The sequence below is a fragment of the Triticum aestivum genome, chromosome 7A (assembly GCF_018294505.1).
Source record: "Triticum aestivum cultivar Chinese Spring chromosome 7A, IWGSC CS RefSeq v2.1, whole genome shotgun sequence".
NCBI classification, from domain to species: domain Eukaryota; kingdom Viridiplantae; phylum Streptophyta; class Magnoliopsida; order Poales; family Poaceae; genus Triticum; species Triticum aestivum.
Genome location: NC_057812.1, coordinates 24,227,050 through 24,298,861, shown reverse-complemented (window position 1 = coordinate 24,298,861; position 71,812 = coordinate 24,227,050). Strand labels below are relative to the sequence as shown.

General features: G+C 44.9%; 3 protein-coding genes and 1 pseudogene across 3 annotated transcripts; 1 reads left to right on the top strand and 3 right to left on the bottom strand.

The window, feature by feature from the left end:
• Positions 1–17,074: 17,074 nt before the first annotated feature.
• On the bottom strand, positions 17,075–19,035 carry LOC123152872 (chaperone protein ClpB1-like). The gene is made up of 6 exons (XM_044572270.1): positions 18,621–19,035; positions 18,453–18,529; positions 17,965–18,302; positions 17,614–17,881; positions 17,327–17,524; positions 17,075–17,230 (listed from the first exon to the last, which is right to left on the bottom strand). The coding sequence occupies exons 1-6, from the start codon at positions 19,033–19,035 to the stop codon at positions 17,075–17,077; spliced, it is 1,452 nt and encodes a 483-aa protein (XP_044428205.1).
• Positions 19,036–24,621: 5,586 nt separating this feature from the next.
• LOC123151351 (chaperone protein ClpB1-like) lies at positions 24,622–27,231 on the bottom strand (annotated as a pseudogene).
• Positions 27,232–48,617: 21,386 nt separating this feature from the next.
• On the top strand, positions 48,618–52,196 carry LOC123154803 (multiple organellar RNA editing factor 2, chloroplastic). Its single transcript, XM_044573436.1, has 4 exons — positions 48,618–49,089; positions 49,235–49,332; positions 49,426–49,491; positions 51,766–52,196. Exons 1-4 carry the CDS (start codon positions 48,689–48,691, stop codon positions 51,909–51,911), a joined length of 711 nt encoding a protein of 236 aa, XP_044429371.1. The 5' UTR covers positions 48,618–48,688; the 3' UTR covers positions 51,912–52,196.
• A 447-nt stretch (positions 52,197–52,643) lies between these two features.
• LOC123154802 (protein ENHANCED DISEASE RESISTANCE 2) lies at positions 52,644–60,574 on the bottom strand. The gene is made up of 22 exons (XM_044573435.1): positions 60,047–60,574; positions 59,218–59,292; positions 58,626–58,679; positions 58,066–58,131; positions 57,618–57,718; positions 57,481–57,539; positions 57,276–57,392; positions 57,135–57,175; positions 56,928–57,028; positions 56,748–56,843; positions 56,052–56,116; positions 55,899–55,970; positions 55,647–55,802; positions 55,291–55,511; positions 55,165–55,201; positions 54,925–55,058; positions 54,744–54,845; positions 54,184–54,228; positions 53,668–53,808; positions 53,496–53,591; positions 53,228–53,329; positions 52,644–53,138 (listed from the first exon to the last, which is right to left on the bottom strand). Exons 1-22 carry the CDS (start codon positions 60,332–60,334, stop codon positions 53,022–53,024), a joined length of 2,286 nt encoding a protein of 761 aa, XP_044429370.1. The 5' UTR covers positions 60,335–60,574; the 3' UTR covers positions 52,644–53,021.
• Positions 60,575–71,812: the final 11,238 nt, after the last annotated feature.

The following is a 71,812-nucleotide window of genomic DNA, read 5'->3' as shown; positions in this document are numbered from 1 at the left end:
TCAAGATCCTCAAGCCATGAAACATAATGACTTATCTCCTCGCAGTTTAGTTCAGCCCCGGGACAGTGGACGGTCCTGTCTATCAAGCGCCGGACATGTTTGCTTGATTGGAAATAAGCTGTCAATATAAATTGAGATCTATTAATTATTCAACTGGTTCAAATAATCTCATATCGAAGACATAAATATGGTTGAGAAACTCACATAATGGTAGAACTGGAGGCGTCTGCACATCGACCCAGATGTCTCTATTACCTTCAATATCATCTTCCGGACGAATATCAAAGGTGATAACCATATCAGGCTCAAATGCATAAGCCTTGCATAGTGCTTGCCAAGTTTTGCATTCAAAATAGGTGTATGTGTCTGCATTGTATAATTTGACGTTGAAGGTATAACCATGCTCGGTCTTCAAGTAAACTCTTTTTACCTCCATAGTTTCGTTAGGACTGAAACCTATCTTATCCAAGACAAAAATTCTTGCATGGCAGGGGATACGCCAGTCGAATAGTGAAAAATTAAAATTAAAAGTTGAAGCAAATGAAGCATAAGTCATGCTTAATTACGAAAAAAGACTTGTCGTTGTGACTTACTGTATCCACTTCGAAGTTCTCATCCAGCTTGATGCTGAAGTGTCTATCATCAACTAGAAAATTTCTGCCGCACAGGCCGCGCTGGTCTTCGCAGTATTCGCACATGATGAAATCGTGTTCATCCTCAGACGACATTCCTATGTTCATAGATGAAACATTAAACACTTATTAGTTCTATTAATTCAACTAATTCTGTTAATTCAACTAGTTCAACTAATTAATTGAATAAAACTAATTCAACTAAGCACTTACGAAAATATACCTAAATAAAGTAGCTCAACTAATTCAACTAACTAGTTCAACTAATTAATTCAACTAATTCAACTAAACTAGTTCTATTAATTTTCTTACTAAAAATAAGGTAGCTAGTTCTATATAATAAAATGTTAATTAGATAATGAAATCTCATATAACTAAATTAAATATATATCTAACATATAATTTATATCTAATTCATCTAACATTTGACATTATATCTAACATATGTTCATATATAGGTGAAACATTAAACACTTACTAGTTCTATTAATTCAACTAAATAAACTAGTTCTATTATTTCAACTAAGCATTAACTAAAAATAAACTAGTTCTATTAATTTCTTACTAAAATAAATTAGGTAGTTCTATATGGTAATATTTTGATTAAATCATCAAATCTCATATACCTAAATTTTCTTACTAAAAATAACTGGTTCTATTAATTCAACTAAGAAAATACTAAAAACAAACTAGTTCTATTAATTTTATTACTAAAATATATAAAGTAACTATATATAGTAATATTTTAATTAGATCATCAAATCTCATATACCTAAATTTTCTTACTAAAAATAAACTAGTACTAATTCAACTAGCTAGTTCAACTAAGCATTTAGTAAAAATAAACTAGTTATATTAATTCAACTAGTTTAAATAATCTCTTATACCTAATTAATTAATATCTAGCTAATTCATCTAACAATTGACATTACTATTTAACTTCTCTATCTAATTCATCTAACAATTGACATTAATATTTAACTTCTCTATCTAATTCATCTAACATTAACATTCTAGCATTCTTATCTAGGTAATTGATTTATATAAAAAACATTTATATATAACTGACATTTATATATAACTGACATTTCTAATATTTCTATAACTAAAAACAGAAAAATTTCTAGCATTTCTATAAATAAAAAACATAAAAAATTCTATAACTAAAATTTATAACTAAACTAAAAAACAATGTGTGTGTGTGTGGACATGGCGGCCGGGGCAGGATCTCACCGGCGAGGCAAGGTGACCGGGGCGGCGACGGGGACGGCGACGGGCGACGCCGACGGGGATGGTGACAACGGGGATGGCGACGACGGGGATGGGGACGGGGACAGGCTGGGCGGGGACGACGGGACGACAGGGCGGGGCGCGGCAACGGGGACGGCCGGGGCGGCGACGACGGGGACGGGGCGGCGACGGGGGCGTCGACGAGGGGTGGCGACGGGGGCGTCGAAGGGGGCAGCGACGGGGGCGGCGGGCGACGGGACAGAGGAGAAGAAGCAGATGAGAAACTAAATTTTTTGAAGTGTTTTCTTATATAGGATGGGCCTTTAGTACCGCTTGGAGCCACCAACCGGTTCTAAAGGCCAACTTTGGCCAGGCCAAGAGGCGGGAAGAGCAATCTTTAGTACCGGTTGGTGGCTTTAGTACCGGTTGGAGCCACCAACCGGTACTAAAGACCACTCTTTAGTACCGGTTAGAGCCATCAACCGGTACTAAAGGTTGTGCGCTGTCACCCGCGGTGCACAAAGTTTAGTCCCACCTCGCCGGGCGAAGGGCAGCCGCACTGGTTTATAAACCCAGTCGTGGCTGCCCTTTCGAACTCCTCTATAAAGCAGGCTTCTGGGCCTAACTACGGCGCGCTGCCCTGTGAGTCTGCTGGGCCTGTGGGCCTAAAATTGCACGCCCGTGATCTAGCAGGCCCACAGGGCAGCGCCCCAAATTTTTATATATAGTTTTTTTTTTCTTTTCTGCTTTATTTTTTCTTCTATTTATTTCTGAGTAGTTTTTTTCTTTTCTGCTATATTTATTTTCTTCTATTTATTTCTGAGTAGTTTTTTATATAGTTTTTTTTTCTTTTTTGCTATAGTTTTTTCTTTTTTGCTATTTTTTCTTTTCTGCTTTTCTGCTTTATTTATTTTCTTCTATTCATTTATTTTTATATACCATGCCAAGTTGATGGTTGAAAGCTGATGGCGTGGCTTTTAATGCTGCATACTGAAAGCAAAAGAAGTCTGGAGTTATAATAAGTTTAAAAAAATGAAGTGCCGCTGTAACAGATGAGTCCTCGTCCGAAACCTTGATACTCCGAAAGAGATTTTCCAGTTTGTACACGAAGTGCGTCCAGTTTTTGCTGTGACCCTCTCTACTCTTTCGCACATGCTATGCGGGTGAAATGATGATACCATGCCAAGTTTCAACATTTTCACAGTTCATTTTGTAGTGATTTTCAATTTCACGGTCATTTAGCTCTCTAAACAAATAGGTAAATGACTGAAAAACAGCAAATGTTGTCAGAACATGTTGGAAATTGATGACGTCGCTTTGAATGCTGCATACTGAACGCAGAAGAAGTCTGGAGTTCAAATAAGTTTAAAAAACATTGAAGTGACCATGTAACAGATGAGTTCTCGTTCGAAACCCTGATACTCCGAAAGAGATTATCCAGTTTGTACATGAAGTGCGTCCAGTTTTTGCCGTGACCCTCTCTACTCTTTCGCACATGCTATGCGGGTGAAATGATGATACCATGCCAAGTTTCAACATTTTCACAGTTCATTTTGTAGTGATTTTCAATTTCACGGTCATTTAGCTCTCTAAACAATTAGGTAAATGACTGAAAAACAACAAATGATGTCAGAACATGTTGGAAATTGATGATGTCGCTTTGAATGATGCATACTGAACACAAAGAAGTCCGGAGTTCAAATAAGTTTAAAAAACATTGAAGTGCCCATGTAACAGATGAGTTCTCGTCCGAAACCCTGATACTCCGAAAGAGATTGTCCAGTTTGTACACGAAGTGCGTCCAGTTTTTGCCATGACCCTCTCTACTCTTTCGCACATGCTATGCGGGTGAAATGATGATACCATGCCAAGTTTCAACATTTTCACAGTTTATTTTGTAGTGATTTTCAATTTCACGGTCATTTAGCTCTCTAAACAATTAGGTAAATGACTGAAAAACAGCAAATGATGTCAGAACATGTTGGAAATTGATGACGTCGCTTTGAATGCTGCATACTAAACCCACAAGAAGTCCGGAGTTCAAATAATTTTAAAAAACATTGAAGTGCCCATGTAACAGATGAGTTCTCGTCCGAAACCCTGATACTCCGAAAGAGATTGTCCAGTTTGTACACGAAGTGCGTCCAGTTTTTGCCGTGACCCTCTCTACTCTTTCGCACATGCTATGCGGGTGAAATGATGATACCATGCCAAGTTTCAACATTTTCACAGTTTATTTTGTAGTGATTTTCAATTTCACGGTCATTTAGCTCTCTAAACAATTAGGTAAATGACTGAAAAACAGCAAATGATGTCAGAACATGTTGGAAATTGATGACGTCGCTTTAAATGTTGCACACTGAACACACAAGAAGTCCGGAGTCCAAATAAGTTATTAAAAATAAAAAAGAGGTGCAATGCTGGTTAAATTGCTTCAAGCCTTTTGGAATAGTGTAGACTGCACTGCACATAGCTCAGTGCAATCTATACTATTCCGAAAGGCTTGAAGCTAATCAATGTGTAGGTGAGCATTGCGCCTCTTCGTCATTGTCTCTGCACTCACGTCTTATAAACCGCTCATACTGCCTCTCCCTTGGCGAGGTGGGACTAAAAATCAGCTTAATAAGAAACTCTAGTATCGGTTCATGCCATGAACTGGTACTAAATGTCTTCGTGGGGGCCCCAGCCTGACCATAGCCGCACTGCCCTCATTAGTACCGGTTCGTGGCATGAACCGGTACTAAAAGTTGCCCACGAACCGGTATTAATGATGTCCTCCCGCCTAGCCGTTGGAGCCGGCACTAATGGTCACATTAGTGCCGGCTCAAATTCAAACCGGCACTAATGTGCTTCACATTTGACCCTTTTTCTACTAGTGCTATCACTCCGATGTCTGCCACTGATCGGTTGTCTGCTCTTCATGGAGAGTCTCTTTTGCTGGAATTTAGTCTATTTTAGGCAGCCCAATAACTATTTCAGAAATTCCTAATAAATCCTAGAGGCCCACTTAGCCCATTTGTGCAAGGCAAGGGACACTACTAAAGTTTAGTCCCACATTGCTAGTTTAGAGGGAGTTGGACCTCTTTGTAAGGGAGGTTCTTTCCCCACATGTATGTGAAGGAAATATGCCCTAGAGGCAATAATAAAGATATTATTTATTTCCTTATATCATGATAAATATTTATTATTCATGCTAGAATTGTATTAACTGGAAACATAATACATGTGTGAATACACAGACAAACAAAGTGTCACTAGTATGCCTCTACTTGACTAGCTTGTTAATCAAAGATGGTTGGGTTTCCTAACCATAGACAAAGAGTTGTTATTTGATTAACGGGATCACATCATTAGTTGAATGATCTGATTGACATGACCCATTCCATTAGCTTAGTACCCGATCGTTTAGTATGTTGCTATTGCTTTCTTCATGACTTATACATGTTTCTATGACTATGAGATTATGCAACTCCCATTTATCGGAGGAACACTTTGTGTGCTACCAAACGTCACAACGTAACTGGATGATTATAAAGCAGCTCTACAGGTGTCTCCAAAGGTACATGTCGGGTTGGCGTATTTCGAGATTAGGATTTGTCACTCCGTCTGACGGAGAGGTATCTCTGGGCCCTCTCGGTAATACACATCACATAAGCCTTGCAAGCATTGCAACTAATGTGTTAGTTGTGAGATGATGTATTACGGAACGAGTAAAGAGACTTGCCGGTAACGAGATTGAACTAGGTATTGGATATCGACGATCGAATCTCGGACAAGTAACATACCGATGACAAAGGGAACAACGTATGTAGTTATGCGGTCTGACCGATAAAGATCTTCGTAGAATATGTAGGAGCCAATATGGGCATCCAGGTCCCGCTATTGGTTATTGACCGGAGACGTGTCTCGGTCATGTCTACATTGTTCTCGAACCGTAGGGTCCGCACGCCTAAAGTTACGATGACAGTTTCATTATGAGTTTATGTATTTTGATGTACCGAAGGTTGTTCGGAGTCCCAGATATGATCACGGACATAACGAGGAGTCTCGAAATGGTAGAGACATAAAGATTGATATATTGGACGGCTATATTCGCACACCGGAAGTGTTCCGGGGAAGTTTCGGATAAAACCGGAGAACCGGGGGGTTACCGGAAACCCCCGGGGGGTTAATGGGCCTCATGGGCCTAAAGTGGAGAAGAGGAAAAGCAGCCAGGGCAGGCCGCGCGCTCCCTCTCCCCCTAGTCCGAATTGGACAAGGAGGGAGGGGCGGCACCCCCCCTTTCCTTCCTCTCCTCTCCCCCTTCCTTCCCCCTCTCCTACTTGGACAAGGAAAGGGAGGGGAGTCCTACTCCCGGTAGGAGTAGGACTCCTCCTGCGTGCCTCCTACTAGGGCCGGCCGCACCCCCCTTGGCTCCTTTATATACGGGGGCAGGGGGGCACCCTAGGACACACAAGTTGATCTTCGTGATCGTTCCTTAGCCGTGTGCGGTGCCCCCCTGCACCATATTCCACCTCGGTCATATTGTATCGGTGCTTAGGCGAAGCCCTGCTATGGTTGAACATCAAGATCGTCACCACGCCGTCGTGCTGACGGAACTCCTCCCCGAAGCTTTGCTGGATCGGAGCCCGGGGAGCGTCATCGAGTTGAACGTGTGCCAAGAACTCGGAGGTGTCGGAGTAACGGTGCTTGGATCGGTTGGACCGGGAAGACGTACGACTACTTCCTCTATGTTGCGTCAATGCTTCCGCTTCGGTCTAGGAGGGTACGTAGACAACACTCTCCCCTCTCGTTACTATGCATCATCATGATCTTGCGTGTGCGTAGGAATTTTTTTGAAATTACTACGTTCCCCAACAGTGGCATCCGAGCCTAGGTTTTATGGTTTGATGTTATATGCACGAGTAGAACACAAGTGAGTTGTGGGCGATATAAGTCATACTGCCTACCAGCATGTCGTACTTTGGTTCGGCGGTATTGTTGGATGAAGTGGCCCGGACCGACATTACGCGTACGCTTACGCGAGACTGGTTCTACCGCCGTGCTTTGCACACAGGTGGCTGGCGGGTGTCAGTTTCTCCAACTTTAGTTGAACCGAGTGTGGCTACGCCCGGTCCTTGCGAAGGTTAAAACGGCATCAACTTGACAAACTATCGTTGTGGTTTTGATGTGTAGGTAAGATTGGTTCTTGCTTAAGCCCGTAGCAGCCACGTAAAACTTGCAACAAACAAAGTAGAAGACGTCTAACTTGTTTTTGCAGGGCATTATGGTCAAGACATGATGCTAAATTTTATTGTATGAGATGATCATGTTTTGTAACTGAGTTATCGGCAACTGGCAGGAGCCATATGGTTGTCGCTTTATTGTATGCAATGCAATCGCCCTGTAATGCTTTACTTTATCACTAAGCGGTAGCGATAGTCGTAGAAGCATAAGATTGGCGAGGCGACAACGATGCTACGATGGAGATCAAGGTGTCGCGCCGGTGACGATGGTGATCATGACGGTGCTTCGGAGATGGAGATCACAAGCACAAGATGATGATGGCCATATCATATCACTTATATTGATTGCATGTGATGTTTATCTTTTATGCATCTTATCTTGCTTTGATTGACGGTAGCATTATAAGATGATCTCTCACTAAATTATCAAGAAGTGTTCTCCCTGAGTATGCACCGTTGCCAAAGTTTGTCGTGCCCAGACACCACGTGATGATCGGGTGTGATAAGCTCTACGTCCATCTATAACGGGTGCAAGCCAGTTTTGCACACGCAGAATACTCAGGTTAAACTTGACGAGCCTAGCATATGCAGATATGGCCTCGGAACACGGAGACCGAAAGGTCGAGCGTGAGTCATATAGTAGATATGATCAACATAATGATGTTCACCATTGAAAACTAATCCATTTCACGTGATGATCGGTTATGGTTTAGTTGATTTGGATCACGTGATCACGTAGAGGATTAGAGGGATGTCTATCTAAGTGGGAGTTCTTAAGTAATATGATTAATTGAACTTAAATTTATCATGAACTTAGTACCTGATAGTATCTTGCTTATGTATGTTTGATTGTAGATAGATGGCACGTGATGTTGTTCCGTTGAATTTTAATGCGTTCCTTGAGAAAGCAAAGTTGAAAGATGATGGTACCAATTACACGGACTGGGTCCGTAACTTGAGGATTATCCTCATTGCTGCACAGAAGAATTACGTCCTGGAAGCACCGCTGGGTGCTAGGCCTGCTGCTGGAGCAACACCAGATGTTATGAACGCCTGGCAGAGCAAAGCTGATGACTACTCGATAGTTCAGTGTGCCATGCTTTACGGCTTAGAATCAGGACTTCAACGACGTTTTGAACATCATGGAGCATATGAGATGTTCCAGGAGTTGAAGTTAATATTTCAAGCAAATGCCCGGATTGAGAGATATGAAGTCTCCAATAAGTTCTATAGCTGCAAGATGGAGGAGAACAGTTCTGTTAGTGAGCATATACTCAAAATGTCTGGGTATAATAATCACTTGATTCAGATGGGAGTTAATCTTCTAGATGATTGCGTCATTGACAGAATTCTCCAATCACTGCCACCAAGCTACAAGAGCTTTGTGATGAACTATAATATGCAAGGGATGAATAAGACTATTCTCGAGCTCTTCGCAATGCTGAAAGTTGCGGAGGTAGAAATCTAAAAGGAGCATCAAGTGTTGATGGTCAACAAGACCACTAGTTTCAAGAAAAAGGGCAAAGGGAAGAAGAAGAGGAACTTCAAGAAGAACAGCAAGCAAGTTGCTGCTCAAGAGAAGAAACCCAAGTCTGGACCTAAGCCTGAAACTGAGTGCTTCTACTGCAAGCAGACTGGTCACTGAAAGCGGAACTGTCCCAAGTATTTGGCGGATAAGAAGGATGGCAAGGTGAACAAAGGTATATGTGATATACATGTTATTGATGTGTACCTTACTAGAGCTCGCAGTAGCACCTGGGTATTTGATACTGGTTCTGTTGCTAATATTTGCAACTCGAAACAGGGACTACGGATTAAGCGAACACTGGCAAAGGACGAGGTGACGATGCGCGTGGGAAATGGTTCCAAAGTCGATGTGATCGCGGTCGGCACGCTACCTCTACATCTACCTTCGGGATTAGTATTAGACCTAAATAATTGTTATTTTGTGCCAGTGTTGAGCATGAACATTATATCTGGATCTTGTTTGATGCGAGACGGTTATTCATTTAAATCAGAGAATAATTGTTGTTCTATTTATATGAGTAATATCTTTTATGGTCATGCACCCTTGAAGAGTGGTCTCTTTTTGATGAATTTCGATAGTAGTGATACACATATTCATAATGTTGAAGCCAAAAGATGCAGAGTTGATAATGATAGTGCAACTTATTTGTGGCACTGCCGTTTAGGTCATATCAGTGTAAAGCGCATGAAGAAACTCCATACTGATGGACTTTTGGAACCACTTGATTATGAATCACTTGGTACTTGCGAACCGTGCCTCATGGGCAAGATGACTAAAACGCCATTATCCGGTACTATGGAAAGAGCAACAGATTTGTTGGAAATCATACATACAGATGTATGTGGTCCGATGAATGTTGAGGCTCGTGGCGGATATCGTTATTTTCTCACCTTCACAGATGATTTAAGCAGATATGGGTATATCTACTTAATGAAACATAAGTCTGAAACATTTGAAAAGTTCAAAGAATTTCAGAGTGAAGTAGAAAATCATCGTAACAAGAAAATAAAGTTTCTACGATCTGATCGTGGAGGAGAATATTTGAGTTACGTGTTTGGTGTACATTTGAAACAATGCGGAATAGTTTCGCAACTCACGCCACCCGGAACACCACAGCGTAATGGTGTGTCCGAACGTCATAATTGTACTTTACTAGATATGGTGTGATCTATGATGTCTCTTACTGATTTACCGCTATCGTTTTGGGGTTATGCTTTAGAGACGGCCGCATTCACGTTAAATAGGGCACCATCGAAATCTGTTGAGACGACGCCTTATGAACTATGGTTTGGCAAGAAACCAAAGTTGTCGTTTCTTAAAGTTTGGGGCTGCGATGCTTATGTGAAAAAACTTCAACCTGATAAGCTCGAACCCAAATCGAAGAAATGTGTCTTCATAGGATACCCAAAGGAGACTGTTGGGTACACCTTCTATCACAGATCCGAAGGCAAGACATTCATTGCTACGAATGGATCCTTTCTAGAGAAGGAGTTTCTCTCGAAAGAAGTGAGTGGGAGGAAAGTAGAACTTGATGAGGTAACTGTATCTGCTCCCTTATTGGAAAGTAGTTCATCACAGAAACCGGTTTCTGCGATACCTACACCAATTAGTGAGGAATTTAATGATGATGATCATGAAATTTCAGATCAAGTTACTACTGAGCCTCGTAGATCAACCAGAGTAAGATCCGCACCAGAGTGGTACGGTAATCCTGTTCTAGAAGTCATGCTACTAGATCATGATGAACCTATGAACTATGAAGAAGCGATGGTGAGCCCAGATTCCACAAAATGGCTTGAAGCCATGAAATCTAAGATGGGATCCATGTATGAGAACAAAGTATGGACTTTGGTTGACTTGCCCGATGATCGGCAAGCAATTGAGAATAAATGGATCTTCAAGAAGAAGACTGACGCTGACGGTAATATTACTGTCTACAAAGCTCGACTTGTCGCAAAAGGGTTTCGGCAAGTTCAAGGGGTTGACTACCATGAGACCTTCTCACCCGTAGCAATGCTTAAGTCTGTCCGAATCATGTTAGCAATTACCGTATTTTATGATTATGAAATTTGGCAGATGGATGTCAAAACTGCATTCCTGAATGGATTTCTGGAAGAGGAGTTGTATATGATGCAACCGGAAGGTTTTGTCGATCCAAAGGGAGCTAACAAAGTGTGCAAGCTCCAGCGATCCATTTATGGACTGGTGCAATCCTCTCGGAGTTGGAATAAACGCTTTTGATAGTGTGATCAAAGCATTTGGTTTTATACAGACTTTCGGAGAAGCCTGTATTTACAAGAAAGTGAGTGGGAGCTCTGTAGCATTTCTGATATTGTATGTGGATGACATATTAATGATTGGAAATGATATAGAATTTCTAGATAGCATAAAGGGATACTTGAAAAAGAGTTTTTCAATGAAAGACCTCGGTGAAGCTTCTTACATATTGGGCATTAAGATCTATAGAGATAGATCAAGACGCTTAATTGGACTTTCACAAAGCACATACCTTGACAAAGTTTTGAAGAAGTTCAAAATGGATCAAGCAAAGAAAGGGTTCTTGCCTGTGTTACAAGGTGTGAAGTTGAGTAAGACTCAATGCCCGACCACTACAGAAGATAGAGAGAAAATGAAAGATGTTCCCTATGCTTCAGCCATAGGCTCTATCATGTATGCAATATTGTGTACCAGACCTGATGTGTGCCTTGCTATAAGTTTAGCAGGGAGGTACCTAAGTAATCCAGGAGTAGATCACTGGACAGCGGTCAAGAACATCCTGAAGTACCTAAAAAGGACTAGGGATATGTTTCTCGTATATGGAGGTGACAAAGAGCTCATCGTAAATGGTTACGTTGATGCAAGCTTTGACACTGATCCGGATGATTCTAAATCGCAAACCGGATACGTGTTTACATTAAACGGTGGAGCTGTCAGTTGGTGCAGTTCTAAACAAAGCGTCGTGGCGGGATCTACATCTGAAGCGGAGTACATAACTGCTTCGGAAGCAGCAAACGAAGGAGTCTGGATGAAGGAGTTCATATCCGATCTAGGTGTCATACCTAGTGCATCGGGTCCAATGAAAATCTTTTGTGACAATACTGGTGCAATTGCCTTGGCAAAGGAATCCAGATTTAACAAAAGAACCAAGCACATCAAGAGACGCTTCAATTCCATCCAGGATCTAGTCCAGGTGGGAGACATAGAGATTTGCAAGATACATACGGATCTGAATGTAGCAGACCCGTTGACTAAGCCTCTTCCACGAGCAAAACATGATCAGCACCAAGGCTCCATGGGTGTTAGAATCATTACTGTGTAATCTAGATTATTGACTCTAGTGCAAGTGGGAGACTGAAGGAAATATGCCCTAGAGGCAATAATAAAGTTATTATTTATTTCCTTATATCATGATAAATGTTTATTATTCATGCTAGAATTGTATTAACCGGAAACATAATACATGTGTGAATACATAGACAAACAAAGTGTCACTAGTATGCCTCTACTTGACTAGCTCGTTAATCAAAGATGGTTGTGTTTCCTAACCATAGACAAAGAGTTGTTATTTGATTAACGGGATCACATCATTAGTTGAATGATCTGATTGACATGACCATTCCATTAGCTTAGCACCCGATCGTTTAGTATGTTGCTATTGCTTTCTTCATGACTTATACATGTTCCTATGACTATGAGATTATGCAACTCCCGTTTATCGGAGGAACACTTTGTGTGCTACCAAACGTCACAACGTAACTGGGTGATTATAAAGGAGCTCTAGAGGTGTCTCCAAAGGTACATGTTGGGTTGGCGTATTTCGAGATTAGGATTTGTCACTCCGTCTGACGGAGAGGTATCTCTGGGCCCTCTCGGTAATACACATCACATAAGCCTTGCAAGCATTGCAACTAATGTGTTAGTTGTGAGATGATGTATTACGGAACGAGTAAAGAGACTTGCCGGTAACGAGATTGAACTAGGTATTGGATACCGACGATCGAATCTCGGACAAGTAACATACCAATGACAAAGGGAACAACGTATGTAGTTATGCGGTCTGACTGATAAAGATCTTCGTAGAATATGTAGGAGCCAATATGGGCATTCAGGTCCCGCTATTGGTTATTGACCGGAGACGTGTCTCGGTCATGTCTACATTGTTCTCGAACCGTAGGGTCCGCACGCCTAAAGTTACGATGACAGTTTCATTATGAGTTTATGTATTTTGATGTACTGAAGGTTGTTCGGAGTCCCAGATATGATCACGGACATAACGAGGAGTCTCGAAATGGTCGAGACATAAAGATCGATATATTGGACGGCTATATTCAGACACCGGAAGTGTTTCGGGAAAGTTTCGGATAAAACCGGAGAACCGGGGGGTTACCGGAACCCCCCGGGGGGTTAATGGGCCTCATGGGCCTAAAGTGGAGAAGAGGAAAGGCAGCCAGGGCAGGCCGCGCGCCCCCTCTCCCCCTAGTCCGAATTGGACAAGGAGGGAGGGGCGCCCCCCCCCCCTTTCCTTCCTCTCCTCTCCCCCTTCCTTCCCCCTCTCCTACTTGGACAAGGAAAGTGAGGGGAGTCCTACTAGGGCCGGCCGCACCCCCCTTGGCTCCTTTATATATGGGGGCAGGGGGGCACCCTAGGACACACAAGTTGATCTTCGTGATCGTTCCTTAGCTGTGTGCGGTGCCCCCCTCCACCATATTCCACCTCGGTCATATTGTAGCGGTGCTTAGGCGAAGCCCTGCGACGGTTGAACATCAAGATCGTCACCACGCCGTCGTGCTGACGGAACTCCTCCCCGAAGCTTTGCTGGATCGGAGCCCGGGGAGCGTCATCGAGCTGAACGTGTGCCAAGAACTCGGAGGTGCCGGAGTAACGGTGCTTGGATCGGTTGGACCGGGAAGACGTACGACTACTTCCTCTACGTTGCGTCAACGCTTCCGCTTCGGTCTACGAGGGTACGTAGACAACACTCTCCCCTCTCGTTGCTATGCATCACCATGATCTTGCGTGTGCGTAGGAAATTTTTTGAAATTACTACGTTCCCCAACAGTATGAGCATGAGAACAAGAGGGACATCCACGCGCGCTCCTCCTCCGTCGTCCGCCTCGCCACGCCTCGTCACGACGCGCCGCGGGAATGAGCCGAGCCGATGTCTAAGTGGATATTGAATAGGAACGCTGCACCCTTCGGCTGCTGCCTGTTCGTTTCATCTTCCTCGTTCCCTTCAGCTCCCGGCGCAGCCTCTCGCCTCCTTCTCTTGCGCCTATAAAAGGGAGCTCTCTCCTCTCTGAGAGACGCACCAGAACTTCTTCTTCCTCTCGCCACTACCTTCTTTCTGTCAGATCGCATGACTAGTGTTGTCACTGTTATATTAGTCATGTTTTATCTAATATTTCTGTTAATAAAATCATTTGGTAAATTGTTGATATTTCCAACATCTTTCACCCGATGATGCTACCGAGTATCGCAGTATCGTTGGTGGTCTGCAATACCTTACTATTACTAGTCCTGATATCTCCTATGCAGTTAACCGCGTGTGTCAGTACCTTCATGCACCCAGGACATCTCATTGGTCAGCCGTGAAGCGTATTTTGTGTTACATCTGTCTTACTGCCTCCTATGGTTTGCTCCTTCAGCCTGCACCGTCCGGTGAGCTCTCCGCTTTTTTAGATGCAGATTGGGCTGGTAATCCTGATGACAGGTGATCCACGGGGGGTTATGCGGTATTCCTGGGTTTTAACTTGATCGCCTGGAATGCTCGCAAGCAAGCAACAGTGTCTCGCAGTAGTACTGAGGCTGAGTGCAAAGCGGTTGCTGATGCGACTGCTGAGATCATATGGGTACAATCTCTATTGAGGGAATTGAGAGTCTCTCCAGCTCGCCCTCCAGTTCTGTGGTGTGATAACATCGGTGCTACATATCTTTCATCTAATTCCGTATTCCATGCTCGGACGAAGCATATTAAGGTTGATTATCATTTTGTTGGGGAACGTGTTGCACAGAAGCTACTTTGTATCAAGTTCATCTCGTCAAAGGATCAACTTGCTGACATTTTCACGAAGCCTCTTCCACAACCACAACTTGTAGGTTGTAGGCGCAATCTTAACTTGCTTTGTACTTCAGGCCATAGTTAAGATTGAGAGAAGGTGTTAGACTGTATATATATGTAGCCTCTGTATACATATTGTAACATTGTATTGTACCTCTTGGTACTCTATATAATGAAATAGCCACACCCCGTTTAAGGGGTCGAGCAGTTTCCCAAACCTACGTTTTACAGAAGAAACACTATGTCAGGCAGTTTACTCTTAAACAAAATACCGTATCATACTGTACAGCTAATATGGAAACACCGTAATTCATATTCCAGTTAATCAAGCAACTTGACAGTAATGGTTCAGCAAATCCCCTGTTAGGATCGAGCTAACTGAAACTAAAAGAAGAGTGTCATATCTTCAGACCAACAAGGAAATCAACAACTTGATAGTGCTGATTTCTTCAGATACGGCCTGACAGCCCCAAAACAGACAAATTGCATTGTGCCACTGTGACATCCTAAAGACGTAGAATAATCTACCAAATAAATGGAATCTCAATTTTGAAACTGCTGCGTGATTTTTTACATTGTGTCGTGCTGCAAAAGAAAAGCACTCCTTCAGTACATGAACCACGAGGAAAGAAAAAGTTAAAAAGAAAACCTAAAGCACCTAAGCATCCTACAACTACTTCTGGAGGTTGTACCAAATCCTATTGCTCAATACTTGAAATGTCCTACAAGAATTAAGAAATGGAAGCTTGAGCCCTTTACAACATCTGCCATCTCAAGAACCAAGACATTATTAAGGATACGGGCTTAGCAGAACCTACGTGCTTGTACACGTTGCTGATGTTCATCTTCTGTTTACGTTGTATGCAAGTATATGTTTGACCAACATATTTCAACAAGTTAGCCTATTACATATTTGTTCAAATGCATTTTGTTGGATACTCTCGAAAAAGAAAAAGAAAAACATGTGGGAAGTACCCAACGTACTGCTTATAACCAACTTACAGAAGAACTGCATCCTTTTCTTGTGTGGTGGGCTTCAGAGCATATTTGTTCAAATGCATTTTGTTGGATACCGCAAGTATTCCATTCCCTAATACAACAATAAGAGTCGAAATCTGTTAGCGCTGCATGCGCAAGGTTCCCGTTCATTTCGTATTACTTCCGGGCTGGCCAAGCCGACTGAACGGAGAAAACACCCGTTCCGATAGTGGAAGAAGAGAAACTCGATGCAGCTATACCATTTCATTACTATGCAAGCTAGAAATTACATGTCCGCATTTCTGTATGCATATTTATGCCTAAGTAAACACATGTTTGAACATATGATTGACTTCGATGGTGGTGCTTCTCGAGTACCAGGTCTCGAGCTTCGAGGTAAAAACCTATGTCTGACACGAGTGGTCATACATGGCAATGGTGATGTTTTTTGCATCATTCCCTTGTTGAAGGCATTGCTCGTATATGCTTAGACTGTCTTCAGGGTGAAAACCTAGAGTCTTACCTTTGGTGGTTGGATCCGATGACGGCGGCTCTCGAGCGTTGCTCTCATCATGAAGGCGTTGCTGTTGAAGAACCCCGTTGTCCTTATGATGTCATGAGATGGTTGGTGTGGATATGGTCATTGTTGTAGTTTGTCGATCGCAGATTTGTTCGCTTCGCTTCGGATTTTTCTCTCGCTTATGCAATGCTTTGGTCTTATATGGCCTTGCTATTTGCTAGCGGGTATTTTGTGTGTGTGTTGGTATTGGTTATGTGCGTCTTAATTATGCAGAGGCCGTGTATGTTTTCATCGTGTTTATATCAACTTGATGCTTTATTTCGAGTCAATAAAATTCACCCTTTATCGAAAAATGCCAGCCCCTGGATAGATACAGAAACACAATCGACCTCAAAAGCACTCGTGATTATTCCATCAATTGAAGAAGAAAAGACATGGCAACGGAAGAAGGAGCTAGCGGGATGCAACGTCTCTGCGAATGTCCACGTGCACACTAACCTAGATAGAAGACCATTACTCAGCATGTTTGGGCTTTTGTTTTAAGATCCGGGGAGCGTCGCGGACTCAGGGCTGAGGAGTGTGAGGCTGCTCGCGAGGGTAAAAGGCTTTGACGTAGTAGACGAAAATCATAGTCAGCTCAGCCGAAGCTTAGTTTTCATAAAAGATTTTAAGTCACTAGCAGTCACTCAGAGGTTTTCCTCGATCACGGAAGTAATAAACCCCATCAAGCAAGAGAAAACGGTAGTTACCGACAAACCCGTAAATTGTACATATCATTTTGCTACAGGTAATGAATAGCACTTAAAACAAAGGCTTGGTAAATCACTAAAAACACACATATTAATTCGGTCTGTTGCCTATGCAAACGGCAAGCTCTATCTGTCCTCAGTCTGCCACCTACTGCTACTTCAGTATTTGGTACTTCAGCCCCTTCTTGTCGTCCGTGGCATTGACGCTGATGACCGAGCCTTGACACGCTTCTCCATTGACCAGCATGTCCACAAGAACTCTCGTCACATTCTTCTTCATCCACCTCTTAATAGGCCTTGCGCCATACACCTGCAATACATAGTCCATGCATGCATCGTAAGCGGGACATACAAACGACTAAGCAAATTTGTATGATTTGGTTTGGTAAAAATAACATGTACTTACCGTATCGTGAGATTCTGACCAAATGACGTCCAAGGCGGCATCTGTTGCAAACAGAGAGATGCCTTTCTTAGCTGCCATAGCAACGACACTCTTCATCTGGATTTTCACGATCTCCCTCAGTTCGTCATGAGAAAGCGGCTCAAATATGACAGTCTCACTCAGTTTGTTGATAAATTCAGGCTTAAAGCGTTTCTCAACCTGTTTCATGAGAAGATCCCACTGGTAAATATGTTGGTCTGCAGGGTGCCCACTGGTACTTTACAAGGGACAGTTTGGGATACACATACCTGTTTCATGAGAAGATCCCGTGCAGTTGCTATGTTTTCTCCAGCCGTTCCAGCTGACAGGTTCTCTACTCCAAGATTAGAGCTCATGATTATGATAGTGTCCTTGAAATATACGTTCCGACCCTTTCCATCAATCAACGTGCCATCATCGAGGAGTTGAATGAGAACCTTGAAAATTGAGGGATGTGCCTTATCCACCTCGTCAAAAAGAACGACACTATATGGTTGGCTCCTGACTTTCTCGGTAAGTTGTCCATCTTCCTCGTAGCTTCAGAAAGTCAAATGGAAAAGTGAGGCACGAGAAGGAAGTTTGGGAAAGAAATACAAGTGCAAAGAGTGTACAAGTTAAACCTTCCAGGTCCTCCAACCAGACGCGACACAGATCCACTATCAGCATATTCTGACATGTCAAAGCGGACTAACATCTTCTCGTTGTCAAAAAGCTTCTCGGCGAGTGCTTTTGCGAGCTCTGTCTTTCCAACACCAATCGGGCCCAAAAAGAGGAACGAGCCAATTGGTTGGCCAGATTGGTCAAAGCCGACCCTAGAACGTAGAACTTCTTGCGCAACCAAATTAACTGCTTCATATTGTCCAACAACTCTCTCATGCAATTTGTCTACTATGTGGCTGAAATTCTCCTCCTCTCGGCCAAGTGTATTGATCGGACATTTAGTCCATCGGCCCACAACCTTCATATGAGAATAGAACATGACCCATCACAATGAAACATAATCATATGCATACAATTTGCAAAGAATGCTAATTTACCTGTGCAATATGACATGGACCAACGGTTATCTCCTCGACCGCATTTATAGTGCTAGTTTTCTTATTTTCACCTTTTTTGGTTGATGCAACTTCACAGCAGTGCATGCCTCGTCCATCAGGTCAATTGTTTTATCAGGAAACTGGCGGCCTAACAACAATAAAAATCCGCATTCTCTTCAATATGCACAAACCTATAGCAAAGTAAATCGAAATTGTTCCGAATCACATGACGAACATACCTTTAATATAACGGCCAGCGAGCTGGGCAGCAGCAACAAGAGCGTCGTCCTGGATTATCAGGCCATGGTGGTCTTGGTACCGCTGCTTCAGCCCCTGCAGGATGGCAACGGTCGCCTGCACGCTTGGCTCATCGACGTCAACCCTTTGGAACCGTCGCTCCAGTGCCGCATCCCTTTCTATGTATTTTCGGTACTCTTTCGATGTGGTAGCACCTATGCAACGGATGCGACCACGGGCCAACGCTGGCTTGAGGATGTTGGCAGCGTCCACAGTGCGGCCCTGGTCACCAGCACCAACAAGCATGTGCATCTCGTCTATGAAGAGGATCAGCTTTCCGGCCGTATCCTCCGCCTGCTTGATGGCATTCTTCAAGCGCTTCTCGAACATGCCGCGCCACTGGGTCCCCGCGACCATCGCCCCGACATCGAGCTCCACCACGCGGGCCCCGGCAAGCGCGTCGGGAACCGTCCCAGCAGCGATGCGCTGGGCCAGGCCTTCGACGATGGCCGTCTTGCCGACACCGGCCGGTCCGACGAGCGCTGCGCAGTTCTTAGTCCGGCGGCAGAGGATGCAGATGGTGCGGTCAATCTCGTTGTCGCGGCCGATGACAGGATCAGACGCGCCGGCGGCCAAGGTCTTGAGGGTGCCCGTCCTCGAGGACGAGGGCTTCATCTCTCTCTCGTACAGCTTCCATGCTGTCCAGGACAAACCAACAGTAGTAAGGGCAGACACGCCGATTGTGGCCAGCTCCACCATCCCTTTTATTACGGCCATGTTTGTCATCGCTTTGGATCGATAAGCTACGTATTCGAACAAGAGCGACCTGGTTTGAGCTGGCCTGGCTTTGATCGATTTCTTGCTTTGTTTCTCATGGGGACGGTACACGTATATTTATACAGAGCTAGCGCACCTGGTAAACTACCACTAAGCACTTGTCCTACTTGGACACACTTCATGGTGATTGTTCCTAATATAACATGGGCTAACCGATAACAATTTCGGAGTAGTAGTCAAAATAACAGGATTTGCTATATTTCTCAACCTATCTATCATCTTGAAAGGAAATTTTTATATGGAGCATACATGTGAAAGGAAGTCTTGCCATGCTGCTACGCCCCAATTGTATTTTCCTTTTATAGCAAAAGCACACACAAGGAGCCTACCGGCGACGCACTAGGTTTCCCAAGTAGCACAAGCAGAGCAACGAGGGGGTTTGAGTGGGCATCGAGACTCCGAGTTTCAAGATCACGTATTGATGAAAACCACATGAGAATTCACAGAATGACTCACTCCTCGGTCGCTCCCGCAGGTGGCCAGGAGTGAACCCTAGCCGCCGCCAGAGCCACACCCGGTCATCGCCCACCCCCTCGCTGCTGCCGGCAGGAGTCGCCGGGCAAAACCGATGCGGCTCGGAGGCGGTGGGGTCCTTTCCTCCTCCCGCTCAGGGTGGTGCGGTGCAAGCCGCTTTGGAGGGAGCTCGGGCACGCTGGTGCTTGGACGGAGCTTGAAAGTACAAATGCAACGAAATGAATGTCTTCCTTGAAGGAGCAACATAGCATTTGACAGTCTACCTCATTATAATGGAATACTAGGAGTTCATTTGCTTATCCCTGCAAAAAAAGTCCATTTACTTGTCAATTTTAAAAACAAAACCAAACCGCCAATCGGGATAATAAAAAGATCATGATAACGGGTATCCATATTAAAGACTAAAACCACTGACCTAGTTTTCTCATGTGTGTGCATTTCTCGTGAAAATTGGAGGAAGGAAAGAGGAGGGGAACAAACCTCGAACAAAGCGTTGACCACAGTGGCCGCCGACTGGTGGTCCTGCTACTTGTAGCCATGGTCGCCTCCTCCCCTCCTAGGGCATCCTCTCCTCCAGTGCTCGCAGGTGAGTGCCTTGGGGCCCTCATCTGGATCGTCGCAGGTACATGTCGCCATGGTTCGCCGGAACTCTAGGGTTTCAAAGGGAGGAGAGAGGGGTGTTGTGTGTGGACCTTCTGTTCTATCAAGCGGAGGTTGATCGTAGGATGGGTGGCAGCTAAGGGATTGAGATCAAAGGAGCGGTGATGCAGCAGTGTCCTCCTTGTTGGTGGTGGAGTGATGGACATGAATGAATACCTAACATTGGGGAATGACTCTGGTATGCAAGCAGCGAAGGTGGTGGCGCGCACACTGATCCTCACCATCGGATTGGATCAAAAGGGACTGGTCCTCCACGCTGGTGCAGAGTAGGCATGGGTCGCCGTGGGGGTCGCTCGCCGTCCATGGTGGAAGAAGGGCCAGCCACGGGTAGTCCAGCAGGAAGGGGAAAGGGGAGGAGGAATTGAGCGGCAGCGATGCCACCTCTATCAAGAGGAGAGTTGGCCAAACGGACCGGCACGACACATCACAACCTGACACGTGGTAATCGTGGCATGGCACGGCCCACTGGGTCATGATTAGTAAATAGTTTGTGTTGCGTTGGCCCACGTGATGCGCTTAGCAGCCCAGGCACGGCCCCTCGGCTAATCTGGCTAGCCCGCCGGCCCACCAGGCACGATAGGCCCACATGTTGTTTGTCCTGCTAGGCTATTTTTTGGTCTATTGGGTTGTTTAATTCCATATAAAGATAAAATAAATAAACGGGTCATGTCGTGCCGGCCCACGTGCTCAACCTTGTGGCCTAAGCACGGTGCACCGCGTGACTAGCACAGCCTGATTAGCCCATGATGGGCCTGGCCCGTCATGTGTCGTTTCCAGCGTGCTCGCGGGCCGGCATGCTAGGCATGGCCCGTTTCGTCAGCACTGATCCCAAGGAACCCTACGTGAGGGGAAATCGGGCACCAAGAGATGCAGGAGAGGAGGGGAGCGGTTCGTGCGGCATGGGATATGATGGCTGTCTCGGGATAGAAAGAATCGGTAAAAGCTGGCGGAAGAGTGAATTACATAAGAAAAAATCGGCAGGTTGTTCCTTCGATGGATGGGAGGATGTGTCAATGAATGACTACGTACACATTCACCTTTAATAGTACATGTATGAACTTAATTTATTCCTTTTTGTGGGTGAATATGAACTTATTTTGACAACAATGTGAAATATTCAGACACAACATAGCATAAACTCCAGACACACGTTCAACATAGTACAAAACATGACTGCACGACTGAGTGAACTTGTTTTAGCAAAACAAACATAACATAAAACTATGTAATAAACATAAACCCACAAATACATGGAAGAAACTAATTCTCCCGCTTCTTCAACTCAAACTGAGCGTAGTACCTCCTGATCTCCTCGATAGTGCACGGTTCAATCACATTTGCTATCGACTACCTCCCTCTGTACCCTTTGGGGGTCCTCCATGTATAATTGGGGCCGTTGTCATCATCGCAATTCTCAGAGGAAATCAACATGGAAGCCTTGCCTTTCTCCTTGGCCACGACAACCAGCTCCTCAGCAATCTCGACCTCTATCTCGGACAAGGCCTCCTCTACACCCATCCTTCTTTCCTTCGCGCCAACCCTTGCAGTTTCCTCAGCCAAGGAGGCGACAATGACAGTGTTTGTTAAGTTGTAATCCAAATTCAGATAAGGCTAACTTCTGACGAAGCGGAGCAGAGGCCGAGGCTTGGGCCATAGCGGAACTGTGTGTGTGTATCCTTTGTAAGCCGCCACATGTGATAAGATCATCGTTGTAAATCCCCCGCGACTACGCTTTGGTTTTTACCCTTCTCATTGGGGGCGGGGGGGGGGGGGGGGGGTCCACGTTAAAATCCTTGTGTCCTCTGTGCTGATTTGATCTTCGATGGTTATGTTGCCTATCGTATCTCTAACAACATTTACCGCCTCTTCCTCATGCATCCTAACGTCATGGCTAACATAAAGGTTCGGTCTTGCTTCCGGGTTCAGATCTTTTAGGTACACCACTGCCACCCCCTGAAAGACAACGTTAAAACGCCTAGGTGCAATCTCACATCTGACCACGCCCACGGTCATATCCTTCATGACTAGCGCATCTACATCCTCCTCCAAAACCATGACCATCGCCCCCGCTGGGACCTCTACCTCGTCCTCCATCGGCTAAAATAATGTCACCCTATTCAAGTTTTGATTCATCATGAATTCCGTCACCACATTCCTGGTGCAAGTTCTCATCAATTCACAATTACCATAGAAGATTGGCAATTTCTCATACTTGACCTGGTACCACTCCTCCCCTCCATTTGTAATGTACACAAACCTAGTGATTATTTTGTTAACATTCATCTTTACACGAAGGCAAAACTCTCCTACTAAACCAGCTGACAACCTGATCTAAACCTCAAGTATCTCATCCATAGTCCTACATATGCCACATATGTTCTTTTCATGGATGAAATTATCCAGCAACATATGCACTTGCGCCCAGAAAAATATCTTCTCAAGGACTATCAATCTAGGATTCCGAAAATCCGTCATACTCTTCAATCAATAGAGCTTGGTTTTAAAAAGCCCCCATGAACATAGCTTTGTTCCAGTCCCCTAAACACTTGGATTTAATCGTAAAGAGGTTATCTTCAATCCTTCTCCAAATTACGTCTTATGCATGATTCCAAGCCAATCTTATGTTGAAGAACAACGCACTATGCTAAACCCCTCGTGTCTTGTGCACTTTCATGATCGCCAGCCACTTGGCCTGTTGCGGGAGTTCCATGACTTCATCTTCCCACACAAGGTCATTATTGTTCTCCTCATGCAGATGCAATCGGCCCAGTAGATCTTCAACAAAGTTCTTGCTTATTCCACTAGACTTTCTGCCATATCTGCCTTCAGTATCCCTAGCTCCATGGACGAAACAAACCCGTGGAACTTAGGAAGAGAGATCGACAATCAACGGGGAGAATCTCATAGTTGACTGAGGAAACTCTTGGTGACGTACGAGCACCCACAAAGGACAAAGAAAACCTAGGTTTTTTGCCACGGAAAAGAATTGCTATATGCTAAATGTAGTTTTCGCTAGTTTCCACCAGAGGACAACCTCATGCCCTTGAATGGAGTTTTCATCTGGTTTTATCCAATTAGCCGAGTAATTTTGCCTTCTTAAGAAGTGTGGACCATCCATTCTAGTGATCCAAGGGACATGATCCATCAATGCTAGTGGGCAATCTTTGTAACATTTTTCCATTTAAGGGGCAAAATCAAAGAACAAATGGGAGACCTGAATAGGCGCTCGAGGCCATGGACCTCTCAAAGCCTTGGGTCGGTGCCGTCGAGCTTCCACCCCCCACATCGGGTCCTCTCTCCACAACCTCGCTAAGATCGCTGCCACCATGCACATCGGTCGACATTGATTGAGCATGAGCTCCGAGGTAAGCAATGTATTGCCTGTTCTTCTTCTTCCAACTATTACACCAACATCTCAAAGTCTTATTCAAGTCCGCCACCTCCCCGAGCGAGTTTTCAGAGAGATGGCACAATTACAATGTGCCGCCGATGCATACCACCGACATGGCGGCCGCCAAATCGGGGAAGCGTCGGGGGCTCGGGGCTGAGGAGGGCGCGGTTGCTGGAGAGAGAAAATGAGTCACAAAGTCAGCTCAAGCCGAGGCTTAGTTTTCAAGTTGTCAGATGTATGCCCTTTTACGCCGAGTTTGGTATGGTAGTGTGGCTCTCGAGGCCATTGACCTCTAGCAGCCACATCTTGTCGCCACCGAGCTTTCACACCCTCGCCGGGTCATATCTCCACAACGTCCAAGCTCGATGTTGCCGTTCCAACCGGTCGACATTGATTGGGCACAAGCTCCCAGGTAAGCGATGTACTGACCGTCCTTCTTCTTCAAATATTACAATGGCATCTCAAATTCAGATAGGCTAATTCAAGCCCGCCACCTCCCCGAGCGAGGCCCAATGGCTGATTGTCAGAGAGATGGCCGATGCGCACCTTTGACAAGGCGGACGCCAGATTGGGGGAGCATCGGTGGCTCCGACTGAGGAGGGTGCGCTGGCTGAGAGGGAGAAAGGTTTCGACGTAGAAAATCAGAGTCAGCTCAAGCCGAGGCTTAGTTTTCATATAGAAGATCTAAACTCAGTAGCAGTCAGTCATAGAGGTTTTCCCTTTCCTCGGTGGGCACATCATGAAGTACAAGTCCCACCAAGCAAGATTAATTACCCGTAAACGTGGAACTTGTACTGACCGGTTTGTTACAGATACAGATATAGCACACAAAACTCATATCTGGCCACGTAGATCTGCCACCTCCGGCATGCTACTTCTGTACCTGGTATTTCAGCCCCTTATTATCGTCAGCGGCATCGATGGAGATGGTCCACCCTTGACATGCTTCTCCATTGACCAGCATGTCCACAAGAACTCTTGTCACATTTTTCTTCATCCACCTTTTAATAGGCCTTGCGCCATACACCTGCAATACATAGTACATGTATGCATCGTAAGCAGGATATGTATACAAATAACTACCCAAATAAGTATGATTTGGTTTGGTAAAAATAACATGTTGTGCTTACCGTGTCATGTGCTTCTGACCAAATGACATCCAATGCGGCATCTGTTACAAGCAGAGAGATGCCCTTATAAGCTGCTGTATCAATGACCCTCTTCATCTGGATTCTCGTGATCTTCCTCAGTTCATCGTGTGAAAGCGGCTCAAACATCACAATTTCACTCAGTTTGTTGAGAAATTCAGGCTTAAAGCGTTTCTCGACCTGCATCATCAACAAGTAAATTTATCAATCGACAGGGTGCGCACCGGGACTTTACAAGGGACAGTTTGGGATACACATACCTGTTTCATGAGAAGATCTCGTGCAGTTTCTATGTTTTCTCTGTCCATTCTAGCTGACAGGTTCTCTGCTCCTAGAGTTGAGCTCACGATGATGATAGTGTTCTTGAAATTTACGTTGCGTCCTTTCCCATCAACCAGCATGCCATCATCAAGGAGTTGAATGAGAACCTTGAATATCGAGGGATGTGCCTTATCCGCGTCGTCAAAAAGAACAACGCTATACGGTTGGCTCCTGACTTTCTCGGTGAGTTGTCCGTCTTCTTCATAGCTTCAGAAAGTCGAATGAAAAAGTGAGACATGAGTAGGAATTTCAGAAAGAAATACAAGTCCAAAGTGTGTAGAAGCTAAACCTTCGAGGTCCTCCAACGAGACGTGACACAGAACCACTGTCGGCATATTCAGACATGTCAAAGCGGACTAATGCCTTCTCATTGTCAAACAACTTCTCCGCAAGTGCTTTCGCAAGCTCTGTCTTTCCAACACCAGCCGGGCCCAAAAAGAGGAAAGAGCCAATTGGTTGGCCAGATTGATCAAAGCCGACCCTAGAACGTAGCACTTCTTGGGCAACCAAGTTAACCGCTTCAAACTGTCCAACAATCCTCTCATGCAATCTGTCTGCTAGGTGGCTCAACTTCTCTTCCTCTCTACCAAGTGTGGTGATCGGAATTTTAGTCCACCGGCTCACAACCTTCATATAACAATAGAACATGGCATATGAACATCACACCGAAACAAATGAAAACTACTCACACTGATACGATTAGCAAGGGATGTTAATTTACCTGGGCAATATGGCATGGACCAACGGTTAACTCCTCCGGTGCATTTGTAGTGTTAGTTTCCTTATTTTGAACTTCTTTTTGCTTATGCAACTTCACGGTAGTGCATGCCTCGTCCATCAAATCAATTGCTTTATCAGGAAACTGGCGACCTAACAAGAGTAAAATCCACAATTTCTTCAAGATGCACAGACCCAATATGAAAGTACATTAAATTAAATTCTTAACCACATGACGAATATACTACCTGTAATATAACGGGCGGCGAGCTGTGCGGCAGCAGCTAGAGCGTCGTCGCGAATCGTCAGTCCATGATGGTCTTGGTACCGGTGCTTCAACCCCTGCAGGATGGCAACGGTCGCTGGCACGCTCGGCTCCTCGACATCAACCCTTTGGAACCGCCGATCGAGCGCCGCATCCTTCTGAATGTGTCTGCGGTACTCTTCAGATGTGGTTGCGCCTATGCAACGGATGCGGCCACGGGCTAACGCCGGCTTGAGGATGTTGGCAGCGTCCCCGGTGCCGTCTCGGTCGCCAGCACCAACAATCATGTGCATCTCGTCTATGAAGAGGATGAGCTTGCCGCGGGCATCCTCCACCTGCTTGATGGCATCCTTCAAGCGCTGCTCAAACATGCCGCGCCACTGAGTCCCCGCGACCATCGCCCCGACGTCGAGCTCCGCCACGCGGGCCCCGGCGAGCGTGGCGGGACCGCCCCAGCGGCAATGCGCTGGGCGAGGCCCTCCACGATGGCCGTCTTGCCGACGCCGGCCGCGCCGACGAGCGCGGCGCAGTTCTTGGTCCGGCCACAGAGGATGCAGATGACGCGGTCGATCTCGTCGTCGCGGCCGATGACCGGATCAGCCCCGGCGGGGTCCAAGGTCTTGAGGAAGGCCGGCCTGGAGGTGAAGAGGGACCTGAGCTCTTTCTCGTACAGCCTCAACGCGGTACAGGCCAATCCGACGGCAGTGACGGACAGTACTCTAATCATGGCCTTCTCCCCCTCCCCCATCTCTTTGGAAGTGATCGAAGACGAGGAGCGACCTGGTTTGAAGCTCGCTGGGTAGATTGATTCTATGGGAGGCTTAGCTACGACGACGGCAACCAATAAAAGGCTGGATTTGGTCGATTTCTTGGGCAGCACGCCACGCTGAGTCCCCGTGACTGGTCCCACCTAATTCTGTAGTCAAAATAATATGGCTAAATTAAATTTCAGAAAACAAATATGGCTAGTACTAGGAGTCGAGCGACCAGTCGTGCTCCCAGATCTGTCGACTCCCGGCCGTTTGATGAAATCCTTGGTCGTCCTTATCGCGTCGTCGCCCGGTCATCTTGGAGGCTCACAAACGGCCATCTCCATCGCCATGCAGCATCATCGGCTGCCATCACAACACCGTCGATCATCATTGCAACTCAAAGCATGTACTTTTATTTTCTTTCTTTTGCTTCGCTTGTGAGCTGTAATACATTTATGACTTTGTGCTACTTCGAGACTTTTTAATAAGATGGTCGCATGCATCATTATGATGTAGATGTGCGGGGGGGGGGGGGGGGGGGGGGCACGCCTTCATTTCCAAAAAAAAGCACCCTCGGCGGCCTTTTCAACACGGTGCTCCCTTCACAACACCGGCTTGCAGCACACCACCGCAACACTCCCTTGTCATACCCGTCTCTGGCCTCACACCACCGGTGGACACAGTCGCGGCATCGCGCTCGCAGAAAATCCTATCGGCATCACACCACAATAGTGCCCCCTCGCCGTACTTGTTCCTGGCCTTCCAGCAATGGTTACCACTTGCAGCATCGCTTGCTTGTTTGGCACTCTGCTTGTAGCTTGCCACAGCGCCGCTAGCATCCCTGGAAGACCTTTGCAGGAGCGAGCAAGCACACTACCACTAGGCCTCGCAATAGCCCCAGCTGCCTCTGCTGCATACGCTGTTCGCACCAGCTGCCGGCCTAAAGGAACGCTTGCCTTGTTGCAGCAGCGTGCACTTGCCGGCCTAGCGAAACACCTGCCTTGTTGCAGCAGCGTGCATTTTCAGCACATGCATACCTTGCAGGGTGCCATGTTATGCAATGGCAGGCAGGGGTTACAGAGCATCGATGCTGAGAGTCAGACACGCGCGACCACGTAAAACGAGGGGTTGAACCGCAATGGTTGCGAGCTGTGGGAGAGAGAGATTTTGGGGTAAGACGCTGTGTTCAGAAGGAAGGCAGAAGCGTAAGGATATTGCTTATGTAGAAAATGAATATAACAACGGCCAAAACCAGGACTGTCAAAGAGGGGCTTGGCATTGAAAAGGCGGAATTACAATCCCTTTACAGGGTAAAGATCAGAAAACAAAAGGCTAAACAATCGAACCAGCCAAGATAAGATGGCACTTCGCTGTACAAAGGCCTAAATTAGTTCTGGCAAGCATCTTAAAGAAGAGCGACGTAGCTTCAGACAAGTTCAGCAGCTCCCGGTAATGTGGTGGTATCTTTTCCTTCAAGGAGTCTTCCGTTTCGCTCTTTCCAAATATTCCAGGCAACATACATAGTAGTAACAGCCTCAGTCCCTTTTTCCTTCTTTATCCGTGGCCATCTCAGCAGAGCAGCCCCACCATTTCTTCATGGATGTGAGTGGCCTGCAACACAATGTTGGACACTAGTTGTTGGGGCACAGCCTTTCTGCGCCGCCTGAGGCGTGCCGCTGCGGTGCTAGGTAGGCACTCTGCTCTTTTCTGTTGCTTCTTTGTGATTTGTGTGGTACATCTGCATGCAAGCAATGAGAGCCTCTTCAACGAAATATATTGGTTGTTCACGTTAGAAAAAACTAAAACCGCATTATATGCAATAGCTGAGTCAGGTGCAAGTTGTTGGTTGGAAAAATAAGAAAAAGAATTTGGCAAGTGATGATAGGCTGATTTGATGAGCGTAATATATTGGCGCTTAACATAATTAAGCTCCCATGACTTGTTCTCATGGGTTTGTAAACGATTATAGAAGAATATAAGATTTCTAGAAATTGAGACATATAAGTATACTAAGTGATTGCCAGACGACCGCGGCTGAGCCCCGCCACCTCCTCCATGCTTGCTGCCAACGACGCGGATGAGCCCCCAAACCTCATCACCATGCCCAGCTTTATCTCCTCCTCCCACTCCAATTCCTCCGTGGAAGCTCATTCCTGCAAGGATGTCGTCTCTGTCGCCCTCTTTCTTGACCTGACAGCGAGAGTCCAGTGGAAAGCATAAGGGGATACAGACGGGCAAGTCTTGGTGCAGTAGCCCGGTAAGGAAGCTAGCGTCAGGTGGCACGGCAGGATCACGCCACCGCCTCCAGCAGGTAGGCGTATGATTGATCGAAATCGCAGGGAGGCGTACCATCGATCAAAATCGTTGCCGCTGCCGCCTTCGCCTCTCATGTGCTCCTCCCACCGCTCGCATGCAAACCTCACCAAAAATGCACAATGAATAGATTGCTTGAAATGTGATTCCTGTAATGGATCATGACAATTGAATAGGTGAATATGGTTCACTGTACCAAAAGAATGTTAAACGGTTATAGTTACCGATGTATCAATAGAGTGGTTTGTTAGTTAAAAGAAACATACATAGAAATATAAGAAATGCAATATGTAATAAGTTAAAGTAACCAATTAGCATGGCAAAAATGTTGATGTTACAAACAGATACCAAGATGGGAATGCATGATACAAGGCACAGTGCCTTTATCTGTCAGATCTGAAATGCAAAGAAAACAAAAGTCAACTAGTAAATTTTCATCAAAGTAGTCATACATCCTGACAAAAAAATTGTGAAAGAAGTTGCATCCAAGAGTTATGATTTATAAGGCATAATTGCACAATTCTTTCCGACAAAATATTTATACATAAAAATGGTATGAGAAATGTTGCATTATTCACAACATGGTTAGAGTGCCATGGCTTCCAATGTTACAAATCAGTCGCAGCAAGAAACTTCTTGCTGACAAGGAGGTGATTTACTATTTTAATTTCATTTGACATTCACATAACAGAAGGTTGGTAAATATTACGAAACGCTTTCCCCTTAAACAATTTTGTTTCTTACAGGAAACATTTGATGACATAAGTCTTTTTTCGATTATGACTGTCATTTTTTTCTTGTTAGTCCTGATGACACCTTTCATTCCAACATCTTATCAAATTGTTGCAAAGAACTAATGATCTATAGCAGATACAGATCCATTAGAAGAATGTCGTTACCAGAAATTTGATTTCAGCATCTTATCAAATTATTGTTGGTCCTGACCAATGTTTTAAATAGCGGGCTATGGCATTTAGCGGCGACCCTTAAAAACAGCTATAGCTGGGCTATAGCAGGCTATAGCGGGGCTATAGCGGCAAATTGTACATGAAATCATTTAGCGGCAACACCCTCAAACAGCTATAGCGGGGCTATAGCCGGCTATTTAAAACTATGGTCCTGACCACACCTTTGTATAGTATTACCTTTCTTGCACATGAGACACTCTTATGTGTTTTGAAGTCGTAACTCGGAATGTCAACAACATTACCCTGTTTCAGTGTTTCCATACAAGAGAGTAGTAAATCCATATCAAATGCATCTGCAATTAGGACAGGAGCAGCATCAGTAACAAAGTCAGTGCACATCTCTTGCCAATAACAAAAGAGACATCAGGTTCTCATGAAACATGCATTGTACCTAGATGATCAAAGTTATAATCATGAACACATAACGATTCCTCATTAGGAAGTCCATAATAAAATGACTCCTGTGACATTTGAGATAAAAATTCCTATTGCTTGAGAGCTTGTACCCATCGTATGATTAGAATAAAATTATAGCAAGGGATGTTGATAAAAAGTTGAATGCATAATTAATGACACTACACACTTATAAAACAGCAGAAATAAACTACTGGTGACTTTGTCAAGAAAGAATGGATGGTCCAAATATCATAAGAAGCGCAATCAGAGCTGTAATACACAAAACCTGAGTAACAACAACTATACACTGATCACATAGCTGATCGATGATCATTTTGCAAACAGTACTTTTACCTGAAGAAAGGAAGAAGGTTTGTTGTCATCATATAAAGGTTGTACCATGTAAGCGACTAAAATTCACTGAATTTCTGCTAACAAACAGAAAGAACAGAACCCATCGACTAATAACAAATGGTTCCTGGTGTCCATTCTCCAGGCCTGACGTCATTGATAGATCCTCCCCCGACAAAGAATCTTTCAGGTCCAACTCGTGCAAACGGAGTGCTGGATGATGGACCCCAACCGCGGTAGCATTAAGCACTTCGTTTGTCGAGTACGTTTCCATCTGGTGTTCAACAAACTTGATATATATAAAGTAAAAGGGTAAAATTAGGATGTTAGAAAGCCACTTAGATCCACGTCTTGGTGCAAAAGAATTATTGAATGATTATACAAGCCTTTAAGATGAAGATCCCAAAAACAAAATATCCATAAATGACAAGGCATTGTGATAAAATAATTGTCTTCTATAAATGTACCCTTCAAAAGTCAGAATAGAAGTGTGCGAAAACAGTTTGTTACTTTGTCCAGAAGAAAAACCTTCTTCCTTTCCTTAGACAATAGGCATACATTACGAGAGCTCGTGGCAAGACCATCGACTTATCGCACTATATCTGATCCTACTATCTCTATGGCAAAATCAAGGTCACCAACCAGCTCGCGATGTCATGTCCATCATGTCCAGAAAAAAATCGATTCCTTGTGAAGAGCGATGACGCACTGAATGAGGGTGCGATCGTCGCGAAGGTACGGCGGCGCCTCCAGCTCGCTCCTCTTCTTGAACTTGTTATGACCGTTGGCGGCGCCGATCGTGTCACTGGTGCAATCGAGCTCCATTGTCGCCGTACGCGAGGCTGAAGATCCGCCGACGTCCACCAGGCTGAACTCAATGGATGCCCTCACCCTGGCGGTGTTGTTCTTCTTCCTCCGTAAGGAGAGATACACGTCGACGTAGTCTCCGATAGCATGGGTGATTCCTCCTGGGTATACACGGCGACGTAGCGGAGGAGGGCACAAGCATAAGGCCTTTTCGTGCAGAAAATAGCGCAAGGCCACGCGGACACTATATATGAGCTGAACCTGGACTTTGGACTATTCTTTCGATTCACCTGTCATAGCGGATGGACTCAAAATAAATGTCACAGCGGATCCGAAACAGTCAAGTTTACTCCTGATTAGCGTTGGCAGCCTGCACCAGCTCTTTTCTTTTTGGCAAATCTTGTCTAAGTACATCTTCAACGCCATCCCCTAAACGGACAAACTATTTGTTCACGAACTGGTCCGGTCCAGTCAATGGACACTGATGCAGGATCTGGTCATCCAACCATTTCTTCTAAATGCCCGCCTCCATTTTTTTTCTCTATAAGACCGCAACACCAAAATTATATTACAGAAAATAGAACAATTCATCCATAAATAACATGCAACTATCCATAGTACAAGAATAGTTCAAATGTAAATATTACCATCTGAGATAACGGATATTTGTTAAGTTTTTGAATTCGTCAATTCCAAATTCAACGATACTTGAGGCAGAATCGGCATATGTCGTCCCAAACATACTATCCCTTGAGCTTCATCTAACAATGTATGTGCATGAATGGTATGTCCTATGTCCTTTAGTACATCACGGCATCACATGCAGACTATACAACATGTAGAGCAACATTGAGTGAGTGAATTTACCAATATGTAGAGCAAGAAGAAGCAATACTTTTGATCTTCATGGTTGACGAGCCCAATGGACACATTGTCTCCACTCATTGAATCACACCGCAAAAAATCATGTCAGAGTTGCTACCATAGATGTGATATCGACTTCACACAACGTTCATGGATGACGTGTATGTCGTAGGACCCGAAACTTGTTAGCTACGGAGACGAAGCATGCACCCGCTGCCAAAAGATGGAGCCCCTTGAGTTCCTGCCTATAAAGTCCATAGCTATGGTCAACCACACATCACATAACAACTCATGCTCGCTCACTGAGTACCCCCCCCCCCCCCCCACCCCCCCACATCGAATTACTCTATCCTCCCGGCATGGTGTCCGCTATGAAAATCATCGGCGGGGGGCAGATGGGGGCTGCGGATGTTCAAGGATGCCTGGGCAGCAATCGAAGAGGTACAGCAGCGTCTTTGGACAAGGAGGGTGCGGATGTAAAGCAGGGGCTGCGACCACCAAAGGCAAGGGCAAGAAGAAGCACGTCCCTGCAGTCCCTGCGACCGCGGGCAGTGCTACCACGTTAGAAGCAAGTGTGAAGTCCAGTCAACTCCAGGAGCCTAATAAACGTCCATGGGGACGAGTCAACCAACTAACGTACGCATTGGACCATCATGCGGCTTTTTTTGCGAGAAAACTTTCATTTTATTCATCTTCTATCATGGCAGTACAACGAACACTAAAAATAATAAAAATTACATCCAGATCCGTAGACCATCTAGCGACGACTACAATCATTGAAGCGAGCTGAAGGCGTGCCGCCGTCATCACCCCTCCCCTCGCCAGAGTCGGGCACAACTTGTTGTAGTAGACATTCGGGAAGTCGTCGTGCTAAGGCCCCGTAGGACCAGCGCACTAGAACAGCAATCATCGCTGATGAAGAATAACGTAGATCGAAAGGATCCAACCTGAAGACACACGAACTTAGACGAACCACAATCAGATCCGAGCAAATCCACCGAGGATAGATCCGTTGGAGACACACCTTCACACGCCCACCAACGATGCTAGACGCATCACCGGAATGGGGACTAGGCGGGGAGACCTTTATTCCATTTTCAGGGAGCCGCCGCCGTCTCGTCTTTCTGAATAGGACACAAACCCTAACAAATAATCTTGAAGGAACGACTAACAACGGAGCCCTCCCGCCGGCCCTTGCCAGGATCCACCGCGCCCCCATGGCTCTAGGGCCACCGGGAATGAGGCGGACCTGCAGCGGAGCCGGCGAGAGGCACGAACCCTAGCTTTTCTTGGACTTAGGCAAATACATGTATCAGCACGTATGATTAGGCAGGCAGTCAGCCCTCTTATTTTTCTTACTCCCTCCTTCCATCTATATAGGGCCTAATGCGTTTTTCGAGGCTAACTTTGACCAAATGTTAGAGCAATAATATATGACATGCAACTTACACAAAGCACATCATCAAATTCGTATGTGAAAGGAGCTTTCAATGATATAATTTTCACATTATGCATGTCATGTAGTATTAATTTTATCAATAGTCAAAGGCGGTCTTGAAAAACGCATTAGGCCCTATATAGATGGAAGGAGGGAGTAGCTTCGTCTACCCCAGGCTGGAACAACTATAGTCGAGTGCTAGCTGTGAATTGTTTTAGTATGTCGTATTAGCACACCAAATAATCTGGTGTCATCTTGAATCCTAGGCCATGTTTGGATCCATGGGTTAGAGTTAATTTGGGTTAGTTTCGTCTCAACTAACCCAAAAATATTCAAACAGGAGGGTTTGTTTGGGTTAGATGCAAAAGGGATCCTGCAAAGACTGGACTATTTTATATCCAAATTCTTTTGGCAAGGAGATGGTGAAAAGAAAACATACATGTTGGACAAATGGAGTGTGGTTTGTAGGCCAAAAGACCAAGGTGGCCTTGGAATTCATGACCTCGAAGTCAAGAATGAGGCCCTACTTAGTAAGTGGTTGTTTAAACTTCTTACTGAGGATGGTGTTTGACAAACCATGTTGTGCAACAAGTATCTAGGTCAAAAGGCGGTGTCTCGGGCATATTGGAAACCTGGTGACTCGCACTTTTAGGCTAGCCTAATGGCAACAAAAAAACATCTCTTTCGCTTTGGGTCTTTCACGATAAAGGACGGGTCGGAGTTTCGTTTTTGGGAAGACATCTGGCTAGGCAATGCCAGTCTCCGAGAACAATATCCAGCCTTGTACAACATCACTCGTGATAAGAATAAAACTATTGCGCAGGTGCTCAGTTCATTCCCGCCCAATATTTCGTTTAAGCGGGATTTGATTGGCCCCCGTCTTATGTCATGGCATAATCTTTTATCCCGTCTGGATTTGATCAATTTTGACACAAGGTCGGGATGTGTTTCGCTGGAACCTTACTGCATCGGGATCTTTCACAGTAGACTCTATGTACCGTGCGCTCACGCATTCTGAGGTACCAATGAGTAATAACAAGAAAATCTAGAAGTCAAAGATTCCACTAAAAGTTAAAATCTTCATGTGGTATCTTCGTAGGTGAGTTGTTCTAACCAAAGACAACCTCGCACGGCGCAACTGACCAGGGAGTAAGAAGTGTTGTTTTTGCACTCATGAAGAGACAATCAAACACCTCTTTTTTCAATGCAAGTTTGCACGTTCTACATGGTCAGTCATCCAAATAGCGTCAAATTTGTGTCCGCCCACAAGTGTCGCCAATATTTTTGGTCATTGGTTGGATGGTATTCCAAATAGGTTGAAAACGCTAATAAGGGTGGGAGCGTATGCCTTACTATGTTTGCTTTGGCTATGTAGAAACGATTTGGTTTTCAATAACGAAAAAATGCTTCTTCTTTGCAGGTTATTTTCCGTTGTACGCACTCGCTTCATACGTGGTCTACGCTACAATGAGTGGAGTACCAACAGTTGTTCAAGGCGGTGTGTACGCAGTTGGAGCAGGTGGCTACGGAGGTTTTTACCGAACATGGGTGGCAGCATAATCTCCGGATCGGTCCACCACCCCTTTCGACATAGACATAGTGTCAGTCTATATGACTCTACTGTCGCCCATTTGTCGTCTTTTTTTCTTTCTTTTTATAAGACATTAGGTGATTGGCTGTGTGCATCTTAATTATGCAGGGCCAGGTGTTACTCCTAATGCTTTGTATCCTCTTGATGCTACTTTTTGAGATAATAAAAGCGCCCTTTATCGAAAAAAAGTTTAGGTTAGATGCATCTAACCCATCCAAAAAATCCAACCCACCCAAGAGGTGCTTATTTGGGTTAGTTCTTCTCGAGATCATAAAAAATACATTTTTTTCTCGCTCTCCCCGTAGCAGATCCCTCCCCACTTCCTCAAAGCTTCTCGTCCTCTCCCTCTCTTCCTCTGGCACCGCCCGTGAAGGCGCCTCGCCATATCCGCGCTCCATCTAACCCCACCTCTTTGACTAGAGTTAGGGCGTGTTTGGATGAGTCCTCAGCCTCATGCCTGGTAGTTTGCTGCTGCCTGGCGTGGACATGAGATTTTGAATTTTTCAGCCTGGCCAGGCTAGCCTGGCGATGTTATGTTTGGTTGGTGCCTGACCTAGGCATAGCATCAAAGTCCTGTCAACACATTTAATGGTGCTATTGTTTATTTTATATGCAGCCAGGCTGCCGCTTAGCTCCCAGGCAGCACACCCAGGCGTCCCAGTTCGGTCGCCTGGCTCAGGCTAACTACAATGCCTGAAGTCCAGCCCAGGCTAATTACAGTACAGGAAGTTTAGGCCAGGCAAGCTTTATTTTTTCCAGGGCAGCAACCAAACAACCACTAGTCAGATCCAGGCACAATTCCAAGCCAGGCAATAATTGATGAGGATACAAACCAAACACACCCTTAATCTGATTCTAACCTTTAAATGAGTTAGAGTATCCAAACAGGACCCTAAGCTTGGCTGCTTCCTATCCCACTGTGAGAAAGCATATGCAATGACTTCTTCTCCATGAATGCTCCTTTTCTTTATGATACCATGTTTTTGCGCACTCTCCCTCGATATAAATAGATTGCACCAGTCGCTGGTTTTATTCAGGATGCGACACCTGCCAAAAGTCAATATCCAGTGCCCCAAGAAAATAAAGGTGCAAACGATGTGGCCGGATTATAGGCCAATTCAATGGCAGGGACCTGTAAAGCTATGTTGCCATTGCCACATCGGTTCTCCGTATATACTTGTTGCCCAGTCACTAATTATTGTAGAGACTAGAGCTTCTGTACAACTGCAAACTGATACGCAAAAAGTGCACACTCATAGGTTTTCTCAAGTTCTGTTACTGAAATTTTCAACAAAATTTATGAAGAACAGAGCACTGCCCTAGTTTCATTAACATGAACCATGAGTCACACAGCAAAATTTCAATAGTTTCTCACTACGCAGAGTGCATATAATTATGATAGCCACACATATCCTCAAGCATGGGCTAGTTTGTGACTTAAGTTGATGCCGTGGCAAAACCATCCACATCAACATCTAATACTTCGCCAATATTCTCCCATCGCCATTCCGCAATCATCCACATCAACATCTAATACTTCGCCAATATTCTTCCCTATTTCTTCACCTGATTCCTTACTCATTGATCCCATGGGAATGCCGTAGATTCTTACCCAAATTGGTATTAATCTGAATTCATACTCATTCAGGGTCTTCTTTGGGTCAAAATTCTCCATCACTAGCAAGCTTTTGTTGCACATCCGGAGACCTCCATTGAGGGCTTATTTTTCTTCCCTGCCTCATCTCCGAAGGAGAAAAGGAATCTGTTCATGCCCAAGTCCTAGCATTCAATCCCATTGAAAGGGCACCAGATTCTTTCCAAGGTGTTCACCGGTGTGTCAATCCTCGCTGGTCTATCCGACATCACTTTGCCAAGAGCTTGTAGCTTCCCAGATCCTAGCTGGCTCGCATTCCTCCTTCCTAGCTTCACTCCCTTCTTCTCTGCCTCGGATAGGTGCAGAGATTTTAGTCTCCTTTGCACATACTCCATGGAACTGAAGCTTTCTGGCCTAGTTGTACAGGGCGATGCCCACACCGCCGCCGGGCCCCGTCCTAGCTCGGAGACCCCCTCCGCCTTCTCCTCCCGCCTTCTGCTAGGAAATAGATGCTTCTACGCGGCTAGTACTTTCAGGCAGGGGCATGCGAGTCGGATGACTACCCTTTATATCTTCTTTCAAATACGTGCGCCCGTCAGCTGAAATGGGCTATGATCAGTGCAGCCCATTTTACACCTTTTGCTTTTTTTTTATAAATTTGAACATAGTGTGTAAATTATGATATATTGTAAATACAAACGAAACTACTTAACTTTAAAATTGTACATGTATTACTTTCAAAATATTTATATATTTTAAAAATGTTTATGAATTACAAAAATGTTTGTACAATTTAAAATAATAAAAGTATTTGTAAAATTAAAATTCAAAAATCTTATTTTAATTATATAAATATTTCAATAATTATACGCACATATGTATATTTCAATGTTCGTATAGTTAAAAACATTCATAATTAAAATTTAAGCCGTTGAAATGAATATTCAATCGTGTCTAAACATTTTAAATGTCCGCATTACCTGATATTTATATTTTTTTGGATTAATTGAAAATGTTGATTTAATAAACATTCTAAACATTCGCATTAACTAAACATTTTTATACAATACACTGGTTTACATTTAAATCTATTCTTTACTAATTCAGATCGGAGGGAGTACATACGTTTTACAAATATCTTTTATTCGTAATGCTAAATAATTTTTATATACACATGCTTATATTTAAATGTTTTTCATTTACTAATCACCATTTGTATGTATAATATTTAACACACTGATATTTAAACATAAATTTTAGTACCTTTTTTAGGAGTACATAATTTTAGTACCTACATCAATCAAATATCTTAAAACAAAGTAGCGCGTGCAGCTCCGCACGCATACTAGTTCAACATATATTGATATCCATATTAGCTAGTACATCGTGAATGCTACAGTGGTATAGCTGTTGGAAATATGCCCTAGAGGCAATAATAAATTAGTTATTATTATATTTCCTTGTTCATGATAATCGTCTATTGTTCATGCTATAATTGTATTAACCGGAAATCATAATACATGTGTGAATACATAGACTATAACATGTCCCTAGTAAGCCTCTAGTTGACTAGCTCGTTGATCAATAGATGGTCATGGTTTCCTGACCATGGACATTGGATGTCATTGATAACGGGATCACATCATTAGGAGAATGATGTGATGGATAAGACCCAATCTTAAGCCTAGCACAAGATCGTGTAATTCGTATGCTAAAGTTTTTCTAATGCCAAGTATCGTTTCCTTAGACCATGAGATTGTGCAACTCCTGGATACCGTAGGAATACTTTGGGTGTACCAAACGTCACAACGTAACTGGGTGGCTATAAAGGTGCACTGCGGGTATCTCCGAAAGTGTATGTTGGGTTGGCACGAATCGAGACTGGGATTTGTCACTCCGTGTAACGGAGAGGTATCTCTGGGCCCACTCGGTAGGACATCATCATAATGTGCACAATGTGACCAAGGAGTTGATCACGGGATGATGTATTACGGAACAAGTAAAGAGACTTGCCGGTAACGAGATTGAACGAGGTATCGGGATACCGACGATCGAATCTCGGGCAAGTATCATACCGATAGACAAAGGGAATTGTATACGAGATTGATTGAATCCTTGACATCGTGGTTCATCCGATGAGATCATCGTGGAACATGTGGGAGCCAACATGGGTATCCAGATCCCGCTGTTGGTTATTGGCCGAAGAGTTGTCTCGGTCATGTCTACATGGTTCCCGAACCCGTAGGGTCTACACACTTAAGGTTCGATGACGCTAGGGTTATAGGGAAAGTATGTACGTGGTTACCAAATATTGTTCGGAGTCCCGGATGAGATCTCGGACGTCACGAGGAGTTCCGGAATGGTCCGAAGGTAAAGATTTATATATGGTAAGTCCCGTTTTGGTTACCGAAAAAGTTTCGGGTGCTATCGGTAACGTACCGAGACCACCGGGAGGGTCCCGGGGGTCCACCAGCCCCAGAAGGCTGCGTGGGCCAAGTGTGGGAGGAGACCAGCCCTAGGTAGGCAGGTGCCCCCCCCCCACCAAGGCCCAAGGCGCAAGGAGAGTGGGAGGGGGCAAACCCTAGGTCCATATGGGCCTTAAGGCCCACCCTAGGGCGCCCCCCCCTCTCTCCCTCTCCCCTCTAGCCGCCACCCTAGATGGGATCTAGGGCTGCCGCCCTTGGGGAGGGAACCCTAGAAGGGGCGCAGCCCCTCCCCTCCCCCTATATATACTTGAGGTATGGGGCTGCCCAATACATGTGATTTGATCTCTCTCTTGGCGCAGCCCTACCTCTCTCCCTCCTCGTCTCTTGTAGTGCTTGGCGAAGCCCTACTGGAGTACTGCGCTCCTCCACCATTACCACGTCGTTGTGCTGCTACTGGACAGAGTCTTTCCCAACCTCTCCCTCTCTCCTTGCTGGATCAAGGCGTGGGAGACGTCACTGGGTTGTACGTGTGTTGAACGCGGCGGCGCCGTTGTTCGGCGCTTAGATCAGAATCGACCGCGATCTGAATCGCTGCGTGTACGACTCCACCAACCGCGTTCTTGTAACGCTTCCGCATTGCGATCTTCAAGGGTATGAAGATGCACTCCTCTCTCTCGTTGCTAGTCTCTCCATAGACTGATCTTGGTGACACGTAGGAATTTTTTTGAATTTCTGCTACGATCCCCAACAGTGGCATCATGAGCTAGGTCTATGCATAGTTTCTATGCACGAGTAGAAAACAAAGCAGTTGTGAGCGATGATTTGTTCAATTTACTTACCGTTACTAGTCTTATCTTGATTCGGCGGCATCGTGGGATGAAGCGGCCCGGACCGACCTTACACGTACACTTACGTGAGACTGGTTCCACCGACTGACATGCACTAGTTGCATAAGGTGGCTGGCGGATGTCTATCTCTCCCACTTTTGTCGGATCGGATTCGATGAAAAGGGTCCTTATGAAGGGTAAATAGCAATTGGCATATCATGTTGTGGTTTTGGCGTAGGTAAGAAACGTTCTTGCTAGAAACCTATAGCAGCCACGTAAAAACTTGCAACAACAATTAGAGGACGTCTAACTTGTTTTTGCAGCATATGCCGTGTGATGTGATATGGCCAAAAGGATGTGATGAATGATATATGTGATGTATGAGATTGATCATGTTCTTGTAATAGGAATCACGACTTGCATGTCGATGAGTATGACAACCGGCAGGAGCCATAGGATTGTCTTAATTTATTTATGACTTGTGTGTCAACATAAATGGCATGTAATTACTTTACTTTATTGCTAACCGTTGGCCATAGTAGTAGAAGTAATAGTTGGCGAGACAACTTCATGAAGACACGATGATGGAGATCATGATGATGGAGGTCATGGTGTCATGTCGGTGACAATGATGATCATGGCGCCCCGAAGATGGAGATTAAAAGGAGCAAAATGATATTGGCCATATCATGTCACTATTTGATTGCATGTGATGTTTATCATGTTTTACATCTTATTTGCTTAGAACGACAGTAGCATAAATAAGATGATCCCTCGCCATAATTTCAAGAAAGTGTTCCCCTTAACTGTGCACCGTTGCTAAGGTCCGTTGTTCCGAAGCACCACGTGATGATCGGGTGTGATAGGTTCTAACGTTCGTATACGACGGGTGTAAGCCAGATTTACACACACAATACACTTAGGTTAACTTGACGAGCCTAGTATGTACAGACATGGCCTCGGAACACGGAAGACCGAAAGGTCGAACATGAGTCGTATAGTGGATACGACCAACATGAAGATGTTCACCGATGATGACTAGTCCGTCTCACGTGATGATCGGACACTGCCTAGTTGACTCGGATCATGTATCACTTAGATGACTAGAGGGATGTCTATCTAAGTGGGAGTTCATTGAATAATTTGATTAGATGAACTTAGTTATCATGAACATAGTCAAAAGGTCTTTGCATATTATGTCGTAGCTCACGCTTTGGTTCTACTGTTTTAGATATGTTCCTAGAGAAAATTTAGTTGAGAGTTGACAGTAGAAATTATGCGGACTGGGTTCGTGAACTGAGGATTGTCCTCGTTGCTGCACAGAAGGGCTATGTCCTTAATGCACCGCTCAGTGCGTTGAACCTCGAGCGCCGTCTGTAGATGTTGGGAAACATCTGACATACACGTTTTGATGACTACGTGATAGTTCAGTGCGTAATACTAACGGTTTAGAATTGTGGCACCAAAGACGGTTTTGAAAGTCGCAGAATATATGAGATGTTCCAAAGACTGAAATTGGAATTTCAGACTAGTGCCCACGTCAAGAGGTATGAGACCTGTCACAAGTTTCTTAAGCCTGCGAACTAAGAGAGAAAAGCTCAATCGTTGAGCATGTGCTCAGATTGTCTGAGTACTACAATCGCTTGAATCGAGTGGGAGTTAATCTTCCAAATGAAATAGTGATGATTCTCCATAGTCACTGCCACCAAGCTATTGGAGCTTCGTGATGAACTATAACATATAAGGGATAGACATGATGATCCTTGAGCAACTCGCGATGTTTGACACCGCGAAAGTAGAAATCAAGTAGGAGCATCAATTGTTGATGGTTAAACCACTAGTTTCAAGAAGGGCAAGGGAAAGAATGGATACTTCATGAGACGGCAAATCAGTTGCTGCTCTAGTGAAGAAACCCAAGGTTGAACCAAACCCGAGACTAAGTGCTTCTGTAATGAGGGAACGGTCACTGAAGCAGAACTACCCTAGATACTTGGTAGATGAGAAGGCTGGCAAGGTTGACAGAAGTATTTTGGAAATACATTATATTAATGTGTACTTTACTAGTACTCCTAGTAGCACCATGGTATTAAAATACCGGTTCAGTTGCTAAGTGTTAGTAACTCGAAATAAAAGGCTACAGAATAAATGGAGACTAGCTGAAGGTGAGATGACGATATGTGTTGGAAGTGTTTCCAAGGTTGATATGATCAAGCATCGCATGCTCCCTCTACCATCGAGATTGATGTTAAACCTAAATAATTGTTATTTGGTGTTTGCGTTGAGCATAGACATGATTGGATTATGTTTATCGGAATATGGTTATTCATTTAAGGAGAATAATGGTTACTCTGTTTATTTGAATAATACCTTCAATGGTCTTGCACCTAAAATGAATGGTTCATTGAATCTCGATCGTAGTGATACACATGTTCATGCCAAAAGATATAAGATAGTAATGATAGTACCACATACTTGTGGCACTGCCATTTGAGTCATATTGGTATAAAACGCGTGAAGAAGCTCCATGTTGATGGATCTTTGGACTCACTCATTTTGAAAAGATTGAGACATGTGAACCATGTCTATTGGTAGATGTGCATGAAGAAACTCCATGCAGATGGATCGTTTGGACTCACTTGATTTTGAATCACTTGAGACATGCAAATCATACCACATGGGCAAGATGACTGAAAGGCCTCGTTTTCAGTAAGATGGAACAAGAAAGCAACTTGTTGAAAGTAATACATTTTGATGTGTGCAGTCCAATGAGTGCTGAGGCACGCAGTGGATATCGTTATGTTCTTACTTCACAGATTATTTGAGTAGATGTTGAGTATATTTACTTGATGAAACACAAGTCTGAATTATTGAAAGGTTTAAGTAATTTCAGAGTGAAGTTGAAGATCGTCGTGACAAGATGATAAAATGTCTATGATATGATCATAGAGATGAATATCTGAGTTACGAGTTTGACACACAATTAAGACATTATGGAAATTATTTCACAACTAATACCGCCTGGACCACCATAGTGTGATGGTGTGTCCGAACATCATAATTGCACCCTATTGGATATGGTGCATACCATGATGTCTCTTATCAAATTACCACTATCGTTTATGGGTTAGGCATTAGAGACAACCGCATTCACTTTAAATAGGGCACCACATAATTCCATTGAGACGACACCGTATGAACTATAGGTTTAGAGAAGCCTAAGTTGTCGTTTCTTAAAAGTTTGGGGCTGTGATGCTTATGTGAAAAAGTTTCAGGCTGATAAGCTCGAACCCAAAGCGGATAAATGCATCTTCATAGAATACCCAAAAATAGTTGGGTATGCCTCCTATTTCAGATCCGGAAGCAAAAGTGATTGTTTCTAGAAACGGGTCCTTTCTCGAGGAAAAGTTTCTCTCGAAAGAATTGAGTGGGAGGATGGTGGAGACTTGATGAGGTTATTGAACCGTCACTTCAACTAGTGTGTAGCAGGGCACATGAAGTTGTTCCTGTGGTACCTACACCAATTGAAGTGGAAGCTTATGATAATGATCATGAAACTTCGGATCAAGTCACTACCAAACCTCATAGGTCGACAAGGATGTGCACTACTTCAGAGTGGTACGTAACCCTGTCTTGAAAGTCATGTTGCTAGACAATAATGAACCTACGAGCTATGGAGAAGCGATGGTGGGCCCGGATTCCAACGAATGGCTCGAGGCCATAAAATCCGAGAAAGGATCCATGTATAAAAACCAAAGTATAGACTTTGAAAGAACTACTTAATAGTCGTAAGGCTGTTAGGTGCAGATGGATTTTAAAAGGAAGACAGACAATGATGGTAAGTGTCACCATTAAGAAAGCTCGACTTGTCGTTTAAGATGTTTCCCGACAAGTTCAGGGAGTTGACTAGGATGAGACTTTCTCACTCATAGCGATGCTAAGAGTCTGTTGGAATTATGTTAGCAGTTACTGCGTTATTTATGAAATCTTGCAGATAGGATGTCAAAACATTGTTTCCTCGACATTTTTCTTGAGGAAAGGTTGTATGTGATACAACCAGAAGGTTTTGTCAATCCTGAAAGATGCTGACAAGTATGCAAAGCTCCAGCAATCCTTCTAAGGACTGGAGTAAGCATCTCGGAGTTGGAATGTACGCTTTGATGAGATGATCAAAGATTTTGGGTTTATACAAAGTTTATGAGAAACTTGTATTTCCAAAGAAGTGAGTGAGAGCGCTATAGAATTTCTGATGAGTATATGTTGTTGACTATTGTTGATCAGAAATGATGTAGAGTTTCTGGAAAGCATATAGGGTTATTTGGAAAGTGGTTTTCAATGGAAAACCTGGATTAAGCTACTTGAACATTGAGCATCAAGATCTATAAGGATAGATCAAAATCGCTTGATAGTGCTTTCAAATGAACACATACCATGACAAGATTTTGAAGGAGTTCAAAATAGATTGGCGAAGAAAGAGTTCTTGGCTGTGTTATAAGGTATGAGTATTGAGTAAAGACTCAAGACCTGACCACGGCAGAATAGAGAGAAAGGACGAAGGTCGTCCCCTATGCTTTATACGTAGGCTCTAAAGTATGCTATGTTGTGTACTGCACCTGAAGGGGTACAAGTGTGATCTAGGAATGGATCACAGGACAATGGTCAAGGTTATCCTTAGTAACTGGTGGACTAAGGAATTTTCTCGATTATGGAGGTGGTAAAAGAGTTCGTCGTAAAGGGTTACGCCGATGCAATCTTTGACACTAATATGGATGATTCTGAGTAGTAAACCGGATTCGTATAGTAGAATAGTTATTTGGAATAGCTCCAAATAGAGCGTGGTAGCTGCATCTACAAGATGACATAGAGATGTGTAAAGCACACACGGATCTGAAAGGTTCAGACCCGTTGACTATAACATCTCTCACAAGCATAACATGAACAAACCCAGAACTCATTGAGTGTTAATCACATGGTAATGTGAACTAGATTATTGACTCTAGTAAACTCTTTAGGCGTTAGTCACATGGGGATGTGACTTTGAGTGTTAATCACATAGCGATGTGAACTGGATTATTGACTCTAGTGTAAGTGGGAGACTGTTGGAAATATGCCCTAGAGGCAATAATAAAGTAGTTATTATTATATTTCCTTATTCATGATAATCGTCTATTGTTCATGCTATAATTGTGTTAACCGGAAACCGTAATACATGTGTGAATACATAGACCACAACATGTCCCTAGTAAGCCTTTAGTTGACTAGCTCGTTGATCAATAGATGGTCATGGTTTCCTGACCATGGACATTAGATGTCGTTGATAACGGGATCACATCATTAGGAGAATGATGTGATGGACAAGACCCAATCCTAAGCCTAGCACAAGATCGTGTAGTTCGTATGCTAAAACTTTTCTAATGTCAAGTATCGTTTCCTTAGACCATGAGATTGTGCAACTCCCGGATACCGTAGGAATGCTTTGGGTGTACCAAACGCCACAACGTAACTGGGTGGCTATAAAGGTGCACTGCGGGTATCTCCAAAAGTGTCTGTTGAGTTGGCATGAATCGAGACTGGGATTTGTCACTTCGTGTAACAGAGAGGTATCTCTGGGCCCACTCGGTAGGACATCATCATAATATGCACAATGTGACCAAGGAGTTGATCACAGGATGATGTATTACAGAACGAGTAAAGAGACTTGCCGGTAACGAGATTGAACGAGGTATCGGGATACTGACGATCGAATCTCGGGCAAGTATCATACCGATAGACAAAGGGAATTGTATACGAGATTGATTGAATCCTTGACATCGTGGTTCATCCGATGAGATCATCATGGAACATGTGGGAGCCAACATGGGTATCCAGATCCCGCTGTTGGTTATTGGCCGAAGAGTTGTCTCGGTCATGTCTACATGGTTCCCGAACCCGTAGGGTCTACACACTTAAGGTTCGATGACGCTAGGGTTATAGGGAAAGTATGTACGTGGTTACCGAATGTTGTTCGGAGTCCCGGATGAGATCCCGGACGTCACGAGGAGTTCCGGAATGGTCTGGAGGTAAAGATTTATATATGAAAAGTCCCGTTTTGGTCACCGGAAAAGTTTCGGGTGCTATCGGCAACGTACACCAGGTGGGGCCACCAGCCCCAGAAGGCTGCGTGGGCCAAGTATGGGAGGGGACCAGCCCCAGATAGGCTGGTGCGCCCCCCCCCCACCAAGGCCCAAGGCGCAAGGAGAGTGGGAAGGGGCAAACCCTAGGTCCAGATGGGCCTTAAGGCCCACCCTAGGGCGCCCCCCTCTCTCCCTCTCCCCTCTAGCCGCCACCCTAGATGGGATCTAGGGCTGCCGCCCCCCCTTGGGGAGGGAACCCTAGAGGGGGCGCAGCCCCTCCCCTCCGCCTATATTACTTGAGGTATGGGGCTGCCCAATACATGTGATTTGATCTCTCTCTTGGCGCAGCCCTACCTCTCTTCCTCCTCGTCTCTCGTAGTGCTTGGCGAAGCCCTGCTGGAGTACCGCGCTCCTCCACCATCACCACGCCGTTGTGCTGCTGCTGGACGGAGTCTTTCCCAACCTCTCCCTCTCTCCTTGCTGGATCAAGGCGTGGGAGACGTCACCGGGCTGTACGTGTGTTGAACGCGGAGGCGCCGTTGTTCGACACTTAGATCTGAATCGACCGCGATCTAAATCGCTGCGTGTACGACTCCACCAACCACGTTTTTGTAACGCTTCCGCATTGCGATCTTCAAGGGTATGAAGATGCACTCCTCTCTCTCGTTGCTAGTCTCTCCGTAGGAAATTTTTTGAATTTCTGCTACGATCCCCAATAATAGCAACTTCTGTTGTTTTAGTTGGTTGCATGTTTGAGACCTGCAGACACGTATGTTGTGATTATATCAGCACGCTTGAGGCAAGTTAGATGACCATAAACCGTCAACACGTGGCATGCCCATGAAGCGCTAGAGCATGGACTTGCCCAACCGCTGGTGAGGCTGCGTCGCTCAGGTGAAAGGAAAATAACGAATCTACATTCAACATACGGGTGGTAGTGATGGGTAATCTACATAAATTTTTAAGGGTAAGAAGCGCACCGTCCTTTATTTCAGGTAGATGCAAAACTCAGCCGCCATGGCTCCAAAAACAAGGCCTAGGGTTCCCCTCCCTCCTGCCGCCGCCGGTCCATCTTGTTTTCGATGAGAGAGTGGCGATGAAGGTAGCATGTTTTCGGCTTGCTTTAGTGTTTGTAGTCGTCGCTAGATGGTCTACAGACTTGGGTGTAATTTTTATTATTTTTAATGTTCGTTGTATTACCATGGTTGAAGGTAAATAGGTTGGAAATATTTTTTGCAAAAAAATTTAAATATGATCCAGTTTTTCATTTGTTTCCACCAATAATCTCTAAATGCATGTGCCATATACTAGTGTTCTTTTAGGGGTTGCCATATACTAGTAATAATAATAAAAAAATTAACACATCACCTAGTAATAATAACTGATTTTAGGCGAACCAACCAATGATTGGATGGTTAGAGGGACTGTGGTACTTTCAGTCCATCAGAGTTCAAATCCTGGTGCTCGCATTTATTCCTGGATTTATTTCAGGATTTCCGACGATGCGCATTTAGTGCGAAGAGACGTTCCCGCCGCCGACGAGGTGCCTATGATGACTTCGTAAATCTCAAGATGATACGCCGGCTCAGTATTTCGAAGGTGTTTATAGGATAGCTTGTGTCTCAGCGCTTGTGTCTGTACTGATGTTAAAAAAAATAACTGATCTTGAGTAGCTCGCACATCCGGCCCGCATTTGGCCTACAGGCCCATCTGAGCAAGAACAAACCCATCCTCAACTACCCAAAACCCATCACGCTCACACACACCCACCCCACCTCGCACCACCCGGAACCCACTGCAGCCGCTAGGGTTTTACGCAGATGGCCGCCTCCGCCGCAGCCACCGGAGCCCGGAGGCTCCTCGCCCGCCGCGCGTCCTCCTCCCCCGTCTCCATCTCCGCCCTCCTCCGCCGCGGGGGCGCGGCGGCGGCGGCGGCGCCCCACGAGCCGCTGCTGCGCCCGGCGGCGCTCGCGGGCGTCGCCTCCCGCCTCGGCTTCCTCCGCGGGATGGCGCGCCGGCCGGGCGGCGACGGCTACTCGCCGGCCCGTTCCGGAGGAGGAGGAGGCGGAGGGGACCGCGCGCCCACCGAGATGGCGCCGCTGTTCCCCGGGTGCGACTACGAGCACTGGCTCATCGTCATGGACAAGCCCGGCGGCGAGGGCGCCACCAAGCACCAGATGATCGACTGCTACATCCAGACCCTCGCCAAGGTCCTCGGAAGGTGCGCCCCCACCCGACCCGACCCGACCCTGATGTGTTCCCCTCATTTCTGTTCCAACTTTCAGATAAACACATGATTGCTGTGAGACAGGGTAGTGTAGTTCTGTATCTAACTCTTATTTTGGTTTGTCTTGTCCCGGATGAAGCGAGGAGGAAGCCAAGAGGAAGATTTACAACGTCTCCTGTGAGCGATACTTCGGTTTCGGGTGTGAGATTGATGAGGAAACATCCAACAAACTGGAAGGTTTGTTGTCCTCCCTCTGTACCTAGCATTACCCTCTTGTTTCTCTTTAGATAGAAGACTAATATATCTAACACCCCGTTTGGTATGTCACAGGCATTCCTGGTGTTCTGTTTGTGCTTCCTGATTCTTATGTTGATCCCGAGCACAAGGACTATGGAGGTAGGTGTTCTTCCTCAACCACTGCAGTTTTCCTTTAGGGGGTCAGATCATCTTGTGATATCTATATCATTTATAGCCTTCTAGGTGTTCCACATGATTAGTTATAGTACAGAATGGTTCTTATAATTGTAAAAACATAGAGTGACCCCTTTGTCAAGTGGCAATGTGATGAAGCCCATACACGCAATGTCTCGTTTAGGTGTAATGAACCACTGAAATGGGAGTGTGTATCTACCATAGCTAGAGTAACAGTTCATCCGAAAGGCGGGCCTAGCGCAGTGGTAGACTCTCTCCACTTGTTGCCTGGAGGTCCTGGGTCCGAACCAGCCTTACAGAATTATTGTGCAAGGGTAAGGATGTGTAGAAATTTTCTTTCCAGGCTCCACTTTGTGTGGGAGATTTGAGCACTGGGCATGCCCTTTTTTAGAATGGCATTTCTTCTGATCCAGACCTAGTCGCTGAATGCTCTAGCCCATCTGAAAATTTTGGAAGTCTTGCAGGCAATGTCCTGCTTTGAATGTCGATGAACTAAGATAAAATTTGTCTCTCTAATGGATCATCACCTTGGTAAAATGTGGTTCGGATCAGTGGAGATTAGATACTACTGGCACATCGCACATTTACCATTAATCTTTTTTGGAGTTTTGGCCAGTCACTATTCTTCAACAAATTTGTAACTGTTGTCCATCTTGTTGGCAAACATGGAAGCCTACTCAGTGATATCTTGCTTTGAATGCTAACAGACTAAGAACAATGTATCTCTAACGATTCAGCACCTTTCTAATTAGTGGAGATGATACATTAGATAACTCATTTACTGCCTTTGAATCTCTTTTGGGTTTAACCAGTAGTCATTCTTTACAAAAGGTTCTTTAGTCCATTTTTGCAAAGTTGTAAGGTCTTACTGTCAGTGTCCTGCTTTGAATGCTAGTGACTAAGAAAAGATGTCTCTCTGACGGTTCAGCTCATCAGCGAGATGAGGTTCTAATCATTGTCAATGAGACATTGCTGACACATTTACCGCCTCTAGGGTTGTTCCTTACTTAAAGATATCCATCCTTTTTTTAGTTTAGTTTGTGACCATTCTTAACCAAACATAGCTTAGTAGTCCATCTTGGCAAAGCGTTGAAGCCTACTTGGCGATGTCTTGCTTTGAATGTGAATGGACTAAAAATAAATGTCACTCTTAACTGTTCAGCACCTTGGCAAAATAGATGGGGTTCTGATGAGTGGAGATGAAACATTGAGTAATTCATTTACTGCCTTTTGATCTCTTTTGAGTTTAACCGGAAGTCATTCCATATGAAGGTTTCTGATGAGTGGAGATGAAACGTTAAGTAATTCATTTACTTCCTTTTGATCTCTTTTGAGTTTAACAAATAGTCATTCTTTATGAAGGTTCTTTAGTCCATCTTGGCAAAGCTGTGACGTCTCAAAGGCAATGTCCTGTTTTGATTGCTTATGGACTAAGAATAAATGTCTCTCTGACTGTTCAGCACCTTGGACAAATGGGGTTCTGATCAGAGGAGATGAGACAGTCAACATATATTCTGCCTTTTTCCTGTTTTGAGTTGAATTAGTGGTCGTTCTTTACTGAAGTGTTTTGTAGTCCATCTTAGCAAAGTGGTGAGCCTTAATTGGTAATGTCTTGCTTCAACTGGGTTGTCCTCAATGGAAAGGGCGCAGATCAGCAGAGATGTAAACATCTTAGTCAAAGATTACCAGACCGCTGAAACGATAGGTGGCTACTACAGCAGCTTTGGTGTACCTTTGTTGTGGTATCTGCCGAAGTGGTTGCAATTATTTGTGTACTTCATTGGTTTTGGCAGTAACCTGATTTAGTTTTTGGCAGACTTAAAGCAAATCTCTGTTATTTGGTTCTGCACTTCGGTATAGTGAAGTTGTTGAACAATACCAATAACATCACTCCCTCCGTTTCGAATTACTTGTCGCAGGTATGAATGCATCTAGATGTATTGTAGGTCTAGATACATCCATTTCTGCGACGAGTAATTTGGAACGGAGGGAGTACTATCTTTAACTGTCCTGTATAGTATGTCAATATCTTTTGGTTCTGCACTTTGGTATAGTGAAGTTGTTGTATAATGCATTCACGGCTATTATCTTTTCCTGTCTAGCCTGTATAGTATTTCGATATATTTGGATTAAACTATGTTTTTTAGATTTCCCTCATAAATATTTGATTTTGACGCTGAGCTGATCACTCTTTTAGAAGTAATGTGCTCATGTTCTCTGGTCCATTTGATTTTGCAGCTGAGCTATTTGTGAATGGAGAGATTGTTCAGAGGTCTCCGGAGAGGCAGAGAAGGGTGGAGCCTGTGCCGCAGAGAGCATCAGATAGGCCTAGGTACAATGACAGAACCCGCTACCAACGCAGGAGGGAGAACCAGCAGCGGTGATGAGCCAAGGTGCTCAATTGAAGATCAAAAAATAACAATCCCTGGTGGCTTCCGCCGGGTAAACTGAAAGGATAAATATCATCTACGGAATAGAAGAACTGCATGTTCACTGTATGCCAACACAAGTGTTTTCTTTTCTTCATGTTGGTGATTGCGCATCTTGGATGTATCAAACTAGTTATTAGAGAGAGCTTGGAAGTATTTGGAATTGCATCTTTGTCGTTAACTATACAGTCATGTGCCCTTGTAAATCTGATTTGCTGAATAAACTGCTATGTTTGTTCATTCTTAGTTGCTTAAATTTTCTGTCAATCTTGTTCACCTAAAACTGCATACTCGTAAGATAAAATTTGCACCAATAGAGTTATCCAAGTTCAGCGAAATGTTGGTATGACCTTTGGATTGTGTGTCATGTATGGAGTGGATGGAGGTGGGCATTGTTGAATTGTGGATCCAGAAGCTTATTTAAGAAAGTTCCAAGCAAACAGCTCCTCACAAAAATTTAAATCCCAGTTTATACAGGAACTGAATTGTTCTTGTGAGCCAAAATTCGGGCATTCCAACCATGAGACCTGTACTATGTGTACGCAGAGACTAAAACTGTACCTTCAATAACAATACAGGTGTATGCTGCATCAGGAAGATGGAAGAACGTGAGATCCAAATCAAAAGAATTCATAGCACCTGCGGCAACCATTTGCAAATTTATACACAACAGTTTTTGTAAGGATCTAGTGAAGCAATGAATTTAACTATTATTGCCAAATGTAGCATATAAAGTGCGAGGCATGGTACATATACACAATAAAGAATCAAGTGAGGTATCCATGAATAATGTAGCTACAGTACCACCGTTTCAACGGAAGAAACTGAAGAAGCGGCAGTTAAGCTAAGGTCCGCAGTATGCACATACATGAACTGCACCGTATAATCACCTACCAACTAGTAGCAACTGATCGATGTGGATGAAACTGGTAAGAAAAAAAAAAGGTATGCCGTATGAACTTCACCGATGATGCTTTACAAATTGCAAATTGCAAATTGCTGCAGTGGCTCAGACAAATGGAGGGAGGACTTTGAGGAAAGAACTAAAAAATCTGCACAAATGATTCACTTCACAGCTGAGGAAGTGTCATCGAGCACGGGAACTACGGCAGCGGAGGGTTCGATGTGCGAGAACCGTGCGGCGCCTATGAGTTGCTCCGGGAGCTCATCGTATGTGTTTGCCTGCAGGTGTAACAATAGTCAAAGAAATAATTAATTCCTTTGAAGTGGAATCTCAAAGACTTTGGCAACTATGATGGGGGTGATTTTACCTGTATGAGGAAAGCCATATCGACTACCAAGCTGGTAACTACACCAAAGACCAATCCCAGAACACCATTGGCTACTGCTGAGGATCCAATGTCTACATCAACCTGCACAAGAACGGGTGCATCAGAATGTAGACCCTGTGTGCCATAGATGACCAGAAGAATGCAGTGTTTATGCCTCGGTTATAACATCAACTGTTCCACTTACAATGTACTTTGATATTTTTTCCAATGGAAGTATTTTTTTTTGTCAGTAAAATTAGAGCCTTACTTCAATGTACTCCGGGCCACGCATGTAGCTGCAATCAACGGCCTTTCCCAATAAGCAAGGGGTACTTCCAACGCTTTGTCGCACTATCCAAGATCCCTGAGGAAGTCAATATGCTAGAGTGAGCAAAGCTAACATCAATGCACTAGAACGAATATGCATTAAAAATTAACACCTTTGGAACAGATGGGATAAGCTTCAGTCTGCTGTTCCGGAAATCATCGTCGCCATCGGCAAAACGCTGCAACAGCGATCCTTTTTTCAAGGATTTTGTGACGAAGTAGAGGATCAAACTGTGATGAGTTGACCCGGGAATCTGCAAAAGCATGCTGACTTAATGTACATGGAAGATAATTACTATTTTCAGAGGGTGCACAATGGTCATAAGATCAAGAAATAGAGGTTAAAACCATGCAGTGTATAATGTTAACCATACAAAAATTGCAGAACAGTATTTTGCATCTGTTCTCGTTTGTAATGTTTTATGGGACTATCACCACTAGGATGCTAAGAACAGATTCCTGAGCAAGCACTTTGTCAAAGTCAGAACCAAAAGTTCAAAAAATATAGTGCAAATGGAAATGACTGATACTTTCTGCAGTGCGCATGGTCACTGTTATTCTATAGAAAAAGCCCAAGAAGGGGGCAGAAAGAAATGAGCCGTGTGAGGAGTGAAAGAACTGGAGCTTACTTGTATGTTTACTACAAAGCTGAACATCCCCTTCTCAGCAGCAACCTACAGTTGTACAAGGTTCCAGGCAAAATCAATACATAAGAGTAGAACTTGGGGATTTAGTACCTCCCTTAAGTTCATGCATAGAGGCATACATTTACAGTGCTAACAACGTGCATGGGTTCTCATGCTAGCACAATAATGTGGTGCCGAGCTTTCACAAACATTCAGTATATTTTACATGATAAAAGACCTAGCTACTGGTATGCAAAGTACAACTATATGAAGCTTCCACAGTTCCACAAACTATATCAAGCTTCTAATAGTCAGTATCATTATACCATGAATGAAAGAAAATGATAGTGTGAGGTTTAAGAAAACAGAGAAAACGAGTATCTATTTATTTAATTGTAGTTCTGCACACACAAAAAGACAGTAATACTAAAGTATTCCAAATGCTGCTTTGCAGGTTAAGACAATGGGTGGTTCATGCGCTGACACAATCATATTGCAAGAATTACGAAAACAATTCAACTGAGATAAAATAGACAGTTAATTAACCATACTAATTTACTTACCTGAGCAGCACATCCTTTACGCTTGGCGACATGATCCATACGCTTGGTATCCTTAAACCAGTCAGCTGCAACAAGCTCCATAAGGTACTTGCCTGCAGATACCTGAAACTCAAATAACAACATAATAAGCTATTGATAATCTGCTTCTTCGAAAACAAGAAAAGATGTTGAACATTTGGACCTTTGATTTGTCATGTGAAAAGTTCTTGCTACGGACTTTGAAGATATTGCTATCAGGTACTGACCAACTGTTACGGCTTTTCTCATTTGCATCCTGACGAATAATGCCCGAAAAGCTGGACAAATCTATTGGATCTGGATCACCCAATATGATGCAAAGGAGTGAGATTAGAGTTGGGTGGTCATACAGGTAATTTGTACAGATATTGGAATACAAGATGCAGTTGGGTAAGAAACGAACCAGAGCCCTTTGCGTCACTGTCAACATTGCCATCTTCCTGTACATGAATTGCAATGAGATTTTAGCATAGTGTACCAACAGATAACTTCTTGTAAACAAAGGAATAGCTCTGGTCAGGGTTATCACCTCCAAGCTAGATTCGGGAGCTTGAAAGTCATCATCATCTTCTGACTCATCATCTATCATATCCGAATTTTCGTTAGCCGAGTCTGCTTGTTTGGTCTTTGAGTCAGCCTTTTGATGTTTCTGATCCTTTCTAAAAGTGGGCACACTAGCCATAGTATTCATCACAGGAATCCTCGGAATTGTGTGAACGTCATCATTTTGGGAAAAGTATTCACGCAATCCTGGAAATATATACAAATGCCGAACAATCACGGACTATTAACAAAAAGGAATACTGAAATGAGCGGTTATGACAAGATTTTTTTTTTATCAACAGGTATTCAATTCATGCCATAACAAGTTACAAGAGTTGTTACCAGCAACGCAGTTCAGCATCTGCAGCACAGAGTGGTACTGGAATGATGTGACGTAATTCACACCCCATCCTTTGAGATCAATTTGCATAAGGTGTTGAACTTGAGTGCGAGGTCTTCCATTCACGGGTTTGAGAGGAGTGATCTTGAAACCTCCACCTGAACTAATAGGAAGTTCAGGAAAAGATAAAAGTGACAAAACCTGTTTTTAAATATCTCAAGATGAGTAGGATTTCTAACAAGAAGGCAAATTACTTTCAATAGAAGCCCTCGCAAATCCTGGTTGGGAGCCACAGTTCGGGTGTTCAGTAGATCGAAACAACACAACTGCAAGTTTAAACATGAAGCATCAAACAAGATGCTTTAAATGGATGATGTAACTAGAAATAAACTTACTCTAAAGCTTACCATAACTTCCATCATCGTTGCGCCGCCAATATCGTACATAACAAAGATCTCGTGGCCAGACAATCCTGCAGGCTCAGTTGTTTACACAAGGAAGAAAATCTGAGCTAATGCAATGTAATATACATATTAAAAACTTAGAATCCATAGCGGCCTTATGGTTCTGCCACATAGACATGCAGCTTTGTAGTCGTCTACCAAAGTAAGCAGACGAGTCGCCTATTCGTTGCTGTCATGTGGTACATTTTATATCTCACCCCTGCTGCCAGCTCCTCTGGTAAGTTGGTTTCGCTTCATTGCCATTCATTTCACTTTCACGTTTACGCAGCAGGCTTAAGTGTGGATACAGAGACCTACTATATATGATCAGCGTAAACTATACAGCATGGCTGCTTATTGCCAGATAGTGGAGTATCCAGCCACCAAAAAGTGCAAAATACTGAATTTGCTACTGAGTCCAGATAATGCCAATCCTACAATGCTACAGTATATGATATAAAAGCCAAATTTCGAAGTCTCGAATTCAGATTTAAACGAGTCAAAGTCCATGCTCAGATAGTTCATTGACCTGCCAGGGTTATCCAGCCTACTCTTGTTATTTTAATAGGAGTTTCAAGTTGTAGCAGCAAGCCAGCACCAGGTAAAAGACTTACAATTCAACCATCATGCAATTTGTTGATACAACAAAAAGGTACTTACATTGAACACCAATTCAGCTGTAGCCGATGATATAGTATTGCAGTGTGACCATCAACCTCTTCAACTAAACTCCCATACTGGAAGCTACAATCCCACCTACATTGGAGTGTAAAGAAAACCTAGATCAACATACATATATCAATATATGGGCAAGCAGAAAGTAAAGGAGTACACACTTACTCATATCTTGTTACATCCATACTCATTATCAGCCCAAAAATGGCTTCACATGTGGCTTCCACGACACCAACAGCCCTCATTGATCGGCTACAGCTTCTTGCCTGCACATGGCATTTTTTTTTGTTTGTAAATATATCCTCTGGTTAGCAATTAGCAGGGGTTTCAGCACCTCTCCAACATTAAATCAGTATAAAAGAAAGTACATACAAGGTATTCGACCTCCACAGGTTCTTCAAAGATGCGCAACCCTGCCAATGATAAAAACAAGATACTAAATTTAATTCCATATGAAACAGGTATGGCCTCTTACGGATGTTACAGATCTATGTAAGGAACTAAAAAACTTGCCATTCTGGCATCTAAGCAGCCGCCAGTTCTTTCTAGAATTAGCTTGATTGGTGTCGTTCTGATTTGACAGACCAATATCAGGCTCTTTGGTCCAGTCATGTACAGAATCAGGAAGGCCTAGAAGAAGAAATGGCATATTTAAAAGTCAAAATCATTAATATAAAATAATAGATTTTGGCAGAAAATGAGTAACCAAACTTCCTACCCTTCCCTATAGTTGTCCTACGAAGCAGAATGGGACGGGGTTCCTCTTCGTCTTCAGGTCTACAAGAGAATATCATTTCCAATTAAGTATTAACCGGAAGAACTAATCTACAATTACAAGTACGAAGATTCACTTGCCCACTATCAGGGTCAGAGAATGAAAGCGGTCCTCCAAGATCCATGTCAAAGTCCAGTGACGCAAAAGCTTTACGGTTTTTAGCTGTCATAGTGTCCTGTTGCTGCATAATGAAGACCTTTATCAGAATGGAATATGGTGTTCGCCTGTTGTAGTTATACACAATTTGGCACTGAGTTCTTCTGGGTAATTATCCACTATGTGACTTAATACATATTCGTTGGTGCATTGCAAACTCCGGAAATTTACCAGTTACCAGTGTTTTATGGAATCTACGAGGGAAGAACAATGGAGTGTATATACAGTCTAGCTAACTAAATGTTATTCACTTGCACACAATGACCAAACGAGTAAATAATAATAAAAAACGCCCATGATGTCTGATTATATAATGTTTACAGCAATTGACATATGCAGTTACAGTTTTTCAGACCTGCTACACCTGATTACCTGATTGATAAGGAGCTCTATCTTCTTTTTCCACACTAGGGCCTCCTCGATATTACGTGCACCCATCTGGTTGAAGAATGATAGGAACATGAATGATGGACAGTAATAGCAATGGTTTACTATATACTCATGAGAAGAAGTACTGGACTGAGAAGATTGCCAAAAAAGGGAGTCCCCCATTTCAAAATTGCCAAACTTCAGCACATAAGTTGCATAACATTCACTTCATTATCAAGCAGAAGTAATACTCAGTCCCATTTTGAAAAGCTAGAACAAAGGAAACATTATTTAATATATAAGCAGACCCACGTGATGAGTATATTATTGCCTTTTGAGGCTAAAAGAGGTATATCATTTCATTTGCAACTAAATTATAGTCATGAAAATGGTGCTACTATTCTGCCTTCCTATTTTCCATTGCAGTATATTGTAGTGGTAACAACAATATCTAGCAAAGAAAAATATGTTCCAAATGTAGGAAAAGGCACATGAATTAATATGGATGTAGTCAGATGGTTCTAAATTCTGATAACATTGAAGAACTCGGCATTGTAACGAACCGTGATTGGATTGTCCTTTTCTTTCTTGTTGTAAACACAGAGAACGTAAACCATCTGCGAGAGCAAGATAATGAGTAAATGTGTGGATGACAGTGCAAAATTAGAATACACATCAAAATTCATGCATATGCTGGAATATGCACATATATATGGATATTAACCGTACAGCAATGTCTGATAATTTGGCTAAATTGATCAACTGTGCCGAAGTAGACACAATATATTACCATTTTAAAATTTCCAATTTGATATGTTGTGTGTTCACTTTGTATGTTTTACCTGTTAACATAACAGTTTACACAAATGATCAAAATTATTATATGTCAGTTTGTAGGTGAAATACATGCCACACTATTTGTTGGCAATCCTATTCTGCTCAGAAGTACAATCCTCAAAAGTAAGGATACCAATTTTTCTGACTCTAATGGCAGAGATTTTATTCAAGATTAAAAGCTAACGACAAGTGAATTTCATGTGCAAGGAACTAACACACCTAGTGCTCTCGACCAGCATTAATTGGCACGCTCATTCTATAAGGCATATAAGCATATTACTATTTGATGAAGTAAACAAAAGGGAAGAGCGGACTTACTTGTCCATGATGTGTTTTAAGCCCTCTATCCTCCACTCTGCAGTTCCCATCTACGTGAAGAGACTTAAGTGGCACCTGCACATCCACAAGATTTGCTCCAGAAAGTTAAATGCAAGCACCATGCCCCTGTTGCGGAATATACCACTCAAACAATGTACTGGTATCAAATTGTCACGTTTTTTTCATTGTATTGGAAACCTCTTGCTAAGGCTCGAACAAAGAGGAATGCAGCTAACTGAAACTTGTCGGTTCCCACAGAAACAGGGGAATTTGTTCCAAGCACTCTTACCCTTAACCCCATCTATGTGCTGTCCATCTATGAAAACAGCACCTTACAAGATAACAGTAGACTCTATTATTGGAACAGTAAAAGAGGTCATCCATGTGCTCCAGGCACATCAAGCAAGTTGCTCACATGATTCACAGGAAAAAGAAAAACCCCACAAATTCAAAGAAAAAGCGCTTAGTCAAGAGCAGTTTAACTTATAATGAAAAAATTCGTTCAGCTTCAGAGTTTACAACTGACACCAGCTCACTGCACGAGGAAACATTGAATTCAACCCAGCAGATCCTGGCCTAACTATGGCACCGAACTGCTCTCCGCCCAAAGTTATTTACCGCAAGTAGAACTGACAACCGATTGAATCCCCCGATCGCCCTCCCCCGCTCCACCCAAATTGGCCAGAGCGCACCACGAGCTCGGAAAAATCCCGCTGAAAACTCGCCGGGGAGCAACCGGAGCTCTCCCCGGAAGGTGGACCGCGACCCCAACGACTCCGACAAGCTAATAACTGCACAGTATGGAGCTCTGAAGCTGTGGAGCACCTACCATGTTGTTGTCCTTGGGCTGCTTCTTGTAGTAGGCGAGGAGCTTGTTGTCGAGCACGAAGTAGCGGGTGTGGAAGAAGGACCTCCCGATCTTCCGCCGCCCGTACCGCACCATCCACCCCTCGTGCCGCACCGCCGCGGCGTCGGCGCCGCCCATGGGCGGCAGCAGCAGCTCCCCGCTCCGCGCCTTCGCCGCGGCCGTGGACGGGGCGGGGGCCGGCCTCGGGGGAGGGGCGTCCGCTCCGCACGTCCGCCCGAGCTCTCCGCTCCTCGAAGCCGACGAGCTCATCGTCCTCGGCCCGCGTGGGGGTGGAGCTCGGTCGTCTGTCTCGCCTCGGCGGCCTGGTCAGTGAGCCATTGCCCGGGTAGGCGGGGAGGAGGAGGAGGAGACGGGGAGCCCTGGGGTAGGCCGGCAGCCGGAGTCCGGCGAGGCGAGGCGCGGCGGCGGAGGAGGAGGGGGGAGCGGGGAGAGGACGGCGGCGAGAGTTTGTTTTTGTTTCTTTCGGAAATCCAGGCGGGGATAGCTAGACCGGAATTAATTACTGTAGTCTTAAATAAAATCCACTAAATTATTGATTTTTTTAGGGACCCTAAATTATTGATTTCGTGTTGGCAGCTTTTGTTTCCAGCTCTCCTACTACTGCTTCTCCTTTTGCTACTTTTCTCTGTAGCACCTCGTGTCTAAGTCAAATTACTCGTTGTGCAGTCCGCCCCTCTTCCTAAGATTTTGGGAATTCTTCCCTTTCCAGTTGCAAAGTGTAGAGTGTAGTACATACTTAAAAAAAAGCAGAGCTGTATTATAAAAGTTTGCTGCAAGTACAAAAACACGCAAAAAAATATAATGAACCGAGGTTCTTGGACCATCGAACGACCACTATTGTCCGTTGACGCACCGATGCCATCACTTCTGTACCGGAGCCGGCTTGTCTTTGTCGATGACATCTAGGAGGTCTTCGTGCTCGTGCCACTAAGGACTAGCGCCTCGGAACCGCAGTCGTAATCATTGAACCCTTGAATCGATCTTTAGTGTCTGATACTAGATTTCATCGTCGCGCATGTATGATGAAAACCCTAACCTTGCCGCTCTAAGAGGACGGTTGAAATTTGTGTCGAAGCTTCGTTACTCATCCTGGCAGACAAATTTGAGGAGGATAGATTTCTGGAAGACCAACTCAAAGATGAAGCGCCGCCCATGCAAGGATTAAAAAACGCTAAACTAAACTACTAACCGGCTCTGAACCACCGGAATTGCCGTTCTCGCCACCAGCCGCCGAAGTGACGGGCAGAGCGGAAGAGAATCTACGGGCTGGTTGGTGAGAGGGAAGAGAACCCCGCCTTAGTGCCTACGCGTCAGGGGAAGGAAAAGATGTGTGGCCTTCTAACCCATATCGTCCTAACAATGCACTCTTAGATCTTAGACGGTACATTGTTACGTGTGTTGCGCTTTAGAATAAATGAATATCACGTATACTTGTGTGAAAATAAGGAACTTAACATAGCCGACAATTGTGTTTTCTATATAAAATAGTATAGATGTGGATCAACTTTATCTATTAATTGAAAACATGTCATCTACCTCTCTTAACTTTTATAAAACATTTTAGGTCTTCAGGTTTACAGAGGCGGCGGCGGCGGGGGGGGGGGGGGGGGGGGGGGTGGTTATTGGTGTACTCCACTTTCGATGGCATGTCGTGCCGCCCAGTGGCGAATCTACAAAAAAATAGGCCTTGAAAGTAGTAGTCAAGGCTAATCTTCTATATCTAAATATGAAAGGATCGATATAGTTGACTAGAGGGGGGTGAATAGGCAACTACCAATTTTTAGCTTTTCTTTACCAAATTAACCTTTGCATCAAAGTAGGTTGTCTAGATGTGCAACTAGGTGAACAACCTATGTGATGCAACAACAACAAGCACACAAGCAAGCAAGGGAACAAACACTAAAGAGCTTGCACAAGTAAAGGTAAGAGATAACCAAGAGTGGATCCGGTGAAGACGAGGATGTGTTACCGAAGTTCCTTCCTTTTGAGGGGAAGTACGTCTCCGTTGGAGCGGTGTGGGGGCACAATGCTCCCCAAGAAGCCACTAGGGCCACCGTATTCTCCTCACGCCCTCACACAATGCGAGATGCCGTGATTCCACTATTGGTGCCCTTGAAGGCGGCGATCGGACCTTTACAAACAAGGTTGGGGCAAACTCCACAACTTAATCGGAGGCTCCCAACAAGACCACGAAGCTTCACCACAATGGAATATGGCTCCGAGGTGACCTCAACCGTCCAGGGTGCTCAAACACCCAAGAGTAACAAGATCCGCTAAGGATGAGTGGGGGAATCAAAAATCCCTTAGTGGAAGTGTAGATCTGAGCCTTCTCAACCACTCCCGAGCAAATCAACAAGTTTGATTGGCTAGGGAGATAGATCGGGCAAAAGGAGGCTTGGAGTATTTAATGGAGCTTGAGCAATAAATGGTGCTTGGGCAATAATGAAGCTTGGGGGAAGAGGTAGGTCAAAAGGGGGAAGAAGACACCCTTTTATAATGGAGGGAACAATCCAACCATTACCCCCCACTCAGCCCCGCAGAGAGCGGTACTACCGCGGGGGCAGGACGGTACTACCGCTCATAAGCGGTACTACCGCTCCCCCTCAGCGGTACTGCCGCGCTAGAAGAGAAGGGGCTGGGGCTGGGACCCAGAGCGGTACTACCACGGAGGCAGGGCGGTACTACCGCTCACAAGCAGCACTACCGCCACTACTACCGCAGCTAGTACCGTAAAACCCGACACGAGAAAATGCGCACTCGAGTCGAGGTGGTAGGAGCACGGAGCCGCAGCGGTACTGCGGCTGAGGCCATCAAGTGGTACTACCGCTCCGAGGAGCGGTACTACCACTTACTGAGCTTCAGCCGTACTACCGCTATACTGCAGCTAGTGCCGTAAATCCCAGACACGAGAAAGAGCGCACTAGGGTCGAGGCGGTAGGAGCAAGGAGCCGCAGTGGTACTGCAGCTGAGGCCATCAAGCGGTACTACCGCTCCGAGGAGCGGTACTGCCGCTTAGTAAGCCTCGGGTCCAGGAAAAGACACACAGGGGAGAAAAGAGAAGCTCCAGAGAGGCGGAAAGAAATGGTGGGTGTGAGAAGGACGTGTACATGTTGATTCCACCCAAACCATACCGAAGAAGATCCCCTCTTGATAGTACGGTGACTACTACGAAACTTAATCCACCAACAATGTCACGAAAGAAGCTACACCGTCTTGAGTGGAGCGCCGAGGGGAAATAATCGTTTCGTGCCGAAAGATGAATATCTGAAAGAACTCAAAGCACCCGATTAGTCCGCAAATGCATTGTCATCAAACACCAAAACACCGTAGGCATAAATATGCCCTTACAATCTCCCCCTTTTTGGTGGATTGATGACAATACGGGATTTGCACAGAAAAGAGTAATGACATAGAATGCAAGAGAACCCACGCCTCTTAAAATATAGACAGGCTCCCCCTAGATGTTGTGCACACTAGATAAGTGCTTTGGACTGCACGGCACACATACTAGGATCACGGCTCCCCCTATATTTTAGAGACCAACAACCTAAGCAAGATATATGAGAACACATATATGATAGGATAAGCATGCAAGTTATAAGAAACTGAGGTGCATAACACATAGATAAGATAACAAAGGTAGCATATGTCTTACACCATATGTCTGGAACTTAGGTCTCACAACAAACCAAACCAGGAGAAACGCACAGGAAACCACAAGACTAAAACAAAGCACGACACAAGAGGCAAAACAAGCAAATCCCTACACTCTCTCCCCCTTTGGCAGCGAGACACCAAAAAGGGCAGAGAGGGACACTACGACTCCAGGTGATCATCACATCTCTGCATCTTCATCGTGAGTTGAAAACTGCTCGGCATCGGAGTCGGTCCAGTGGCAGTTCTGATGAATCCAGTCCTCTTCTTCAGTGATCTGTCCCTCAGACCCACTGACAACTGTGGCGCCCAACTGACGCATGATCTCCTTGTGGCGCGTCCTGGCATTCTTCTCCGCCACATGAGTCAAGTACTGACCATGGGACTCCATGCAGAAGAGCTTCTTCATCTTGCGCTTGAGCTTCTGGGCCCATGATGGTCCTGCACTGGAGTGGCCAAAGTCCTCATTATGGGCATCAGTAGCAGCCTCACCCTCAGTTCCCATGGCAGCAGCAGCAGCAGACGGGCCCCCTGTGGCAGCAGTAGTAGAAGGACCCCCTGTGTGAGGCGCTGTCCAGTTGTCCTTCTTCCTCAGACGCTTGATCTCATGAGAAACAAAATCTCCAGTTTCTAGCAGCACTCTGGGATAAGTCTGTGCCCAGGCCCTCTCAATGAGCCTCATGATGAAGGGACCATAGATGGGACACTTGCGCTCAGACACGGCAGACAGAAGTTCAGACCACATGACATGAGAGATATCCAGGCTCTCTCAAGTGTTTGCTTCCTTCTCATGCTGACAGAAAAGGAGCATGTCCACGAGGTAGGAGTGGACCTGATCCAGATTCCCAATGCGAGGGAAGAGAGTCTCACGGAATATGCGATGAAGAATGTCCAGATACGGATACAACTCGTAGGTCTTCTTCTCAGTGACAGGGTGAACCTTCACAGTGCAGTAGGGCCAAAGGGCTTGCTTGTGGGTGCATGTAACATTGCGGTGAGGACGGAAACCGACAGGAGTCTCAAGCCCGTTATCCACCACATCAAGTAACTCCATGAACGCCCGCCACTTGACAGAAAGCCGCTTGCCATTGGTCATCCAAGTCAGAGTCCTGTCGCCATCTGTTCCAAGATGGACGGTGGCATAGAATTGAGCCACCAAATCCGCATCGAAGTCCTTGTTGAACTGCATGATCCTGAGAATGTTCAGCTGAGTGCACATCTGAAGGGCTTCTCCAAAGTACTCTGGGTCCTTCTCCATAGCATCAGTGTCAATGGAGCGAACATCAACAAACAGATTCTTCTTGGCCTTGATCACATCAAAGTAGATGGCAAACTGAAAACGGTTCCAGAACGGGCGGTTGACCAAAGTGGGTTCTTGGTCCACCGCATAGGGGTTGCGGCGACGCTTCTCCCAAAACTCCTTGTTGTTCATCTCAGACACAGTCTTCCCTTTTGGCTTGTTGGCGGCTCGCTTCGATTGTTGTGGAGGTGGAGGAACACTTGCAGAAGCACTTGCTGGAGGCGGTTGGGTGCTCGAGGAACCACCGGCAGGCTCTGAGGTCCGGTAGCGCTTGGAGGTGGCACGCCCGGGGTTGATACGGCGACCTTGCTGCTCGGAAATGTCATCACCTGGAGCCAAACACAAAAAGAGGCAAAACAACCAGAAGAAACGAGCATAAGCCAACAAACACAACAAAAAGATCAAGGGAAGGTAGGAGAATGATGGAAATTGGCATGCAGCGGTAGTACCGTGACCTGCCCGCGGTAGTACCGCCCCAAGCGGTAGTACCGCCCCAAAGGGAGCGGTAGTACCGCTCTAGGTCAAGCGGTAGTACCGCTCCAAAGGGAGCGGTAGTACGGCTTGAGGCGGATACACAGCAGTTTCAAAGCGCGAGGCGGTGAAACAGTGGTTTCCTACTACCGTGGACAGATCCGGCACTACCGGCCTACCAAATTCAAAAATAATCCTACCAAACATCAATCTAGATGATCTAGTTGCCTTCTCCAACCAACTCAAGCCTAGATTTAGCCAAAAATCTAGAGATGCAACCACCATTGCCCCTAAAGCACAAGAACTAAAAGCAAGACCAAAAGAGAGAAGGAACGGGGGCAATACCGGCATCCATGGCAAGAGGACGTGGTGGGGATCGACTCCACCGAAGGAAATGGAGAGGAACGCCCCGGAGGAGGAGATCCATCGGAGCCCTTCCGCGGCGGAACAGTGCTGGAGAGAGGGAGAGATACGAGGGGGCGAGCGAATGGGTATGAGGAAGAAGAAACCTCCCCCTGCCCCGATAAAAACCCCTTGGCCCCGCCCCGCAGCGGTAGTACCGCACTGGTGGGGCGGTAGTACCGCTTACCGTGGTAGTACCGTCCACCACCAGCGGTAGTACCGCTTAACAGCGGTAGTACCGCTCACCAACCGCGACAGTACTGCCCAACACACCGCGGCAACTAGACAGCATGGCTTAGCTCAAAAAAACGGCAGAAAAAAAAACCCGCAACGAAAAGCAAAAGAACACACCAACAAGAGGTCAAGAAACCGCTCATCAAGAGAGGGCGGTGGCCGAAGCCATCTATGTTTGAGTTTAAGAGGTATGGCGCCGCGAAGATTTTAACCTTGGGCCCATGACCAAAACTCGTCTTTTAAGCACACATGCCATCAACAATGGCTAAAGTGAAAGACTTGATCAATTTATGCATAATGGGGGGAGGGAGAGTTCATTGAGAGAACAACACTCCCCCTATGTCCATGCCTACACCTAAACTAGACAACAAATTGAGCGAGGTAGGGTGTGCACGGGTTCAAGCAACATTGCTCGAATCAATGATATTTAGCTCATGCCTTAACTCGCGAAATCTTGCTTCATCCAAGGGCTTCGTGAAAATATCTGCAAGGTTGTCATGAGTGTTGACATAGTTGAGCTCGATCTCTCCTCGCCTAATGTGATCCCGGATGAAGTGATACCGAATCTCAATATGCTTCGTCTTGAAGTGTTGCACCGGGTTGAGAGAAATCTTGATGGCACTTTCATTGTCACACCAAAGAGGCACTTTGTCACAAGTGACACCGTAATCCTTTAAAGTTTGCCTCATCCATAAGAGTTGTGCACAACAACTACCGGCCGCAACATACTCCGCTTCGGTGGACGAGAGAGACACACAACTTTGCTTTTTGGAAGACCAACTTACCAAAGAGCAACCAAGGAATTGGCACCCTCCGGAAGTGGACTTCCTATCCACTTTGTCTCCCGCCCAATCGGAATCCGAATACCCTACAAGCTTGAAGTTTGATCCTCTTGGGTACCATAAGCCAAAGTTTGGGGTATGAGCCAAATATCGAAAGATTCGTTTGACCGCCACATGGTGACTTTCCTTAGGTGCGGCTTGAAACCGTGCACAAATTCCCACACTCAACATGATGTCCGGTCTAGATGCACAAAGGTAAAGCAAGGATCCAATCATGGAACGATATACCTTTTGATCCACCACTTTACCATTGGGATCTAGGTCAAGTTGGCACTTGGTGGGCATTGGGGTGGAAGCCGGCTTGACGTCACTTAGCTTGAATCTCTTGAGCATGTCTTGAGTGTATTTGGATTGATTGATGAAGGTTCCTTCTCTTCTTTGCTTCACTTCGAACCCTAGAAAGAACTTCAACTCCCCCATGGAGGACATCTCGAACTTTGAGGTCATGAGAGCGGCAAATTCCTCATTGAAAGCTTTGTTAGGAGAACCAAAGATAATATCATCAACATATAATTGGCACACAAACAACTCCCCTTTGACCTTCTTAGTAAAAAGAGTGGGGTCGATTATCCCAACTTCAAACCCACGGTCTTGTAACAACTCGGTAAGGTGGTCATACCACGCACGTGGGGCTTGTTTAAGGCCATAGAGTGCCTTATCGAGTTGATACACATGATCGGGAAAGTAGGGATCCTCGAACCCGGGGGGTTGCTTGACGTACACCAATTCATTAATGGGACCATTAAGAAAAGCACTCTTCACATCCATTTGATGTAACTTAAAGTTATGATGAGAAGCATATGCAATCAACATGCGAATGGATTCAAGACGAGCAACGGGAGCAAAGGTTTCACCGTAGTCGATACCCTCGACTTGGGAGTAGCCTTGTGCTACCAAACGAGCCTTGTTGCGAATGATAATCCCATGGGCATCTTGCTTGTTCTTGAATATCCACTTGGTTCCAATGACATTGTGGGTCCCCGTTGGCCTTGGCACCAATCTCCACACTTTGTTGCGCTCGAAGTTGTTGAGTTCTTCATGCATGGCATTGAGCCAATCCGGATCTTCTAGCGCCTCATAGACCTTGTGAGGTTCCACACAAGAGACAAACGCGTGATGCTCACAATAATTTGCTAATTGTCTACGAGTGCTTACCCCCTTTCTTAAGCTTCCAAGCACATTCGTCATGAGATGATCCTTGGTGGAGAGCTTGGAAGCAACTTTGGCGGCACGACGCTCTAATTCCTCCTCGGTGGTGAGTTGAGGAGCGGTTACTTGATCATCTTGAGCGTCGTCATGAACTTGTTCTTGGTCTTGAACTTGCTCGGGGGAGAGAACTTGACCTTGGGCATCACTTGGTGTGTCAACACCGTCTTGAGTATGATCTTGCCCTAGGTCTTGTTCACGAGGTTGAGGGCCTTCACTTTGTTCTTCGGAAGCGTGTGGGCCTTGGGTTGGTGATGGCTCCACTTGAGTGGAGCATTGTCCTTCTCCTTCGGCCACAAGGGGTTCCTCAATGGGTAGGATGAAACCAACACCCATTCTTCTTATGGCTTGAGGAGGAATTTCATCACCTACATCACAAGTGCCACTTTGCTCCACTTGGGAGCCGTTATTCTCATCAAACTCCACGTTACACGTCTCCTCAATAAGTCCCGTGGATTTATTGAGGACACGGTAAGCATGAGAGTTTGTAGCATAACCAACAAATATGCCCTCATAAGCTCTAGCCTCAAATTTAGACAACCGAACACCTTTCTTGAGAATGAAACACTTACACCCGAATACCCGGAAGTACTTGAGGTTGGGCTTGTTACCGGTGAGTATCTCATAAGGAGTCTTGTTCAAACCCTTGCGGAGGTAGAGCCGATTTGATGCATGACACGCGGTGTTGATGGCTTCGGCCCAAAAGTTGTACGGAGACTTGAACTCCGCCATCATGGTCCTTGCCGCATCCATCAACGTCCGGTTCTTCCTCTCCGCAACACCGTTTTGTTGAGGGGTGTATGGTGCGGAATATTGATGCTTGATTCCCTCATCACTAAGAAATTCATCCAAGGTGTAGTTCTTGAACTCGGTGCCGTTGTCACTTCTTATTGTCAAGATCTTTGCATTGTGTTGACGTTGTGCTTCATTGGCAAAGTCAATGACGGTTTGTTGGGTCTCGCTCTTCCTCTTGAAGAAATACACCCACGTGTACCTTGAGTAGTCATCCACAATCACCAAGCAATACTTTCTACCTCCAAGACTATCGAAGGATGGAGGCCCAAAGAGATCCATGTGAAGGAGCTCCAAAGGCCTCTTTGAATAAATGATAGTCGTGGGAGGGTGAGCCTTCTCATGTAGCTTTCCTTCGATACAGGCACTGCAAGCACGATCTTTAGCAAAACTAACATTCGTTAGTCCACGGACATGGTCCCCCTTTAGGAGACTTTGCAAAGATCTCATATTGACATGGGCTAAACGGCGATGCCAAAGCCATCCCACATCAACTTTAGCCATTAGGCATGTCGCGGTCTTAGTGGGTCGCTCCGAAAAGTTAATCACATATAGACCGTTCTCGACATGCCCAACAAAGGCTACTTTAAGAGTCTTGCTCCACAAGAGGGCCACGGTATCGATATCAAAGAAAGTGGCAAAGCCCATGATTGCAAGTTGACGAACGGAAAGTAAATTGTATGCAAGGGACTCAACAAGCATGACCTTCTCGATCGTGAGATCATGAGAGATGACCACCTTGCCAAGTCCCAATACCTTAGAAGATGAGGCGTCACCCCACTCGACATTGGTGGGCATAGATGGAACCTTGTGCACGTCCACCACCAAGTCCTTGCTTCCGGTCATATGATTTGTAGCTCCGCTATCGAGCAACCATGATCCACCACCGGAAGCAAACACCTACAAGAGATCAATGCTTGGTTTTAGGTACCCATTTTGTAATGGGTCCTTTGATGTTAGTAACAAGGGTCTTAGGAACCCAAATAGACCATTCAATGTACTCATGAAGAGAACCAACAAATTTGGCATAAACATGCCCATCACTAGCACGGCACAACACATAAGAAGGATTAAAATCGCCGGCTTTGTTGGGTGAGGTGACATTGCCCTTCTTGACTTTGTTCTTCTTCTTCTCCTCGGGGACACTCTCTCCCGCCCTCACAAAGGTTTGCATGAGGGGAGGAGGTCGTTTGGTCTTGTCATTCTTCTTCTTGTTTTTGGAGTCGGGGACGTACCCAACCCCTTCCTTCGCCACACCTCCCTTTTGGTTGATCAAGAGATCATTGAGGTTCTTCTTGCCTTGTATGCAAGTCGCAAGGCCTCTCTCAAGTTGCTCCTTCAACTTAGCATTTTCCTCAACAAGATGTATATGCTCACAACACGGGTTAGTAGCATTTGCATTATCAATTAAAACCATATGAGGAAAAGTTGCTTTCTCCTTAGTTAGCTTCACTTGGAGTTGATCATGAGACTCCTTGAGACTAGCGTGAATACCCTTCAAGGCCTTGTGGGCCTTGTCAAGTATATCAAACTCCTCTTTGAGTCTAGCAAGATCAACTCCGAGTTTGGCCTTCTCGGAATTTAGCACACGAGAAACAACGAGGGCATGATCATAATCTTTCTCTAACTTAGCATGATCAACGTTGTATGACTCCTCAAGAGCCAAACGAAGACCACGCTCTTCCTCAAGAGCATTGGAAAGATCCGAAATCTCATCGGCATAGTCACGACTATGCCCTTCCATCTTTGAGATGGTGTCTTCGTGAGCCTCGATCATGTCATTGGCCTCACCAAGTTGTTCCAAGAGAGCAACAAAGTGCTTCTTGGATTTTCCCTTGAGTTTGCCCATAAAGGCCTCAAACTCGTTAGCCTCCACATTAGCTCCCTCAACTTCATTAATGCTCTCCGATGGGGAAGGATGATTAATGATGGTAGTTTTGATGTTGGAGGTTACCTTGTTGGTGGCTTTCGCCATGAGGCACTTGGCGTTGATGCTCTCGTTAGGTGAGTCGAAGAGAGACACTCGTGACGTTGTGGCAATGGCGACGGAGGCCATGGCAACCGACTCATCATCTTCATCATCGTCATCATCCTCATTGTACTCTTCTTGCACAACCAAGGCCTTGGGAGGAGTCTTCTTGGTGAAGTTGTTCTTGTTGGGGAACGACTTGGCCTTGTCCTTTCGGATGAGTTTGCCACCATTGTCTTCCCTCTTCTCATACGGGCATTCCGCAACGAAATGACTCACGTTGCCGCAATTGTAGCAAGTCCTTACACGTTGCTTGCCCCTCGTGCCACTCGAGGTGTTTTTGCTAAAGTTGGGCCTCGAGTTTTTCTTGCTCCAAAATTGCCTTGAAGCAAGTGCCATGTGTTCATGATATGCATACTTTGTATCTTCGGGGTTGCTCTCCTCCTCTTCCTCTTCTTCTTCTTCCACGGTGAGCTTGGCCTTCAAAGCAAGGTTAGGCTTCTTTGCCCGTTGAGAACGGAGCACCGCATTGTCGGCGGTCTTGTCCAAAATGTTCATGGCCACAAACTCATCCAACACCTCGCTTGAGGTCAAAGTGTGGAAGTCCGGTCTTTGGCGGATGACGGAGGACATGGCCTTGTGGTAGGGCATCATTGCCTTGAGGAATTTGCGCTTGATCCAATTGTCATCCGTGTCCTTGCTCCCGTGATCTCGTAGTGAGACCGCGAGTTTGGTGACTCTCCGATAAAGCTCACGAGGTTCTTCATCTTCCTTCATTGCAAACTCATCGGCCTCATCTTGTACCACTTCATAGTTGGAGCGTTGAATGCTTGCGCTTCCCCGGTAGAGAGACACGA

What these genes read in the sequence shown, in the direction of transcription:
- LOC123154803 (XM_044573436.1), top strand. Translation starts at nt 48,689, where the DNA reads ATGGCCGCCTCCGCCGCAGCCACCGGAGCCCGGAGGCTCCTCGCCCGC. An exon ending in AACATCCAACAAACTGGAAG is followed by an intron (nt 49,333 to 49,425) that starts GTTTGTTGTCCT and finishes GGTATGTCACAG; the next exon opens with GCATTCCTGGTGTTCTGTTT. An exon ending in CGAGCACAAGGACTATGGAG is followed by an intron (nt 49,492 to 51,765) that starts GTAGGTGTTCTT and finishes TTGATTTTGCAG; the next exon opens with CTGAGCTATTTGTGAATGGA.
- LOC123154802 (XM_044573435.1), bottom strand. Translation starts at nt 60,334, where the DNA reads ATGAGCTCGTCGGCTTCGAGGAGCGGAGAGCTCGGGCGGACGTGCGGA. An exon ending in GATGCTGAACTGCGTTGCTG is followed by an intron (nt 55,512 to 55,646) that starts GTAACAACTCTT and finishes ATATATTTCCAG; the next exon opens with GATTGCGTGAATACTTTTCC. An exon ending in CTCCCGAATCTAGCTTGGAG is followed by an intron (nt 55,202 to 55,290) that starts GTGATAACCCTG and finishes ATTCATGTACAG; the next exon opens with GAAGATGGCAATGTTGACAG.
- LOC123152872 (XM_044572270.1), bottom strand. Translation starts at nt 19,035, where the DNA reads ATGGTCGCGGGGACCCAGTGGCGCGGCATGTTCGAGAAGCGCTTGAAG. An exon ending in CTGGTTGGAGGACCTGGAAG is followed by an intron (nt 17,882 to 17,964) that starts GTTTAACTTGTA and finishes GACTTTCTGAAG; the next exon opens with CTACGAGGAAGATGGACAAC. An exon ending in GGGATCTTCTCATGAAACAG is followed by an intron (nt 17,525 to 17,613) that starts GTATGTGTATCC and finishes CTCATGAAACAG; the next exon opens with GTTGAGAAACGCTTTAAGCC.